Consider the following 72,089-nt stretch of genomic DNA (forward strand, 5'->3'; position numbering starts at 1 on the left):
GGAGCTCAACAAACTCACTATTAAAGATAAATTTCCCATTCCTGTCATTGATGAACTATTGGATGAATTGCATGGATCAATTTACTTCACCAAGTTGGATCTTCATTCAGGATATCATCAAATCAGACTGAAGGCTAAAGACATTCCGAAAACAGCATTTAGAACTCGTGAGGGTCATTATGAATTTTTGGTCATTCCTTTTGGCCTTACCAATGCACCTTCTACATTTCGAGGTTTGATGAATTCCATTTTCAAACCCTTCCTTGGAAAATTTGTGTTATTATTTTTTAATGATATACTAATCTATAGCAAGTCTTGGAAGGATCATGTTCAACACGTTGACAGGGTGCTCAACCTATTGAAGGAGAAAAAATATATGCAAAACGTTCCAAATGTTTCTTTGGAGTACAAGAGGTGGAATATCTGGGTCATATTGTATCTCATGAAGGTGTTAAGGTAGACCCCAACAAAATTAAAGCCATTAAGGAATTGAAAATCCCCACATCCATAAAGCATCTGTGAGGATTTCTCGGGTTGACAGGGTATTACCGCAAGTTTGTTAAGAATTATGGGAGAATAGCAGCACCTCTAAAAATATTATTGAAGAAAGAATCATTTTTGTGGGCTCCAGAAGCAACGAAGGCCTTTGAACATCTTAAAGAGGCAATGTGCCAAGCACTGGTCTTAGCTATGCCAGACTTCACAAAACCTTTATTGTGGAATGTGATGCCTCAGGAAATGGAATTGGTGCTGTTTTAATGCAAGAAGAAAGACCCATTGCTTTTGAAAGTCATCCAATCAAAGAAAAGTATTTACACAAAGCTATTTACAAAAAGGAAATGTTGGCAATACTACATGCACTTAAGAAATGGCGACCATACCTAATGGGAAGACACTTCAAGGTAAAAACAGATCATGATAGTCTTAAATAATTTTTAGAACAAAGATTATCTTCAGAAGAGCAATAAAAATGGGTCACAAAGATGTTGGGTTATGACTTTGAAATCATCTACAAGAAAGGGAAGCAAAATGTTGTGGCAAATGCACTCTCAAGAAAGGATGAGGATGTGGAAGTAGTGCTTTGTGCCATATCTATTATCCAACCAGATTGGATAAATGAGGCAAGGGATGAATGGAAGAATGACGAAGAAGTGGGGGCACTCATTCAAAATTTACAACAAGATCCCAATGCATCTAATACATTTAGCTGGAAAAATGATTCATTATGGTACAAAGATCATTTATACCTATGTAAGAATTCCCAACTCAAACAAAAGATTCTTATGGAATTGCATGCCTCTCCCTTAGGAGGGCACTCAGGATTTTTAAAGACTTACCACAGGGTTAAGAAGGAATTTTTTTGGGACGGCCTTAAATTTGATATTCAAAAGTTCGTGGTGGAATGTTTGGTTTGCCAACAAAATAAAGTTGAAACAATTAAGACCCCGGGTCTACTACAACCTTTATCCATTCCAAGTCAACATTGGGAGGAGGTTTCAATGGATTTTATCACAAGTTTACCCAAATCCGAAGGGAAGAGTGTCATCATGGTGGTAGTTGACAGACTTACAAAGTAAGCACACTTTTGTGCATTATCTCATCCATTTAAAGCCAATATAGTTTCTACTTAATTTATGGAAACGATTCAAAAGCTACATGGAAACCCAAAGATTGTTGTAAGCGACAGAGATCCCATCTTCATTGGAAATTTTTGGACATAATTATTTTCTTGTCTTGGTACTCAGTTAGCTCATAGTTCATCTTATCATCCTCAATCTGATGGGCAAATTGAGATAGTAAACAAATGTTTGGAAGGATATCTTTGTTGCTTTGTATCTGATAAATAGACACATTGGGTCAAATGGTTGCCTCTCGCTGAATGGTGGTATAACACTTCCTTCCATAATTCAACAAAAATGACCCCATTTATGGGACTTTATGGATATCACCCACCATCCATCACATCATATTTAAGAGAAAATTCTAAGGTTCAAGCAGTGGAAGATCACATCGAGAATCAACAACAAGTTCTCCAACTCTTAAAGGATAACCTCACCTTGGTGCAGAATAGAAGGAAACAACAGGAAAATTAACATCGCAACGAAAGAAGTTTTGTTGTAGGTGATTGGGTATTCCTACGGCTACAACCATATAAACAAATGTCCCTCAAGCAAGCTAAGAAGGATAACAAATTATCACCAAAGTATTATGGTCCATAAAAAGTGTTGTAAAAGATAGGTACAATGGAATACAAATTGGAGCTTCTTGCAGCCTCCCAAGTGCACCCAGTTTTCCATGTTTCATGCTTAAATAAGGTTATAGGTGACAAGCTCCCAGTTCAAACAATATTGCTAGAACTTGAAGAGGAAGGAAAGATCATATTGGAACCTGAAGCAGTTAAAGAAACAAGAACTCAACAGCTACGAAATCGATCAATTTCAGAGTATCTCATCAAGTGGAAGAACTTACCCATTGAATATTCCACATGGGAGGATGAGAATTTTTTACAGAAGCATCCAGAACTACTCAAGCATTGAAGACAACACTTTTTTGAAGGAGAGGGTCATGTTAGGTCCCTATAATACTAGTGATTACCCCATTACTTTTGTCATTGTATTCCTTATTATCATTGTTGTGACCCTATTGTCCCCATATTGTTATTATTGTGCACCCCAGAAGCCCACTATTGTTATTTATGTGGCCTTATATTATTATGGTTAGGTCGGCTTGGGTTATATTGTGACTCCTTAGAATCCTATATATAGAAAGAAGGTTTTGTCATTTGTATCATCCAAGAATTGTTCATTTGTCTAATGTAAAGGAGGTTTCCCCCTCGAAGAGGCTGAATTATAAGGCGTTGATCTATCTTTTCTATCTTTTTGTGAGCTGGTTTCATAACAGTTACTAATGCAACAATTTTACAGGTCTCGTTAAGACGTTCTAAATAAAGTAACCATTCCTCCTTAGGTGAAGTACTTGGGATTTCACATTTGATAGGTAGGGTGGCTTCCAGACCATAAATTAATTGGAAATGTGTGTATCTAGTTGCTGTCTTGGAAGCATTTTGGTATGCCCATAATGCCGAAAAAAGCATGAGATGCCAGTTCTTTTTGTGCACCCCAATGGTTTGCTGAAGACCAACTAAGTAGTGATGTAAGACCAACTAAGTAGTGAGTTATGCCATCATGTGATTTTAGAAATGGGAGCCATGGTCGGTGACTATGGTTGTGGTGCACCAAACTGAGCTATGACATGGTTGAATAAAAACAAAGCCACAATTTCACTGTTAGCAGAGTAGGTAGGCATCACCTCGGCCCACTTTGTAAAATAATCAACAAAAACGATGATGTATCCATGCCCCCCAGCCGAGTGAGGGTTACATGTCATAAAATCAATGCCCCATTTGGAAAATGGTCCAACGGTGATAACTGGGTGTAAAGGAGCAGGTGGGGATTGCAGCTTCGGTTGTAAATTTGGAAAGTATGGCATTTTGGACTACAAGAATACAATATTTGAAAATAGATGGCCAAAAATAACCGGCGCAAAGGATCTTTTGAGCGGTAGCATATAATGCAATATGAATGCTACAGGGTCTAGATTGGTAGTCATTCAAATATTTTTCAGCTTCCTCATGCATTAGACACCGTCAAAGGAATGAATCTACACCAACCCGGTATAAGCTATACCCAATAATGCAGTAGGGTTGGGACTGGTATCGAATTCAGCGCTGCTTAGAGCGAGATAAATCTGATCGAAAGGTATGAGTTTGGAGATATATGATGATATCTCCATACCATGGATCGTGGGTGCCAATAAGTAAGAGAGACTCGTCAGGAGTAAGCTCATCAGATTCAACAATCGTGTTTGTAGAGGGAAGGTCACAAATTAATTCGGCAAAAACAAGTGATTTTTTGGACTTAGCTTTGGTGAATTCTAAGTCAAACTCCTACAAGATAATAATCCATTTGGATTATTTTCCCCCAAGCAACTGATGATACATAATGTAGGGCATGGGATTGCAATCAGAGACCACTACAATTTTGTGCAGAAGAATATAGTGGCGAAAATGTTGGACAACATGAACTGCAATCAATGCCAAATTTTCTACATGAGCCTATCGAGTCTCAACATCAAAAAAGGTCACGACTCAAATAATAGATAACATGATCATTTCCATCATCATCATCATGGACCAACACCATACCAATGGTATTGTCAGCGGTGACCAAGTATAGGAGATAATCGCGATGATAATTCAAAGGATGCAAAAAAGGTGCACTAATGAAGGCAACCTTCAAAGTATCAAACAACTTCTAAGAAATGTCATCCCAAATGAATGGGACCCCTTTCTTTAGAAGGCGAGTAAAACCCTTGGTAAGCTCGACATAATTAGGGACAAAACGACGAAGAAAGTTTCCTTTACCTTGCAAACTCTGGAGTTGATGTAAGGATGATGGAGGTGGAAAATTGACAATGACTTCCACCTTTAGAGGATCAATGCAAATGCCCTCTTTAGAGACTACGAAGCCTAAGAGACAACCCGATTCCATGCAAAAGACAGACTTATGAGGATTCAATCGAATATTGTAGTGTCGACAATGAAGGAAAAATGCCCGAAGGTGGGCTAGATGGTCTTGATGTTTAAGAGAATGTGCAGGTAAATCATCTAATATATGGCTGAACGATATGTTTAATATCATTGAAGGCATAGGAAATAGTCTGTTGTAAGGTTTCACTAGTGTTTTTCAAGTTAAAAGGAATATTTTTGTAGCCAAAAGTTCCCTAAGGACAAATAATGGTAGTTGCGTGTTGATCGGTAGGAAGAATATTAATTTGATTATATCCATAGAATCCATCCCTAAAGAAGAAAAGTTCACTCCCGACACATTCATCGATAATCTGGTTAATGAAGGGAGTAGGATAATTGTCCTTAGGATAGGCTTGGTTGATATCTTGATAGTCAACACAAAATCGTATGGTTCCTTGTTTCTTAGTTACTGGAACAATGTTGGAGACCCAATCTGTCAGTGGAATAGGATAAATAAAGCCAACTTTTAGAAGTTTTTCAACTTCTCCCTTGATGGTAGTTGCCTTTCGCAAGTGCACTAGACAAAGACGTTGTCGTACAGGTTTTGCATCCAGATAGGTAGGAATCTCATGTACCACGATATGAGGATTAGTGCCAGGCATCTCTTCGTAAGACCAGGTGAAGACATCACATAATTATTTGAATAGGGTTGTGTAAATCTTAATCTCATCAGGAGAACAAGCAAACCCTATGTGAATATTTTTGACAATATCGGGTTTAACCAAGATGTCAATGGGCATGGTTGCCGAAATGTTGCCTAAATTACCTTTAGACAACACTTCATGAACCAAGATAGGTGTCTGAAACAAAGTGGTCATTTCAGGAGAATGTAAAATAACTAGACAAGTAGGAATTGACCAGGGCTAGGAAGAAAAGAGGAATGATGACAATTATCATTCCAAGGGGTTTCTTCTAGAGACATGACTTCAACAATGATTTCATCAGTCATGAATGTCTCACTCAAAGGATCTTCGGAATCGGAGGAACCAAGCCAAGGGGTTTGTAGATACGAGTCTAGGGAAAACCTCAATTGATAATGAGTTGTGGATGCAACAACAAAATCCAAAAACACATTTTGATAGCTTGCTCAATTGGGCTAAGCGGCATGTCGTTTCCAAAATCATCGATTTGGTAAGGATGAGGAATAATCCATGGGTCCTAAGTAGACAAGATCATGTTAATCGAGGCAACATTGGAGGGAGGAGGAAGGGAAAAATTTCCCATCAAGGAAAGATCCTTGAAAAGGCATGCTCCAACACTTTCATAAGGGATGTTGGTTTTCCCAACATAAGGCACATTACCTTTTACAGAATCAAAGGAAAAGAAAGCTAATTGACCAACAGTGACTATTTTCCCTTGATGGGAAAAATGAAGCACACAAATTAGAGATGATACCACAAAAAACATTGCATGAGTCCATCTCTGACCAAGCAAAAGGTTGTAATTGAGGTTGGCATCAACAACCTCAACTTCTAAGTTGATTGTATTTCCATCCAATTGAATGGGTAAGTGAAGAATGCATATGGATGAAAACCTCGACCATCAAAAGCTTCTAAAGTGTTCGGAGACTGGTTGAGGGGAGGTGAACCAATAACCTTCCAACATGAGATAGGCATTATGCATATGGATGCTCCTTCATCAACAATAGTCCAATGGATAGTCTTGCCCATAACAACAACTTGTATAAGGAAAGCAAGTTGAGGTGGCAAGCAAGGAACATGGTTTTCAAGATCAAAAGTAATCAGACTGGAATCTATGGGATCAATCCCTCCAATAGTGGATAGCAGAGCCTTCCTTTGTGACAGACACATCTGAAGGACTTCCAAATCCAACATCAATGAAGGTGCTTGAGCTAAGTCTTCTACAATGTTGTAGTGTTGGGAAACTTGCACATTCAGATTATAGGATGATTTCCAAAGAACACCTTTAAGGGGTGGTCGGATGATGGAATCAGTGCTAGGTTTCTCGATGTGGAGAGGATTGGAATTGGATGGAGTGGAGGAAGAGGGTACATCAGTGGTATCTTTCTCCACCACAGGTTTCTCGGGAGGTGGATAATATTTTGATCTCGTGGCTACAAAAATATGTTCTGAGCCACTCATAAACACTTGAGAGCTTCCAAAGGCTTGGGCATGGGGTTGGTCTACCAATTTTGTCTATTGAGATGGGAAATGTTCCTTACGCACAACTGGTGTCCCTGTAGTGACTTTCAGAAGATGACTTACTTCATCACAATGAGGGAAATCCTTAGTATAATGATCTTCATCATAGATCAAGCAATGATATTTAGGCTTTCATTTGGGTGTGTCATCAACTGACTGTTTTTGGGAATCCTGTTTAGGGGTATCTTGTTTAGTTTTTACTTTACCCTTCTTCTTGCCTTTCAAGGATTTATCTCTTGTGGTAGACTAGACATCATTTACCTCAGAGGCTTTACCAGGATTCTTAGGAGCATCAACAATTTTCGAAGTTGCAGTGACCGTAGTAGATTTAAGTTTCAAAGAAGTAGCTGGAGTACTACTAAACCACTGATCCACAGATTCAATGATTCCATCGATATGTGGTAAATCTGTGGGTTGGGAAGAGGCAGGGTTAGTCGAAGGTCATTGGGCACTAGGTAAGAATTCATATAATATGATAGATTGTGAATAAACCAAATCCAGATACTGGGAATAGGTGATATCTTGTTCCTTAGTCACACAACCACCCATGTATATGTCTTTAGAAATAGGAGGTATGAATTATTTTGTGAACCATTCAATCAAGAGACGATCTGGGATTTTGAATTTGATAAGATGACGCCTACACCACCATTCATGGATGTGAGTAGAAGTCATCTCTTGCAAAGAAATTAGGAGATGAGTTCCAGTTTCATACTGGACTGACAATTGGAAGTGAGTGAGGAAAGCCATAGCTAAAGTATTGAAGTCTTGAAAAGCACCATGAGGGAGCTCTATGTACCATTTGGCACCAACACCTGTTAAAGTGCATTGGAAAAGACATAATCGAATAGAATCATCGACCCAAGAATTAGAGGAACACCATAAATGGTAAGTCATAACGTGTGCTTGGGGGTTTTCTCCAGATTTACCTTCGAATTTGGGGCAATCACTAGGAATTTTGGTCGGTACAAGAGGCCAATACAATGAGTGAAGTATTGGGTCATTCATGAGTCTTGACACATCCGGTAATTCCAACATTGCCAAAAAAGGTAGTTGTGGGTTGTAAAGAGTATAACGTCTTTGGTATGTTCGAATTGAGTATTCTAGCCTTGTTGAGTTTAGGCTTGTCCCCATTGAGGTGAATTTTTTCCATAAGGTGTTTGACCATAAGGATTTTGACCATATGGAGATTGACCATATGGAGTTTGACCATAAAGAGGTTGACCATACTGAGTCTGGTGACCATATTGGACATATGGAGTTTGTGAAACAAATTGACCATACGGTTGTTGGTAAGGTCCTTGTTGCATCTGTTGCGACTGTTGCAACGGTTTTTGGTAAGATCCTTGCTGGGATTGGTAAGGGATCTGTTGTTGCGATTGTGAGTAAGGTCCTTGCTAGGGTTGAATAAGAATTTGTTGCTATGGTTGTTGATAAGGTCCTTGTTGGGTTTGGTAAGAAACATGCTACTGTGGCTACGGGTAAGACACCTGTGGCTATGGCTGCAGGCAGGACACCTATGATTGTGGTTGTAGGTAAGAAACCTATGGCTGTGGCTACAGGTAGGGTCCATGCTACAGTTGAATAGGAATTTGTGGTCGCAGAGGAGGATTACTAGTCCCATAAGCATATTGCATTTGGGGACCATACTACATTTGGGGACCTGCCTGCTGATACAGTGTTTGGAGCTGTTGTGAGCCTATAGGAGTATAAGGTTGCTAATAGGAAGGTTGAGATAAAGGGACTTGCTGACCTTGTAAAGGTGCCCCTCTACAATTTCCTGATATAGATGGAATTGATGTTCCACCTAGGTTAGAAACAACACCAATGGGTTGAATTGCCCTCGGAGGGGGTGTGTAGCTTACACTAGAAGCAACAGGTGTATAGGGTGGAGGATATTGCCCCCTAGACATTGGGACAGATGAATTTGTATGTTGTCCACTCACATTAGGAACCACAGTTACTGTGGCTACAACAGGAGGAGCAGAAATATTAAGGGGAACATGAGTTTCACTTACCGACATTGTAGGTTGGGTAGGGGTCTGTGTAGTTACCGACATGTTTGGGACAAACGAGTTGGTAGTAGGCACAACACTAGAAGACCAAATGGGATTGTGAAACAATGAACTTGCACCAAAATTATCTGAAAAAGCATCACTGAGAGAGTTATAACCCGACAGAACCAAGGGCATACTACTATAAGGAGGAGGTGTACTTGGCCCCGTTGTCATGTAGGGAGCATAAACATAAGGAAAGCCTTCAAGAGGAAGCAATGACAAAGGATCAACCTTTGTACTGGGAATGTGAGTTCAAGAAGTTTCCATTGGAATACCTTGGGGTGTTGACACTACAGGTGGGTTATTAGCTTCTGTTTCCATGATTGGGAACAACTATCAGTTGGGAAGTTGAGTTGATCTAGGAGAAGGACTCAGAGGTACGTTGGGAGTATCAAACGGAATATACGAATGTGGAGGTGATAAATACACAGTAGAATTTGATTCAAAGAGTGGATTAAGAGGAAAAATTAAGTAATCCAAAATAGAATGAGGACTAGCTAGAGGAGAGTCCTAGAATGGAGGTGGTCGAGAAGAAAGGGGTTGGATGCTTAAGACAATACGAAGTTAAAATCCTCGGTTTTCAAGAGATTCGGGCTCAATTTTATAGATACTTACAACTCTAGGTGAATTGGGTGCATTAGTATTTCCATGAATATCCGGGGTCTCGTTTGGAACTCTTGGTGGTTCTGCCATGATGTATTTTCAAAGAATGAATCAGAAATGTGTGGTGGTGAATGCTTTGGGATTAAAACCAATTTTTACAATTAACCATTAATGTTGAGGACAAAAGGAGGTTTTTGTTTCACAGGTAATTGGTGATTCCGTGGTCGATTAATTTTATTATCAAAAAAGAAATAAATCAAAAAGGGGTAAAACTAGGCATAAAGGATTACCAAGCAACCATGAATTGTTATATACACCTTGGTGGAACCAAGGACTTAACGTACGACAACCAATCTCCCTGAATGCTATGTTTGGTGTATCATGGTATACAAAGCGACATACTCGGTTAACTGTGGTTAGATAGCAACCTATAGGAGGATCCCAAAATATACGCAACGGTACGTGTGAATGATAATCCATAATAGTGCTGTCTAATGTGTCATTAGATGAGAGAATTCCCATATACTTACCATGCATGGAGCGCCTTTGATATACTCGAATGTACTGGAGAATGATATTATACACTTCTATACGTGGAACAAGATTTCACCCCCGAGATACAATGCTGGCAAACAATGACAAATGCTACGTTTTACAACGCCAAGACACGTCTCTAGCCTAGACCTCTAAATGTTTTTCGTTAATGACAAATGCTCCTTAGGTTAATTGAAGTAAATTTTAAGTTGATCTTCAATTAAGTTTTGGTTTTAAGTCTTAGAAAATGATGTCACCTAAACACCTATGATGAAATCTAGCATGAAGAAAATGATTCTTTTCAATTCTATAAAAACTATCTAACATAAGGAAGAGGTTCACACACTGATGCAATAATCAAGAATGCAACAAACAAATCTTCCTATCTTTCACTTTCACTTTCACTATTTCAATAAACCCAACAAAAGCAAGATGAGATTCAATCTGTTAACATGCAACTATATGAATCTTTCACTTTCACTTTTTAATGAACCCAACAAAAGCAAAATGAAATTCAATTCGTTAACATGCAACTATATGAATCTTTCACTTTCACTTTTCAATGCACTCACCAAAGTAAAAAGGAATTCGATTCAAATGCACCTACATGAAAATGTTTTTTCACTTTTCTTTTCGAATGAATAATAATGCACTTCTTTCAGCTTCAGAATCAAGCAATGTGATCTATGCTTAATTATAAACCAAAAATGACTTTCCAATGCAAATTAACCTAATGCAATTTGAAAAGCAAATTTTGAAGTAAAAGCTAAAACAAATGCAAGTGTTTTTTCTTAATGATTTCCAAAAGAGAAAACAACGCTTAATCAACAACAAAATCAGTATCCCAATGACACAAACAAGCAGCAAGCGATGAATCCAATTGACCTAAAACCCTAAGAACTCAATCAGACCTCACTTCTAGTACTTCAAAGCAAATGGGATAAATTTTGAAAATAATCAAGATAATCAGCCAAAATACTGACAAATCCAAGCACACAAGACAGGGAAAGACCCCAGAGGTCAAGACACAATGGACTCGACTGACAAAAACCCTAAATATCAACTTTTAGGGATCAACGTGACTGTTACAGTAAAACCCCTGCTGACAGGGATTTCAACACGACTAATATTGAAGAATTCGCGCTAGCAGCGTGACTGTTTCAGGAAAAAGAGCACTAGATGAGAAAGACTTGGAAAAACAAAAATAATTTAAAAATGCAGTCCAGAATTAACACTCTAAAGGACTGATCACTCAAAGTGTAGACCTATACAAAATTAAATCACTAATGACTAAACGGTTGGCCAAACTGATCAAATAGACGAAATCCATGAAAGAGGTTGAAAGGGCTATAGGCTCCCCGGTGGAGTCATAAGCAATCTCTCTAGTCCTATGAGAGGATCTAGCAACAAACTAGACAAAAAAGTGCAAGCTTTCCTAGTTTATGTTGGAAAATGAAAAGTAAGACAAATAACCTGCCTCACTCTAATACTAAGCGTTCGTTGATGTCGTTCTCGGCCTTCTCTCTTCTAGGTTCAATCCTCTTTACGCTATCACGGATGAGTATCTAGAAGGAAGATCAAACAAGAGATACAAAAGTATACATAACATAGTTCACTCTAAATGAATAATGATTTATACATTTATGGAAAGTAAACACCATATGTATTTATTAACAGAAATGAGGGAAGCATATAACCATAGGTGCCTTGATGGGAAGCCTCCTTTGTGGTAGATTTCCAAGTCCAAGCGAAGACCATTTAAGCACTCCTCCTTGGTTAGATGGGCAACATTTAGGCATAATTTCAACATAGGAATGAAACCAAGCAATGACCAACCATTTGGGGATGGAAGAGACTTGATTTATAGGAAAGGAGAGAGAGTTAAGGATCCATAAAAGAGGAAGGAAGGTCCACATATCAAAGGGAATATCCCTACAGGTAGGATCAAGGACTCAAAATGGGAGAAATCGGCCATATCTTCATTCAACAACATCCAACTTGCTGTTCTCGAGGCTTCTAGTAAGAGAAGCTTCTCCTCAACTTTAGGAAAAAATGCCAGAAGAGGCGCAACACAATTTTTCCTATCAAAATCCATGCTGGTAATGCTAGGTAAAAATGCTACAACAAACCATCAACACGGGCCAACAGTAGTACAAAGCGTGCTGATTCTAAAAACTAGGGTTTCAGGTAATGTCCCCCAAAATTCTCTCAAGGCAACTTTTCTTCTCTTCTTCAAGGATGTTTTTGTATGTGTTTCATGGTGAGTGCACTGACAACTTTCGTCATTTTGATGCTTCAGTATACGGGACGTGAAGTGTGACAAAATATTGCATAACAATACAAAGAAGTAAGATTCATTCATAATGATTGTAAAGATGATGAAGAAATAAATCATCCAATTTATGTTATTAATCAAGATTCTGGATTCTTTACTTTCGCTACAAGTGATCTCTCTAATCCTTAAACCACAATTGAAGATACTTTATACCTCAATTTTCAAATAATAATATTTGGAAAATGTATTTTGATAGGGAATTTTCTAAGGATGGAGCTGGCATAGGAATTGTACTCATTTATCCTGACAAGAAAAATGTAACCCAATCCTTGAAATTAGATTTTGAAGTCACAAACAATGTGGTAGAATATGAAGCCTTAATTTTAGGGTTGGAATTAACTAAAGGTATGAAAGTACAAAACCTGGTAGTATATGGTGGTTCAAAATTAATTGTAAAACAAATCAGGAATCTTTTTCAAACCAAGCATCCTAGACTTAGAGCTTATAGAAATGAAGTATGGGATTGTGTGGAAAACTATTTTCAGGCCTTCAACATCTCATCAATTCCAAGAGAAGATAACAACCATGAAGACTCTTTGGCAGTCTATGCAAGTTATTTTAGAAAACCTAATCCTTTGCGATTACATTACCAGATTGAAGTAAAATACATACCTTCCATCCTAGATAATTTAGGACATTGGAAAGTTTTTAAAGATGATGAGCAGTTAAAAATTTTCTTACAGGCAATTGATGAATTTTCTAGTTTACATGTTGAGGAAGAAAACAATGGTGAAATGAAATCAAATGATGGTTATTTAGATCCGAATTTGAAAAAGAAAATTGCTGATCATGATATCATTCAGTTATCAAATAATTATATTCCAAAGGGATTGCTTCCCCTGGATTTTTTTTTTACCAGAATGATGTATCAAAAATTTCATTGCTAAGTTCACATCAGGAAGATGTACAAGATTGTAATATTGGTGCTATAGGAGAAATTAGAAATGTCAAAATCTCATCTTCTTTGCCTCAGGACACAAAAGAAAAATATATCAGTTTATTTAAGCAATACAAAGATGTGTTTGCATGGTCATATGAAGAATTGAAAACCTATGACACAACTATTATTGAGCACAAAATGCCTCTTAAACCAAAAGCTAAGCCATTTCAAAAAATAAGGAGAATTAACCCAGTGTTACTTCCTATTATTGAGAAATAAGTGAGAAAATTGTTGGATGCTAAAATAACTGTTCCCTTAAGATACTCTAAAGGGATAGCTAATCTGGTACATGTTAGGAAGAAAAATGGGGAAACTAGACTCCGTGCCAATATTAGGAACTTGAACAAATTATCCCTAAAAGATAATTATCCATTACCAAAAATGGATCAATTGCTTCAAAGAGTATCAGGTTCTGATAGGATCTCAATGTTAGATGGTTTTTCTGGATACAACCAGATTCTGGTTAGTTAAGAAGACAGAGAGAAGTCTACATTCACAACTCCTTGGGGCACTTTCATGTATGCCAAGATGCCATTTGGTTTAATCAATGTTGGAGAAACATTTCAAAGGGCCATGGATATGGAATTTGTTGGTAAGGTAAATAAATTCATAGTTATTTACCTTGATGATTTGACAATGTTTTCTGATTCTGATGCTAAACACATTAAACACTTGAGAATTTTTTTTGAAAGATGCAAAAAAATTGGGATTTCTCTTAATCCTAAGAAGTCACTTTTTTCAATGAGGGAAGGAAGATTATTGGGACACATAATTTCAAAAGAAGGAGTTATAATTGATCCTAAGAGAGTTTCAACAATTCAGGTAATCAATTTTCCTAGAAATAAAAAAGAGATTCAGTCATTCTTAGGGAGAATAATTTTTTAAGGAGGTTTATACCTAATTATGCTGAAATTGTGAAAGATATTATTGACATGCTCAAGAAAGAAAATGAAGTTAAATGGACTGTCTAAGCTAGATAATCCTTCTCACAAATCAAAAAGGAAATTTTAGAAGCCCTAGTGTTAGCCATCCCAGATTATACAAAACTGTTTAGTATTTTCTCCTTTGCCTTAGATAACGCTATAGAAATTGTTTTATTGCAGAGAAATGATGATCAAAAGGAACATCAAATTTCATTATTTAGTAAGGTTATGTGAGATGCTAAACTGAGATATGGCATCATAGAGAAACAAGCTTATGCCTTGTTTCAAGATTGGAAAGCATTTAGGATTTATGTTTTACACTCTCCTATAATTGCTTATGTTCCTAACAATGCAGTAAAAACAATGTTGACTCAGCCTGATATAGATGGAAAGAGGGGAAGATGGATTGCTAAGATACTTGAGTTTGATTTAGACATTAGAACTACAAAGTTGGTGAAAGGACAGGGTTTAGCTAATTGCTAGCTGAATCAAACTGCAAAATACTTGGTATTAATACTATCATGTAGATTTCAGGTGAGAAGAATCCACAAGAACCTTATGATATTTCAGGTGAGAAGAATCCACAATAACCTTATTTGATTTTAGGTGATAAAAATCCACAAGAACCTTCTTCCAGTGAAGTTCTTATTCCTCTTCCTTTACACATTGATGATTTTTTTTACTATCAGATTGGTACAAAGACATAATGCATTTTCTATGTTTCACGAAGAATCAATGTAGATCCCTCAGTCTCAAGGCCATGAAGTACTATATAGTAAATGAAAATTTGTATTGGAAGGATCCTTTAAACATAATCCTATTACTATGCTTGAATGAGAGTGAAATAGATGGAGTAATTGAATAGTTTCATGTAGGAATTTGTGGGGGACATTATGCTTGGAAGGAAACTACATATAAGACACTGAGAGTAGGTTTTTATTGGCCAAAATTATTTTCACAGGTTGGAGAAAAGGCGAGGAGTTGTATCCCATGTAAGATATTTGTAGGGAAACAGAGGTTAACAACACTTCCCCTTGTCCCAGTTTCAGTAGAAGCTCCTTTCTTGCAGTGGGGATTGGATTTCATTGGTGAAATAGTTCTAGTCTCCAGCAACCAACACAGATGGATATTGACAAACACTGGTTATTTCACAAATTGGTAGAAGTAATACCATTTGAGAATGCAATTGTTACAGTGGTGATTTGGTTGTCCTAGATAAATAGTTACAGATAATGCTCAAGATTTCAGTAGCATAAAGATGATAGAATTCTGTCAAAAATATCAAATTACTTTACATCATTCTACACCTTATTATCCATAGGGTAATGGGTTGACAGAATCATCAAATAAAAGTTTGATTAAAGTTATTAAGAAAGTGTTAGCAGATCACAAAAGGAGCTGGGACAATAATCTCAAATATGTAGTGTGGGAAAACAAGGTTTCACATAAATTATTTATTGGCAAATCTCCTTTTCAACTTGTTTATGGAATAGAAGTCATCTTCCCTACACATTTAGCATTTCTAGTCATGAAGTTTTTTCAGGAGTCATATGAAGAAGCAAATAATTTTTCAAGAATAATTAATCAGATCATTGAGCTAAATCAGGGCAGAGATGAAGTTCAGCATAAACTTCGACAATATCAAGACAAGATGAAGATTTTGTTTGACAGGAAGGCCAGGGAAAGAGATTTCAGACAAGGATATTTAGTTCTCAGATGGGATGTAAGAAGATAAGAAAGAGGCAAACATGGGAAGTTTGATAACTTATGGTTGGGGCCTTTCATCATTGCAGAAGTTAAAGGAAATAATACATTCATTATACACAATCTAGAAGGAAAAGATTTCTCGTTGCTAGTTAATGGGAAATACCTCGAGCATTATATTCAATATTGAGTGTTTTTTAATCATCATCATTGTAAATTTCTGGTTTTTCTTTAAAATTCCAAAGCAAGTGTGATTTTCACTGCAAAGACTCCATAGCCCGAGGAGAAGACACATGGATCTGTAGGTTCTTTACATCCTATAGGGGGAAGAAGTCCCTAGATGGAGCTGACATTGTAACTTATTTTATCCTTGTATTTTTTCATTCATTTTCAAAAAAAAAAAAAAATACAATAAAGAAAAAGAAAAATAAGAAAAAGAAATAGAAAAGAAAAGAGAAAAAAAAATCCAAGAAAGAAATGAAAAATGTAGAAAATCGTATAGATTCCCAAGCTCATGCAATTTACTAAGCACAGGAAAAGAATCTACTTCTACTTTCAACCAGCAGAAGCCAATAGATTGATGAAAACAATAGGAAAAATAAGAAGATAAATCAATGGCACATAACACAAGATGCATCTAGGGAAAGCCATTGCTCAAAACCCTACTATCTGTATTTCATATATCAAAAATATCAGTGAATATACAAAGCTCGTTATCACTAGAACAATTCCGCATAAGTATGCTCAACTCTCTCAGCTCATAAGAAAACTCTTGGCCAACACTTAACATATTTTTCAGCTCTCCAAGCCCCTAATCTCTTGCATAAATCCTAGGATGAAGAGCTCGTATTTAAAGGGAATTCATGCTTCCAAAACTACACAATCCAAATATAGGTTCTTCTTTGATTGCATGCATGATATTTACAACTTAGTAAATCATACAACTGATAGTACACTGTCCTTGCACTGTAGTCTCAATTAAGTCTTTCTCAGAATCGACATGCATGAGTTTCTGATAAGGGGATCTTTAGTTAACTAAAGTGGCACTTGTTGATGCATTAGTGCACCAACTGACTGTTAACTCTCTATGAGTTCCTCAAATAGTTTGGAACTAATTTAACTAAACATAACTTAGTAAACTGAGTTATCTAATCTACAACTCACACTTAAACTCATCCTGGACCCCTAAAACTTAGGGAGAACATATACATGACTTCAGAAAGACTTCCAACTCGAAATTCATAAGATAATTAAGTTAATTAAACTTAATTGACTATTTACAAGTTGCTATGAGAATATAATTCAATTTTAATTCATAGTTTAATTCAAGGACAAATTAAACTAGAATTTCTTGTTGCCATTTCTCAACACTCCCTCTCAACAAGAAAGGGATTATCAACTACCCCGATCCTGTCTCTGTGAAACTTGAATTTACATCTTGACAACGCCTTCGTAAAAATGTTAGCATCTTGCTCCTTCATGGGAATGCACTCTAAAAACATAATCTGCCTCAAAACACAATCTCTGAGATGATGATATCGGATTTCAATATGCTTGGACCGATCATGAAAATCTGGATTTTTAGAGAGTTTGATACAACTCTGATTATCGCAGTAAATCATAATTGGATCCATCTTCTAACAAAAAAAACAACCAAGATCTTCCTCATCTAGATGACCTCACACGTTGCTTGACTCACAACGATGTACTCCGTCTCTACCGAATTGAGTGCAACTGATCTCTATTTCCTGCTATACTAAGAAACTGCCGCTGACCCAATACTGAAGATCCCTCCTGATGTGCTCTTCCAGTCGTATGGACTCCTTGCCCAATCTCCATCAGAGAAGCCTTGAAGCTTCACTCCCTCTATCTGTTTCTACCATAATCCATACTGAGAAGTGCCCATGAGGTATCTCAACACATGATTTGCCGCCTTCCAATACAACTTGCTCGGCCTAACCATCACTTGACTAAGCTAGATAAATGCATAGCACATATCTAGTCGTGTGTTCACCAGGTACATGAGTGAACCCACAAGGTGCCTGTAAACAATAGCTTCCACTACTTCCCCTGAAGTAGCATCCTCCTTCCCCCAGTTACTTGCTAAAGGAGTCTCCATGGGTTTGCTACTCTCCATGCAGAATCTCTTGAGTATCTCGTTGGCATACTTTCCCCGAGACACAAACAAATCCCCATCTCCATGCCAAGAAAGTAATGCATGAGCCCCGTGTCCTTCATCTCAAACTCTCTTGCAAGGTCCTCCTTGCAAGACTTGATTAGTTGATCATCACTTATCAGTATGAGATCATCAACATAAAGTACAATGATTAACAATTTACCTTCCACCACTATGTGGTACAGGTTTGCATCTGCTTCACTCTTTGTGAAGCCCAACCCGGTGAAGTAGTTATCTATCCTAGTGTACCAAGCACGGGGTGCTTGCTTCAGCCCATACAACGCTCTCTTGAGCTGGCACACATGCAAATCACGGTCAAAGGTCTCAAAACCTTCAGGCTACTCTATGTACACCTCTTCCTCAATCATGCCATTAAGGAAGGCTGTCTTTACATCCATCTGATGTATCTTCCAACCCATCTGTGCTGATAGTGCCAATATAGATATGATTGAAGAGTACCTTGCAACAAGAGAAAAGGTCTCATCATAGTCAATCCCCTCTACCTGTGAAAATCCACAGGCCACAAATCTGGCCTTATGTTTCTCCACGCTACCATCTGCAACTTGCTTTACCTTGTAAATCCAATGAGATCTCATCACTGTATGTCCTTCGGTCTTGGGACCACATCCCAAACACTGTTACGAACTATGGACTCATACTCCTCCACCATGACATCAACCCAAACCGGCTGCTGTACTGCTTCCTTAAAGGAATATGGCTCCGTCACAACACATTTTCCCATAAGAGCCATGTATCTAGTGTACCTCTTAGGTGACCTCCTCTACATGCGTTGAGAAGTGGGTGCTCCCACATTCTCCATTGCATCATCCAACAATCTATCAGCCTCTCGGGTGCGCTTTCTTCCCTCTCTGGAAGACTCTACCTGAGTGGATGTCTCTAATCCCAGATCCTTTACATCTGGATTCTCCACATCAATCTGAGACTCCTCAACCTTAGGATCTAAAATCTCCTCATCTGCATGTAGCTCAAGCTCCATCTCAAGGGAAAATCGCATGGCCTTCTCCTCATTGAATCTGACATTCCTGCGAACCATTGTCATCCTGTTGGTCGGCAAGTACACCTGATAGTTGTGAGGTGTATTAGTGTACCCCACAAATATCGCTAACTCTGTTGTCGATTCAAGATTCTTCTGTGCATCTTTGGTCACATGGAAATATAACAATGACCCAAAAATCCTGAAGTGACCAACATTTGGCCTTTTACCAGAATAAGCCTCCTTTGGTATCTTCATCTCAAGTATCCGATGTGGGCTACGGTTCTGAACATAAACCAATGTGTTGCATGCCTCAACCCACAAGTGTAGTGGTAGGCCTTGATCATGAAACATCGCCCTCACTACCCCTACTATGCTTCTGTTCTTCCTCTCGGCCACCCCATTCTGCTGAGGGTTATGGGGTGCTATCAATGTCCGTTTGATCCCTTCCACTGCACAGAAGTTCTTAAACTCATTTGAGACATACTCACCACCGTTATCACTCTGTAGAGCTTTAACCTTTTCACCCGAATCTTTCTCCACCAATTCATTAAACTCACAAAACTTTGTAAAAGTTTGATCCTTTTTCTGCATGAAAAATTTCCATCATTTTTGAGAAAAGTCATCAACAAATATAACATAATACCCGTGTTTGGCCGTAGATGCTGTTGATAATGTTCCACACACATCTGAGTGGACTCGCTCTAGAATATCCTCTGCTCAACTGTCTCTGTCGTGAAAGGAAGACTTGATGTATTTTCCCAAAGTACACCCCTTGCATGTATCAACTTGCTCAAGTGTACCTTTAGGAAGACCGGTAGAGATCTGCTGCAATATCTTCAAAGCCCCATGATGAAAGTGGACCAATCACCTGTACCATAACTCACCAACATCTCGGCTCTACACCCTTTCTACTTTTGTGCTCAAAGTAGCACACTCCTCTACCTCCAGCTTATAGAGATTCTTCACCCAAATCCCTATATTCTTTACTTGACCCGTGGCTATGTGTCAAAGGACTTCCTTTCCTTTCGAGAATATCACATCATAGCCTCTATCCTCAAGCATGGAAATAGATACCAAGTTGTTCTTCATCCCGGGAACATACATAAAATCCTTCAAGGTGAGTGGAGCCCCATGCTCCCTCTAAAAAGCCATCGTGCCCAAACCAGTAACACTATTCTTCCCATCATCACTGATCTCTGTATGCATTTGGAGATCTTTCTCCTCCAGGTCACTGAATAACTCTTTGTCTCTAGTAATGTGGAATTAAGCTCCACTGTCTAAGTACCATACACTTCCCATCATTGATGACACCATGCATGCAATGAGGGAAAAGTCCAATTCAAATTGAGAGGCCAAAGCCTCACCCGCTGCTCCTCTTGAGGACTTCTTCTTGGACTTCTTGAGTGGAAAATTTGTAGCAAAATGGCCCAACTCATGACAATGAAAGCACTTAACTTCGTCATATCTTTCTTCTTACCTCTATGATAATAATATGATTTAGAATTGGAAGCTTTCCCTTTCCCCTTCTTCACCTTAATTGCAAAGGAATAATTCTCTTCATCATTAGTCTTTGATGAAGAGCCATCCCTGGTGTTTCTCCTGATATCCTCTTACATCAAATCCAACCATAGTTGTTCCCAATTTGGTAGCTTCACCTAACCATTGACAAAGTCTTGATAACTATGCAAACTCTTTGGAAGTCATAGAAGAGTAAGACTCACCATATCATCCTCGACAACCATGATTCCAACACTTCCAAGTTCAACATGACACTGAGTGAACTTGGTCAAGTATTTTGGAATAATCTCGCCTTTGTCCATTTTGATTTTTTTAAGTTTGTCCTTTAGTGCTAATTTCCTTTGGTCACTGATGTTATAATACAAGTGCGTCAATTTTTTACATATAGCATACAAAGTTTCCTTGCCATGGAGACTCGAGACAATGTGGTCTCGAACTCCCTCAAGGATTATCCGCCTTGCATTCGCCAAACACTTCTCCCATTTGGCCAAATTTTGTGAATTCGATGTTGTTGTCTTAGGAATTTCTTAATCAATGAATTCCTTCAAGCCATTATCCTCTAGCACAACCTCCATTCTATCCCTACGGGTTATAAAATTTGAGCTTCCTTCCAAGGCATACTCGAGCCAAAAACCGTAGAACACCATCTGCCAATCTTGAAATGTGTATTGCAAATTCGAATTTCACCTGTAACCCAAAACTCAAAACTTCAAAATATCCTCTAGCATACTATCTTAAGCTCCAATACCATGTATAAAATCCCGTAGACTCACAAGCTCATGCAATTTACTAAATCACAGGAAAATAATATACTTCTACTCTCAACCAATGGAAGCCAATAGATCGATGAAAACAATATGAACAAGAAGAAGATAAATCAATGGCACATAACACAAGATGTATCTGGGGAAAGCCACTGCTCAAAACCCCACTATCTGTATTGCATATATCAGAAATATGAGTGAAGATACAAATCTTGTTCTCACTAGAATAATTCCAAACAAGTATGCTCAACTCTCTCAACTCATAAGCAAGCTCTTGGCCAACACTTAGCATATTTTTTAGCTCTCCAAGCCCCTAATCTCTTGCGTCATTCCTAGGATGAATAGCTTGTATTTAAAGGGAATTCATGCTTCCAAAACTACACAATTCAAACATAGGTTCTTCTCTGATTGCATGCATGATATTTACAACTCAGTAAATCATACAACTGATAGTACACTGTCCTTGCATTCCAATCTCAACTGAGTCTTTCTCAGAATCGACATGCATGAGTTTCCGATAAGGGAATCTTCAATTAACTAGAGTGACACTTGTTGATGCATTAGTGCATCAATTGACTGTTAACTCTCTATTAGTTTCTCAAATAGTTTGGAACTAATTTAACTAAACATAACTCAGTAAACTGAGTTATCTAATTTACAACTCACACTTAAACTCATCCTGAACCCCTAAAACTTAGGGAGAACATATACATGACTTCATAAAGACTTTCAACTCGAAATCCTAAGCTAATTAAGTTAATTAAACTTAATTAACTATTTACAAGTTTCTATGAGAATATAATTCAATTTTAATTCACAATTTAATTCAAGGACAAATTAAACTAGAATTTCTTGTTTCCATTTCTCAAAAAAAATAAAAGGGAGAAAGGAATAAAATAAAATAATAATATCCCTAGCAGTAATGAGCAAATTTAAATGCCACATTTATATTTTTATTATCCTTAGCATTTTTAAATAAATTATTTCATTGTAATAATTTGATGTGATTGATTTCCACCGAGAAATTAAAGTTTGCACAACTTTGAGTGGATGAGATCACGCTCGTCGAGGTCAAAGGCCTCTGACACATTGTGGGACCCCCCACATTGTCGAAAGTTAATGGAAGTGGGGTGGGGGTTCGCAAAGCTGTTTTACCTGACCTTGACTTTGTTATGTGGTGCCTTCCCAATCATTGCGGTACCATCCTCGCATAAAACCACAAACTACTTTTCCTGCCAATTCTCCCGCTCATTCCTCCCACCAATCCTCCCTCCGATTTCGCCCACTACTAACTTTCCTCTACACTTAGTTGTCACCAACCCTTCCAATAAACGTAGCAGGTAACCATTAACCATTAAATTCTCCTGCCAAAGTTTAAACACATTAATTTATCCACACCAATAGCTATTAGTGTAACTGAAAGCCATTATAATCACTTGAATAAAATCTTCTCCCCTATCCAAATTGCGTTCTTACACTATTTCTTCCTACAACTAAAGCTCTAACATGACATTGCAAGTGAATTTCAACGATTTCTAGCTCCTGTTCATCACTATCTTTGGGTAATTATTTAATTTTCTTTAGAAATTAACTTTTTCCCTAATGGTTTCCCACAAAGGAAAATCTAGAAAATCTTATGTTGCCCCTTGTAGTTAAATTAGATGAATTTCCCTTGATTGATATCGATTTTAAAATTTTCGAGAGCAATTGTGAATTCGACTTGTACGGACTTCACAATTGGGCTTTTCAAAAGTATCAAGATGCCAGTGACAAATTTTGTTTCTAGGAATCCCTATTACCCCAATTTTGTTTCCCTCAGACATACCACTTTCCAGAATTTTTCACCTAGTGTGGAGCCCGATATCTTCCTAGTTAGAGAGTTGTTATTGCTTAGAATAATGAAACCCCTTTTTATATAACCCCTGAGTCAATATTCCAGGCCCTCTAATTAAATTCTCAAGATTCCCTTTAGCCTTTTTCCTCTGCTGTTTTAATGAAAATTTATCAGAGACTTTCCTTTTCAAAAAGAGCACATATTTTTGAGTCATTTTTACCAGAAAACTTAGAATTACCAAGAACAAACCCACATTATCCCTCTACAATGTTCCCTGAGATGTATAGGAAGGCAATTTCCTTATTTTCTTGTCTGTTAGGATATCCCAATGATCAATGGGTAGATGAGGTTATTTTGGGGTTTTTGTCAGTCTTTTCTTCTGGTAAAAAACCTCAATAATGTTAAACTATAGTCAGTTTATGTCCGATGCAATTCATGATCAATTTTTAAAGTTTATTGATGAAGGTTCATACAAGTACCAATCAATTTTGATTTACCTATTCTTATATCATTAGGAAGAAATGTTCAAGTCTCCTTTGCAGAAATTGGATGCTGAAGGAAAACCATAGTCAATGATTCATTAGACCTCATTAGTGAGGAAAAATTTGTCAATCAATTTTTGTATATGGAAATATGTTTGTTAGGTAGTGCTGCAGTTCCTAGAGTTTCAACAGAGACCAAGATGAATTTTCATTTGAATGAGCAGTCTAAAGTTGGAGACTAGTATTTGTACTAGAATTTCACATAAATAAGGATTTATGGCTGTGAGATTCCACCTTACAAATTATCGATGTTCCTCCCCATGAGGAATTTTTCACTTGAATATATCAGGCAGATGATGAACATGGATAATGTTCATTTAAAAAAGGCTCAATTCAAACTAAAAGCACTTGTTGGCCCATTTATAGTCAACACTAGAGTTGCAAAAAAAGAAGTCAATGAGTTATTGAAGCATATGAAGTTTAGATTAAGTTTCAGCTGGTCATATGATCCATTAGGACTAATATCATCAATGAGAGTTGGTCAGAAGTCTACACCATATGTGCACATTGCAAAACTTGAGATTGAACAATATGCCAACAAAGAAGAATGGGAAGAGAATACACTATAGGAAGTTGAGGAGCTAGTTTCCAATCAAACAACAGTGGAGACTCTAAGGATGATAGAAAAATAATTGAAGAGACTAAGAGACAGTCTATCTCTAGTAGGATCATAGTTACAGAAGGCAACATTCAAGGTGTTCAAGAGGAGGAAAACCATAAATGTTGAAGAAGAATCCTCAGAAGCTCAAACTTCTAAGGAACCTACTATAGTTATACTTTTAGGATAATCTGCATTTCCATTGTAGCATATTGAAGAAACAATCGTATGTTCTCCTTCTTCTAAAAGGAAACAAAGTATTTTTACAAGGTTATTAGAGATGAATAACAAAAATGAAGTACTAAAAATTTCTACATATGCAAATTCCTAGAAACAATCTTCCACAACTTAGACTAGGTTACTTTTTGCCTTAAACCAGGGAAAATTTTAAGAACCTCACTAAATTTATATGTATAATAAATGGGTGAATCCCCATGATACATAGGAAAAATGAAAGGAAATTTTCTGAATAATATAACATGTATATATCATTTTTTGGTGAATCTCTCACCAGATTATATTATCTTGTAAAATTATGGTGAATCATTCGTTGAATTATAAAAACTTGTAAGATCGTGGCGAATCTTTGACTAAATAATAAAACTTTGTAAAGTATTGGTGAATCTTTTACTAAGTTATAAAACATTGTGAAGCCTTGGCAAATTTTTTTATAAAGTATAAAACCATATATGATAATAGGAAAACATATTCATTAAACTGTAATATACTAACTTGCATGTTTGGAAAAAAGAAACATAATTTGTTCCTCCTATAAACAATGTTGCAAGCTTCAGTGGGCATGTTTGTTAAGGTTCTTACTGTACACTGTTGCATATCCCTCTATCAATTTTGATGATATTCCACCACAAATTTCTTCTTTGTGTTTATCTTGACCACCACTTCTATTAAGGTAGGAGAGATTAATATTTTCTCTACCACCTTTATCAAGCTATGAGAGATTAATGTTTGCACAAATCATGGCATAAAAACACCTATTGAGTCTAAATATTTTGTTTACTAACAAGACATAGGGACTTTCTATTGCTGAGAAATTTAGATTACAGAACTCCAACATTGCATATGGCATGTGCATATGTAAAGACAATCTTCTGATAAAATATGAATGCTTTTATAGAAAATGGTAGGACATCTCAAAAGTAAAACAACTACAAAGAAAGGCATAGACTCATAGAGCTCCATTCTCAACGATGTAGTGCAACTGTGCAGTTCTACATGTATGAAATGCATCTAGTACACAACTTGTGGCTAAAAATTAGCGTAATCCGAAGAACCAGAATCCACAGATGGCATCAAATAAGTTGCTATTAATTCTGGCACCAAAGTAACTATAAGAGGAATTTTTTGGAGATTCTTCACAAAGCCAAGAGCTTGGCTTTATCCAATTGCTATTATTTGTTGGTTGATTTCTACCATCCTGTCAAGATTCTTTTTTAATTCTAGATTCTCAACACCCAAGAAAGTAGGAAAAATCCTTGTTGTAGTTCTATTTGTCCGCATCAGTCAAAAAAATACATTTCTAAAATCCATCCCACACAAAACATCACTACAACTCAAATTTGGACACACAAAATGGCTTCTAAATACTGTGATCTATATGAAACTTCTAACCCACCTCAATGATAACATGCATATCAAACTATTTTGTCTTCAACCTAATGCCTTCACAAAATGTTGTCCTCTGTAAATCATTTAGGTACATCATCACATATACCCACAAAAGGAAAGCAAGTGTACCCAAAAGAAATCATTCACACATAATAAGAAACAGAAAAGCATCCAATAAATATTGAATGAAAATATCAGAAATCATATTTCCTATATCTTTAGTATATTTTAGATGTAATTCAAGATTAACTCACCGAGAGACAAAAAACCCTTGACCAAAGCTTCGCCTTCCAGTCGTTCAGAAATTGTGGCCGTGCTTTCAATAAAGCTGAGAAAAATTCATCCTTGCTATTCTCATCGTGACACTAGTTCTCAAAGTACTTGAATATAAGATACACTTGATACTCATGGTTTTCTCTTAAGTGCCAATAGATGGTAATTACACCGTAAGGTGTTCCCCTCTGGAAACAACTCCCTTCCATGCCATATGTGCGGTTGTACACCATTGATTTTGGTGTTAGAAGATTGAAATAACCTCAACTTGAAGACCGATATTACAGTTACAATTTAGAATGGATAATCAAATCTAAAGCATTGAAATAATCGAATAACAAAACTAGTGCAAAAACATGGAGCCCCTCCTTAGAATTTATCCTGTGTTGTGAAATTCCTCTGCGACTCATGCCCTATAGCACACCATCCAATAAGTGGGTGTAGCTAGGGAAGTTAGCACGAGGCTCTTCCTTGCCGACATTGTTATACTTCAAATTATTCAGAATTAATGCAAGCTTCTTGGTAGCAAATTTAGAAAAGGATGAAATAAATCATAAGCTTCTTCTCCATTGCACGTAGAGAAAGTGGTGATCAATCTTTTGTTGATGTTCTGCTGTCGTTGCAAGGAGAGGATAAGATTGACGAGGAGGATATGATCGGAGCTGTCCTCCTTCCCTTCATATTGTTGTGAGATTGTTGTTTGATAGATTCTATCAGATTCCTTTCTGTAGTCAAACATCATCTGCAGTGAGTTTGATGCAGACATAAAAAAAGAAGTTATAGGACAAATTCCTTTGAATTAATTCATGCACAGTGAGTTTGATGCAGAAAAAATAGGGTAGACACAACACAGACTGATGCACTTCATAAACTCATAAGGAACCAACTAACATAGTCGTGGGATGTAACCCTTTCTCAGATTTAGGTTGGTTTTAGTTTTCAGAATCTATCACATCCCTTTAACTCATATATCTATGCTATAACACTCAAAGCATAGGGATTCCTCCTGCCCTTTAGATTGTTGTGATATTTTTTCAATTTTCTTGTACATACAGATTTAGGGTTTATTATATGTGCCCTTCATAACTTTCTCGTTCTTGATTTATGCCAAATGAAGTTAGCGGTGGACTCATACTTTTGGTAGCTTACACTATGTGATTCATATCTTTTCATCTTGATGTCGTTACTCCTTATTCTTGTCGATTTCCATCTTGTTGGGTCATCTTCAAGTGTTTGGCAGATTTTTCCAAATTCCTTTCTGTAGTCAAATATCATATGCAGTGAGTTTGATGCAAACAGAAACAAAGTAGTTGCCGGACAAATTATGTTGAACTAATTCATGCAAAATGGGTTTGATGAAGGCACAACACAATCTTCAACACTTCATAAACTCATAAGTAACCAACTAATGTAGTCATGGGACATAACTCATTCTCAAATGTAGATTAGTTTTAGTTTTTAGAATGCGTCACAACCATTTAAATCATAAATCTATGCTACGGAACTCAAAGCATAGGGATTCCTCCTTCCCTTCAAATTGTTGTGAGATTTTTTCAATTTTCTTTTACATACAGATTTAGGGTTTATTATGTGCGCCCTTCCTAACTTTCTTGTTCTTGATTTATGCCAAATGAAGTCGATGGTGGACTCATAATTTTGGTAGCTTACACTGTGATTCATATCTTTACATATTTGATGTCGTTACTCCTTATTCTTGTCGATTTCCATCTTGTGGGGTTATTTTCAGTTGTTTGGTAGATTTTGTCAGATTCCTTTCTATAGTCAAATATCATCTGCAACGAGTTTGGCACAGACGAAAACAAAGTAGTTGTGGGACATGTTCCTTTGAATTAATTTTCACAACAACACAGGGCAGGCACAACACAGACCTCAACACTTCATAAACTCATAAGCAAACATTATTATCTTTAAATTCAGATTTAGAATTACACTAACTGGGCATATATAGGTGTGATTTTAAACAACATAAATACATAGGAGACAACAAGCAGATCCTAACCATCTACAGTCAGGATCGTTATTGGAAACATGAGGCATATTACAGAAAGCTATGGGAACACAGGCCACATTATTTTCATTTTTGCAATGCCCTCCGTCATGCTTTCGTTCTTTCCAAAGTATTCATAATTCTTTGCTATGAATAGTATGTCTTTTAAATGTTAGTGTCCATCATTGTTAATTGCATAACAATCCTTGAGACACAATTTTTCTTGACATTTTTATCTAAATTTATTGTACAGTCGCTCTAATATGATGCAAAACAAAGGTTTTATGGCTATTTTTAACTAGCCAATGAAGAATCAATTCCTTTTAACTAATATGTAACTTTGTAGAGACTAGATTTACGTGAACATTTTGAAAATGAAAATTAAATAAAAGCAATTTCACTATATTAATTAGTTTTCTTTTATGAAATGTTTTGGGATCAATATTTATCTTTATGTTGTTGATTGCAGGGTATGAAAAAAGTTAATGGTTAACTTCACTTCTATGGGATTAACAGACTTCCCCGTGTTTCCAGGGTTCATTATTTGTTAGTTCTCCAGTGTTATGAAATTGAATAATAACATTATGTAACGATCCATGAAATGCTCTTTTTGTTGACATTTTAATCCAAATTTATTGTACAGCCACTCTAACATGATGCAGAACAAATCTAATTGTATAGAATGGACATCAGTGTCTACCATTTTTTTAAAATGAAAATCTCAAACCCTAATTTCCCACTGCGTAATTATCAATATTATAGGGCATTGTTGTTTTAAGGTTCAACACCTAGGCTGGATAGAATATTGAGTATGCCCATTTTAAGGTCCAAAACTCAGCTCCCCACTCCCCTTCCCCAGGTTCCCATTACTTAATGACCAAGATTATAGGGTAAGGTAACTTTAAGGACCAACATGCCGGTTGGATAGAATATAGGGTATGGTAATTTTTAAGTTCCAACACCCATGTTGGTTTAGATGGTTGTTAGTCAAGACTCTTTTGAACACATTTCTTCGTCACTTTCATTAGGGAAATTTTGAAGTCTAAAATGGGCCTCCTAAGAAAAATGTACAACCAAAATAAACTTTATAAGAACCAATAGGATTCAAGATGATGATGTCAACCATGGGGGATGATTCACCATTTTTGGAGTAAAAAATTAAAAATATTAAAATATTAAAAAACTACATTTTCAACTCATATTTTCAACTTATCTCCCTAAGGTTTTACTCAAGTTTTGAGTGGAAGTAATCATTGGATGCAAAATTTAATTCCTGATCTAAAGAGTACCCATCTTGCATACTTTTGATAGACCCTGCTGTGCAAAAAATGAGAAATACATGAAAAAACGTGATTGCAATCACATTTTTTTAATGTATATCTCATTTTTCATGTAGCAAGGTCCATCTAAAGTATAAAACATGGGTACTCCTAGGATGAGGAATCAAATTATACATCCAATGAGTATTTCCGCTCGAAATTTGAGTAAACCCATAAGGAGATAAGTTGAAAATACAAGTTGAAAAAATAGTTTTCATTTTTCTCTCTAAAATTTGATGATGTAATCTAATCTTATTTTATTATTTCCACTATTATTTTATAATTTCCTTAGGAGGCCCATTTTATACCTCAAAATTCCCCTAATGACAGTCTCATTCTCTTTAATGAAAAAAAGTGGGAGTTGTACTATCATCACAATAACATCATCTTGAAATTTTCTGAACACTGCAACCTCTATAAGCTTTTTACATGTAGCCTTAATGCAAAAAAGTGGAAGTTGTACTATTATCACATTAACATCACCTTGATATTTTCTATATTCTGCAACCTCTACAAGATTTTTACATGCAGTTTCAGGGCATATTCTTCCATTTGAATCAATCATACAATAATTTAGGGCATATTCTTCCATTTGAATTAATCATACAATAATTCACTTTATATCTCTGCATTTCATTGAAAAGGCACTACAATTTTATAGGTGGGTTGGGAAACTATAATTCACTTTATATCTCTGCATTTCATTTTAAAAAACACCACAAATTAGAAGCAGTTTTGAAAAATTTTGAATAATAATTTTGATTTTTATAGATCTGAGTTTATGATTTAAGAGAAAACACAAGTTCTTGCCATTTGAATCACTCAAACTGTAATTCACTTTATATCTATGCATTTCATTTTAAAAATTCCACAAATTCAGAGGTGGTTTCGAAAACTGTAATTCACTTTATATCTCCTCATTTCATTTTGAAAAACACCACAAATTTAGAGGTGGTTTCGAAAAGTGCATCAAATGGATTGAGGTAGATTCGGGATTGTGGAGGCGCAAAGGGATTAAAAATAGAACACAATTGTACTCCGCAGTCGCTGGTTTTTTCAGAACAGAGCAAAGAACGTGACACATTTTTATTTCTTGTGATCATTATACAGTGACATCATATAATATTTGAGGTCCGGCATAGCCATCAAAGTCTCAAAATAGGCATTGTAATAAACTAACAAAGTCAATCTTAATTACAATGTAAGGATTTGTAGTCATTTAACGTGTTCTTAATGTGTTTTATGTAAATACTCCACGTATCATCAAAGACTAAAAAAACATAATAATATCAAATCAGTGTTGAAAAACTGTTATGACAAGCTTCATTGGAAGGTGGTACCCTTCTGGCTCTGCCAAGGTTCTATCAATGAGGGAATCAATGCACACAACACAGATATTTGGTGAGATGTTAATGTCATCGGGCATTATTTCGAGTTGAACCATAGTGGTAGTTGAAATGAGCTGTGTGATTTGAACCCTCCCTGTTTTGGATCTTATGATGATGCTAAAAGAAAATGAAACTTTCAAATTGACACCATATTCATTGGTTTTCAATATTCAATTTCTTCATGATGCTTATTTTTCTCACAGGTTTTGTCTCAATGATCATGATAATGGCAGGAATTTCAAATCTGGAACACCCCTCAAATTTATGCAATTCTGCCATTTTAGTATGAATTTTCATCATTTTAATATTTTAGTTCATATTTTCATTATTTTAATAAAAAACGTTGACCATTATGAAAAAAAATTGGCTATATTTTGGGAAATCACCCCAGGTAATTTCCCAGTTAAACTCTATCCTTGATTCATAATGCACACTTTTCCCATCCTCATCTAGAAATCTTTGAAAGAAATGACAGTGAATAATCAGGTTGGAAGCATGTTCATGGAGACATTTCCCTGTCACCTCAAAATCTGGTCTTCTTGTCAGTACCAGTGAGTACTATGCACAACCTGCTACGCTTGTGCTTCTTGTCATCATGCAGGCAAGGATTTGCATGTTATATGTTCCTTGTGCAGCAATTATCACAACATTAATTGTCTGCTATGTTCTTCCATCATTTATCTTTTGTTACGTGAGCAGAGACCTGTACTCACCCAATGATGGTAATGAATTCAATGATGGTAATGAATTCATTTTTCCTTTTGTGTGTCTTGGAATTGGCTTCATATTGGACAAAGTGGTTGCATTTTTATTAATACTTGGCTGGCTGCTATTCCTTTTGGCACTATGGTTGTGGTAATTATAACATGAGCTTTTATTTCATTCCCTTTAGCTTTTTGAAACAGGTGTCATAAGAAATTGGGCTACGAGTCCTTTGAAACAGGTGTACGAAGAAATTGGACTATGGTGCTTTTATTTCATTCCCTTCAACTTTTTGAAAGAGGTGTCAGAAGAAATTGGACTACTGCTTCTTAGAAACAGGTGTAAGAAGAAATTGGAATATGGGTTCAAATAATTTGAGGAATATTTTAGAACTCTGTTAGACATAAGTAAAGTCAATTACTTCTTCATATTAGATTTCGGTATTAATTGGTAATCTACAATTCAAATAAGGTTAATCAGAGAACACTGGCTTAGGCAAGCATCATCTTTATCTTGTTAGACAGGAGTGAAGTCAACTACTTGCCTCAACATTTTCAATATTATTTTGCAATCTACAATGCAAATAAGATTACCTTGAGAATATTGGCTTGGATTGTTTGAAAGGTCATCTTTATCTTGATTGCAGATTTCAGAATAGCACAATTCCTGAGAAAAAGTAATATGTTACTCCAATAGTGTCAGTGACATAGTCTACTTCCAATTTCATTGAAATGTATTTTTTCTACTTCTATTTGAAACTACAAGGTTCAATGTATATATGTATTTATGTTGTTGGTTTTTGTGATTCTCCTCATTGTCACTAGTTGCATCACTATAGTTCATACTTCTTGCTAAATGTTAGAGAACTATCATTGGCAATGGACATCATTCTTAACTTCCCCATTAATGCACATATTATTACTATATGAAAATGAAGATGTCTTCACTTTTCCAAACACCCTTCTATATGAAAATGAAGATGTCTTCACTTTTCCATACAACCCTCTATTTTGGCTACAGACTTATCCAGTTAATGGAGGTGCATGATTTCTATGATTTCAAGAGACAAATGTGCATTGACTATATGGAGAAAGAGAGAGGTCACTTTTCTCAATTTGTTATTGAAAGCTTCACAGTTTGTTGCAAGAAGAAACAAGTTCTATGGTAACGATTTGATATGATTTCTAAAGTTTGGTTGATCAAATTCCTTTCTAACTTTTCGTGAGTTGGAATCTTCTACCCCTGTATAACCAACAAGCCACCAATAACATGGAGCAGGTTGCACCATTTACCCATTTAGTTGCCAATTTCTCGAAGTGGGCAACCTCTACAAGTTTTTTACATGCAACTTTAATGAAAAAATGTGAAAGTTCTACCATCATCATAGTAACATCACCTTGAGATTTTCTGGATAGTGCAACCTCTACAAAAAATGGGTATCACAAACAAGTGAGCACTAGATGGTGCTCACTTGTTTGCGCTTCTGTAAAGTCCTCATCATTGTAAAGAGGATTAATATAAACTGATGTTCGTCGTTCAGGTGAAGAATGTGGAGAATCACTGTCAGAAGAACTGCTGCTGCTTGGAGATGCGAATGAACTGCTAGAAGACCCAGATGATGTTGTTGATGTAGATGGACTTGATGACTCATCTTCAGAGGAAGGAAAATCAAGTTCATACCAATTTGGTGAAGTTGGTTGACTTTGCATTTTTCCATTTCTTTTACTTCCTTTGGTTTCTAATTTGTGAAGAAGATTTTCAATTTCTTCAGCACTCTTACTCTCTGTTTCATCAAAAATGACATCCCTGCTCACAATGAATTTTCCATTGGTCAAAAGACGATACCCTTTCTTCTCATCAGAATAGCCAATCATTGTGCATTTTAAACTTCTTGAGTCAAGCTTAGTTCGTTTTTCTTTCGGAACTAAGGCATAACATACTGACCCAAAAACTCTAAGATGTTTAACTCGAGGTTTGAAACCAAACCAAGCTTCATAAGGTGTGATTCCGTCTAAAGAAGCAGTTGGAGATCTGTTTCTTAAGTAGACAACTGTATGAATTGCTTCCGCCCAATATGTTGGACTTAACCTCTTGAATGTTAACATGGATCTCGCCATTCCTAACAAAGTGCGATTCATTCTTTCGACTACTCCATTTTGTTGTGGAGTGTAAACATTAGTGAGATGTCGTCTTATGCCATTTTCATTGCAATAAGTTTTGAATTCATTTGAAGTGAATTCTCCCCCATTATCTGTCCGAAGAGTACCTATCTTTTCTCTGACTTCATTTTCAACAAGTTGGCGAAAATTTTTAAACTTATCAAATGCTTCTGACTTGTTCTTCAAGAAGTAAACCCAAGTCATTCTGCTGAAATCATCAATGAATAGTAAGAAATATTTGCAACCACCAAATGAAGTTTGTAGTGGACCACAAACATCACTGTGAACTAGTTGTAGCCGCCTGTTTGCACGCCATGAACTTGTTGGAAAACTTTCTCGATTTTGTTTGCCATAAATGCAAGCTTCACATTTTGCATTTTCCCTTTTAAATGTGGGAAGTCCTTTAACCATTCCTTGTTTCTGCAATTGAGAAAGACTCTCAAAATTCAAATGTCCATATCTTACATGCCATAATCTGATAGGAGAAATACCTGTAGTCACTGCCCCTGCAAAATCAAAATGCCTTGGAATAACTGTCCCTTTCATCCGTAACAGTTTTCCATCTTCATAACCTGTCATAACTGTTTTCAAGTTCTGTTTCACTGAATTAATCTTCACTAAACCATCTTCCATAATCACCTGATGTCCTGCTTGTCGAATCGTGACTAAAGAGAGCAATTTTTTTTTGAAACTGGGTACATACCATACATTGGAAATCATTTTTTCTCCAATGTCAGGGAGAAAAACTTTTACTACTCCTTTTCCATAAGGAGTATGTTTTGTATCATCAGCAAGAAAAATTGAATTAAGTTGGCATTCTTGAAAATTCCAGAAAAAATCACGTTGACAAGTCATGTGCTGAGTTGCCCCGGAATCCAAGATCCATGCATCTTCATAGTCACTTCTAAGATGAGATGAAATTTGTGATGATGGTGAGGAAGTAAAAACATATTCTAAGTTATCTTCATCTTGATCATTTGCAAATTGTGCTGAATGCTGCTGAAACTTGGGAATTTTATTAAGTGAAGTTCGACAATCTTCAGCATAATGACCAACTTTGTTACATCTTCGACACACAATTTGACTTAAGTCTCTTCCTCTTCCTGAAGATTGTCCTCTGCCTCTGCTTTGACCTCTATTTTGAGTTTGTCCTCTACCTTGACTAGTATATCCTTGTCCTTGAAAATTTCCTCTTCCTTGGTTGTTTCCTCTACCTTGAAAATTATTTCTTCCTCCTCTGTTAAAATTGTTGCCTCTGCTTTGGCTTCGACCTTGATTATGTGCCTTGATTCTGATTCCATCTGCCTCTTCCTCGAGAACTATCTGCTGATGACTTACTTGTGCTGGCTTCTGTGAGAAAAACATCTTCACCAACTTTCTTCTTCTTCCCAAAAGTTTTATCATGTTGACTTAACATTTCACAAAGTTCATCAAACTTTAGTTTTTCTAATTTCCCAGTTACTTGTAAAGTCTCTAAAAAATGCGTATAGGAAGAAGGAAGCCCAGCAATTACAATTGTGACCATAAAGCTATCATCAATTGCGGGAAAACCAGCATTAATAATTTCCTGCTTAATATTCTTAAGTCTGGAGAGATATTCAAGAATATCACCATCTTCAGTTAATTTTTGTTGCAACAATTTTAACTGTAGATCAACCTTCTTTGATTCAGGCTGAGTATCAAAGAGGTCTTTAAAAGTTTTCAAGGCAGTCCATGCATCTGTGGCATTTTCTATATGAACATACATTTCATCATTCACAGACGATTTAATAAGAGCTAAGGCTTTAGCATTCTTGATTTCCCATTTTGCCAGTGCATCTGCATCTGTGGGTTTATTCAGCTTAACACCTCCATCACATATTCCTTGCCATAATTCATTGTAAATGAGTGTGCTTTCAATAAGACGATGCCACGTTTTATAAGATTTTGTGCCTTCAAGTTTGTCGGAATCAGAAAATAAGTTAATCAACTTAGACATTTTTAGCGTTGAAGAGACGCACCAAGAAGCAGAACAGAAAGTACAAGATAGTCAGCACAACACACCACGCAAAAAACACGATCTATCGGGGCTTGGCCTTGACCCTCGAATAGTCGTCAAAACAGGAGACAATAGATTGAGCTTTGCACTTGGCTCTAGTCAATTTCTCAAATTTTTACAGGGCAACTTTCAAAATTTGACTTTTTACAATGGTGCTTTTGCACAACCTGGTAAAAAAAATTTACCCCCCCTCAAAGTAAAATTACTTTGAGTTACATTTATCTTCTTCAAAAAATTACAAAAATAAAAAACTCCTTATTGCTACAAAAAATTACAATCACCTTAACAAATGTTACAAGACCCTTATTACTCCAATAACAATAAATTCCCAAAATTACAAATCATTAGATCTCTCCAAAATACAATATGCATTAATATTAAAAAAAAAATATTTATGATCCAAGCTGACAGGCTTCTTGTTGGCAAGTTGGCTCACGCTGGCTTCACTAATTGGCAAGCTGGCAACGCTGCTCCATCATCTTATCCTTCAATATTCACTCTTTGTTGAGCACCTTGATGGCCACACCTTGTCCCGTCTCCACATTTTTAGTCGAACTTTGGCACTTTCACTACTGGTAGTTATTTTGATGTTTCAAAAAAAACACTCCATCCCTTGCATCGGGAGGATAAAAAAAAATCTCCAGTTTTCCAACCATGCGCTAGAATAATTGGAGACAAAGCACATAGTGTTGAATACGGGCTAGAGCCTTACAGAAATTTATGCATATCAGCACAATTGAAAGTCAGATCTAATAAAATTGTTGAAAAGCAAAAGAAAGGTACATACACACGGCTATAGATGGATCGATGTGATGCTAGTTACCATTGTTCATGTCAATACATTTTCTTCCACCTTGACAACTCATCCGTCAGCATGTGGCTCCCCCATATAAATAGTCAAGAATGAAGGAAGAGTTTCAAATGCATGCAGCCTCGCTTATTTAACAGAAAGAAGAGACTGCAAAGCAGAAACTCGCAAATTTCCAGCAATTCAAACGAAAGCTGGAATCAAGATTCCGACGATCCACAGTGTAAAGACGTTCCAAACCTTTCCCTTTTTTTATGTACGGCCTCTGAAGCAGGGATCAACATTCAATAATTTAAGCTCCTCGAACGGCCGCAAAACCAAATTTCCCCTCCTAGAAGCTTCTTTTGTTCGATATCATGTTCTGGCATTGGAGAATTTATGTACCCGTGGACACATGCATTGATATCGGATGAAACTTATAATGCTCTAATCGATAGCTGTACTAAAGCAGATGTGAATTCGAATTTGTGCACAGAATTGGAAAAAAAAAATGTATACGGAGATGGGAAATATCGATCCGTACAGCATCTATGCTCCTTTATGCTCAAAAAATTTATCGAAGGAAGAAGTAAAGTGTGAAGGCTGAGCAGAAGCAAATTTTTTTATAATAAAAAAATGAATTTTAGATTTTAAAAAATCTAAAATCAATGATAAAATTTATTTTCCTTTTAAACAAAACTGTACAATTTCCATACCAATGATTTGCTGGCCAACTGAATGGAATTTTCCAGGACTTTGTTGAGTTGGAATCTCCTCAAATCCACTGCAGCATTATTGGAGCTCTGATACCACAATAATGGCAGAAGTGTCCTCAGACACGTAATTTTATTAATCAGAAAAAAAACAATTACATAATTGATTTTGCAAGAGTTTACACCCGAACAACCAAACACTCTTGCAATGAGCTATTTATAAGCTCCATGTCCTAACTACCTCTAATTATGGATCACTTATTAAATAACAAGTGTCCATTTACAATAAATGCTATTCAAACCAACTAGCTAACTAATCTCCTATAATAGAGCCTAAGATACGACACATTTGGAGAGTCATATCTAGTTACAACAATATGCTAATTCTAAAAGTCTCCATTAAATAATTAAACATTCTAGAATAATAATTATTAATTTAATATCTTAAATTAATAATTATTTTATTCTAATTTTATAACCTATGATAAAATTGTATTTTTGGATCATCTAACAATTGCATACCACAAAACACACACAAAGCCAACTAACCACAAAGCCAAAGAGATCCATCAGGCACAAAATCATCAATCAACACAAAGATGCTTCCTTGAATATCAACACATGGATGGAGAAAGCTCAAAAGAATTTATCATTCATTAGACCATTGCAAAGAGGTACAGTAACAGATAGAACAATAAATATAGAGATCCCTAGAAATATGGGATCTACAAATTGATAGATAACTATAGAATATCAATTACAAGAATGCTATGTAACAAGTTATTTTAAGATAAAAATTTAGTGCCTTTACAACGAATTGAATAAAAAATGTAATCTTCTGAATGACTAGAACTGACAAAAATACTGCTACCTGTTAGAATTTCAACAAAGCACACACATCTTTTGATAGTTCTGCAAATATGTTAGATACATAAAAATGTCTACTCCACATTCCATATAGATCAGTCAAATGAATTGGTATATGCAACTCCCATGACCTGCAACATAAAAATAACATAAATGTGCCAGATTATGGTAAAGCCATATTTGCAAAATAACTATGATATGTGTCAAATCAAAAAAATTCCAGCCTAAAAAATGAAATCAATTCAGATCGAAAAAACAATTATATTAGACCTTAGTAATGAGGCATATTTATGCAGAGAACATGTAGATGATGATTTAAAAGTGAAGCATATTCTTGATGGTAACAAACACATGCCCAAAATATGAAGGGATTGAAGAAAATGGAAAAAACATCTAGTTTTAGAAGCGACACATGTTAAACTTAAAAAAAACTGCCAAGGCTAAAAAGAGAAGGAGATTGCAACTTCATTAAAATAACAAACGCCCCTTGAGTGCTTAAATTGCTACCAATAACTGTTTAAGGCATAGGATGCATGATCAATAACCATGTTAGGTTGATAACAAGGATCTACTCTTCCCTATCCTACCGTATTATGAAGTTTCCTTTGCAACATGTGGTGCAATTGCTAGTATATATCCAGTAACCAATCTTCTCAGATAATTAAGTAGAATAGAATATGAAATTAGGCTTGAAGAAACTATAATTGCGTGCTTTAGTTAAGAAACCGAGGTCCAGTGCAAGATTGAAATTTGATAAAACCTTGTTTAGAAACCTGTAACCCAATGTGTCAAAGGTTGAGTTGAGAAAGTCAATAGACAGATTACAACATAAAATGCAATTACAATGCCATTCAAGGGACTAACAAAATATTTGATTAAATGTGCCAACATATGTAGTTAGACCAATTGTTTACAAAAGTCAAACAACTACAAAGTAAATCTAGTAAACAACACTGCCCATAGGTTAGTTGTTTACAAAAGTCAAACAACTACAAACTAGGGACTATATTTACTATAAGCATTCAAGGGACTAACAAAAATATTTTAAGGTTATAGTAAATCTTATAGTCCCTTAAATACTTATAGTAAATTTTATAGTAATTCTTATAGGGACCATTCAAGTTTTTGTTAGTCCCTTGAATGCTTATAGTAAATATAGTAAACAATTGTTAGTCCCTTGAATGTTAGTTAGGTTAGTTGTTTACAAAAGTAAAACAACTACAAAGTAAATCTAGTAAACAACAATGTCAACATACATAGGGAGTTATGAAAGGGGAGCCATTTTTGCAACAAACAACTATGGCTTTGATATGATAAACCATGCCTACAAAGTAAGATAACATACTTTTCATGGCGAGCTTCATCTATGGACACAAGGGAAAATATCTCAGCCACAATTGGGTTGATTTTTTATAAACGAACATTCAAGTTAAGTCAGTTTCCTGTGTATCCATTCACTAAGTCATCTCATAACATGACACAAATGGATATTTGTCGAATCCAAATTTTTAACTCAATTGTTTCTTATAATTACATATCCATATCGCACAAAGACATAAAAATATCATGCCAAGTATGTAACAAAAGCCATCAAACCATGCTGACTTGAGAGGAAAAGTGATTGTATTAAACCCTACATTATATCCTATTTTTAAAGATGTATACATATATGAATTTAATAAAGTTTACTAAACTAACAATCACTCAACGTATCATTGGAAAGAGGATAGACTCTGCCCCTGGATGAAAGCTGTACATGAGAGAAGTCACTATCAAATTACTGAAAGAAATGACTTGTGCTTTTTGCTGCAGCTTGATAGAACCAATTTGGTAAGTTTGCAAGTTGTGGGTAGGTGTTTGTAATCCTTTAAAGGAAGAATTACAGGGTTCCCATAAAAATTAACTAGTGGAGGGGATTCAGATGTGTAGCATGATGCTACTGTGATGGGGTACATTTCAAGGTGTAAATGGTGGAGAACTGTTGACTGCTTTAGAGAGGCTCAAAATATGTGTTAAGAAACTAAGGCTCCCCCTTCATTCAAAGTGTCTGGAGAGAGAGCCCTAGAAGGATATCTTGCTAACTCAGAAAAAAAATATTTGCAAGTTTGTTTGCTACATCATGAAGCCTTTTTCTTCTTACTAGAGAAAGAATAAATGGGTTTGTTAAACAATTATTTCACTTAATACCTCATTTTAAGATTTCTTTTGGCATTAAAATTTGTATTTGTTGCAAATATGATAAAATTTATTGAGGAAGGCCCTTGGCTTTAGGGAAGTACAAGATATTTTTTCAACTCTAGTTCCCTAATACTTTTCTAACATATTTTATCCCTCTTCCATCCCAGTATGATTAAGGCTTCCAAACCTATTGTGTACATTTGGCTAGAAAATGTTTTAGAAGCTATAGAGAAGTCCATCGGGAATATAGATTGAGTTGGATCTTAATAAAGGTTGGGCGGGGGTTAATTTTCTCTAGTTTCAAGGTAACCATTGGAACACGACTCACCAAGTCTCGTGGTTACTTGCAAGTTACTCAGATCAACAAAAAAATAAGGGGAGGACATGATTAATCTCATCAAAAGTTCAAAATCTTCATTACTGGGTGAATTTGTGTAAGGTTTGGCCTATCCTTGGAAGACTCGTTGAGAATTTCAATGTTCGACCAAGTTCAACCTTATGCACTTGGTAGGCAACCTATAGATTGAAAAATTCATTAAAAAAAATTACAACATTTCTTCAAGGGTTTCAGACTTACTTTTTCTTTCAGGCAGAAGAATTTACAAAGAGGATTCTCCATCAAAATGCATCACAATTCAATTTTGTTTTGTGTATTTTCAATCCATGTGAAGGGGCTAATTGCTTGGACTACAAATTTTGGGAATTTTGAAAGGATTGTGTAGTGAAATTTTTGAAGATATGCAATAAAGGTGTGGCCAGACTTGTGTTAGAGGCCAACAACCTTAATCATACAAGATTTTCATAGAGATTGGAAGCAGTTTTTGGCTTATGCAAATTTTTGAAATTTTTTTTGAAGCTTTATTCATTTTTTTCTTTTTCATAAACCCTTAAAGAGAAAAAGAATGTTCTTTTCCTTTGTCTGGGATTAGTTGTAAAATTTTAATGCCTCCTTCCATCTCTCAAGTGGGTTTAAGCAAAATGGCTCCCTCTTGTCCCATGTCATTTTGTAAATCCTTTTTCCTATCCCAAGTTTTTTTTAAGGGGGGATATTAGGATATTAGACCTTAGGAGTTTCTTAAGACCAACTTGGTTGAATGTACTATAGTCATGTGTGTTCAAGTTTTCCAATGGTCACCATTCTATCTCATGTATAGATTCTCCAATGGTGGTCATGTTCTAGGTATTTATGACAACTGATCTATGTATTATCACCTAATTGGTCCATGATGTCTATTTAAATATCATGAATGGTCACTTGTCTTGCATGATGAAGAGTAGAGTATTGTACTGGATATAACCCTTCAATTCTTGCATAGTATTACATTCTATTGCTTCATGGATGTCTCATTTTGAGGGTTTTACCATGTAAATCTCAGTGTCTTATTTATGGTCAACATGAGTTATTCCTAAGTGGCATCCATCCTTGTGAGTAACCCACTTATGATTTCTTGATATGGTATCAAAGTGCTTGTGAGGTTCGCTCCTCCATTTTCAAAGATCGAGCTAGTTATGTTGGGTATTTGAAGAGCTTCAGATCCCTTATTTTGGTTTTGAGGTAAAACGTGTAGAGCTCTGATTATTAGGTCTTGAAGAATTGGGGTGGTTTTTCTATTTCAACAAAACCTGTGTATTTTTTGGATATCTGACCACTCCATGCATTACAATCAAATTTCAATGCTTGGTATTTTGCTTATGTTGGGGCCCTCAAGACTCACTTGCATTTTAGGTTCTTGGGAGTCATGCCACTTTATATGGGCACAACCATAGATCTTTAGATAATTGCAAGTGGACCCAAGGTTTTCCTAAGGGTTGGGTCCACCTTAGTTACACAATCTAGTATACATAAATGTAAGGCTTTAGCATAGTTTTGGAATATAATCTAGATAAATAGATGAAAAATAGAGTATAATGTTGTGTGTCCATATTTCATTTCATGAGAAATGATGCAACTATTATGTTGTTTCGTGGGTTTTTCCCTCTTTGAGGGTTTTACCACATAAATATTGGTGTCTCAGTTTTTACCAGTATGAGTTATTCCTCTATGGTGTTCATCCTGTGAGTAGCCCACCTAGGATTTCTCATTATGGTATTAGAGTGCTTGTGTGGTAAACTCCTTTTTTAATTCAAATATTAAGGTAGCTATATTGAGTATTTGAAGAGTTTCACATCCTTTGTTCTGGTTTTAAGGTCAGAATTGTGGAATTCTCCTTATTAGATCTTGAATTTCTAGATTTATTGTTTTGTTTCAACAAAATACGTCCTTTTCAGGAAGATCCAGCTACTCCATGTCTTACGTAGTCAATGCTTGGTATTTTGCTTCTTGTACTACAACAAATCTTCAAAGTCACTAGGAACACCATCATTTTCACTCACCAACTCCTTTATCACCTCAAATACACTCAAAAATACCCCAACTAATCCTTTTTGAAACTCTCCACCTTCCTAATCTATTGGGTAGACTTCCTAGGAATAAACATTACATTGTACTGTTGGTCCATTTAGAAACTTAGGTGTCTTATTGTATGGAAGAATCAAGATGTAAGGCACCATGAACTACAACTCTCTTCTTTGTTCTCCAAATGAAAGTTCATTCCTCCTAATATGGTGAATAAGGCTACAAGTGGACCAGTTACTGTCAGTTTTAAAAGAAAAAATAATTTGGAAAGGTACCCAAATAACAAGCTAATAAATCTCCAAATCCCAATACCCATCCATCCTATTAGGTTCATCTATGCTATGTTAAGTAGTTCTCCCTTTCATCCACATTCTAATGTGTTGAAGAGGCCATTAAATTCACCAAATGAAAGAAATTGTTGCCAAAGAATCATGTCCTCTTCGATTTTGAACATCCTTATAAAAATAATTTTTAACTCCACCTCCTAATCGTTAATAGGAAGCAACTCTTTGGAACTTTTTTGACAGCAAACGGTTTGGCTATTTGCCTACTATTTCCTTGTTTATCAATGACTATCAGGTTAGGTCCATAACAACTACCTTCAAGTATATTATGGTGTCTAAAGCTAGCTCTTGACTTTTTTATAAGGAAGTTTGAAACTTAAATTGTATATGGAAGATATATTATGTTTAGGGCTACATATTAGCCCTTTTTTTGTATAAAAAATGTGGAGGAGGATATTTGAATATTAATATGTCATTTGAAAAAATGGTCTTTTGAGTTCATAAAGTAATTGAGGGATTTGTTAAATGTCTTCTTCCTCTCTTTGTGATTGGAAATAAGTGTTGGTATTATAAGGTCTTGTACTTTTTTTTATTTTTTTATTATGTTCACTAGAAATCAAATTTGAATACTTTGCTTGCAGTTTTGGAGTGGATATAATAGGACTAAATCCTTTTTTTTCAAGGAAAATCTCACAAGTAAACTGAAGGGATGCTTCCCCACATTCATGGATGGCACTCCCAGTAAAACCATCCACATAGGCTAGTGCACCTAACCCAATGGGATTCAAACCAGGTGTCTGCTGGCATGGAACTAGCTCGTGACCAAAAACATTGGCAAAAACTAGTTGAGCTAACCCCTTAAGTTCTGTTAGACTTTATAAGATTAAATGTAATAAATTTATATTTTTGTTCCAAGCAACACAAAACTACCAGATTTTTGTTGCATTCAGTAAAAATTTGATAAAATTAATTTTGTAAGGCCCAATAATAGACTCGATGGAAGTGTAAGCAATATGAATTCCAAGGCACTAACAAGTCCCACTCTTAGAATTAACCGAATTTGATATGGATCAATTTTTTGTCTACAATGGATAAAACAATTGTATTTTTGGCTTCCTCCATTATCTTGGGGGAGAACAAATAATTTCTACTGAACATAACAATAATGAATCTTCCACTCAAATAATTCTTAAAAATTCAAGATATCCACACCAAATGAAAACCACCGATCAACTCCACCACTCGATTTCTCCACTGATTAATGTACTTTCTCACTCCTATTGACATGTTTTGGTTACTTGTGATTATTAATATAACTTATTTCCAAATTTTACAATGTGACTACCAAGGATGTAAACCATTAATCACTGTGATGTTACAAGTAATTGGGTACCTAAGGTTGCTATAGCTATTCATAAGTTTGGGAAGAACTGAGAGCTGAGACTCCCATAAGAATTGTAGGGCCAATCCACAACAAGATTCTCTATGATTATAAACTTCCATTATTAGTAGGATTCATGAAATCTATAACAAAATACATTAGATCATAACAAGATTCAACATAAAAAATATTCAAGCCAAAGGCAAGATGGAATATGCCACTCCTTGAAGACTGTTTAAAATATTTGTTATTAGACATATCTATGAAGTGCTTCAGCTCTCTTTTGCATATATTCATCTATTTTATCTAACGGGCATGTAATATTTGCTTATTTAAAGAAAAATAGATCCCCATTGAAGTGGCAGTGTGCTCAGTTTCCAAGATTTTTCAAGAATTCAAATATGAACCCAAAAAGTCAAATTCACACCAGGCATCCATGGATTCCTGGACTTTGATATTCCCTGGGGTTTCTTTGATGGCACGACCCAAGGGCACCCCCGATGCTGGATATGTGTGGTTCTCTTTGAATGCCTCTCACTATTTTCATATTCAATATGTTCCAGGTCGTAGATCCAAATCCAAAGATAAGTTTTCTACCTTATAGACATTGCACTTTTCAAAATCTCATCAAGTCACTAAATTGCAGGTCTTGGAGGCCAAACTTCAAGTTGTTCATTTTCAGTCTCTGCTAAAGCAACTCCTCAACTCTCTTCTTGAATTTTGAATGGATATCCTTTTCCCATATATTTAGAGAAGTAAATTCTAAGGTTGATGAACTTTCCAAAGAAGCCTCGACTTCTCTCAATGGCTCATTCATTTCTCATGCACACTTTGATCGCCAAATTCTTGAGGGCGTGTCTTTCCATTTCTAGTTTCTCTTTTAAGCTTCACTTAATGTCTCTCATGAATTTGCATCAAGCTATATACTTTTTTGTTTTTGAAAGAGTGTAGATGAATATTATTTTTATTTGGTAAATGTACTTCAAAGTCAAAAGATTATATATCATTTTCTGTTCTCAGAGCAAGCTTCCTATCTTGCTCAACTCTAGACTGATTTTGAGCTATTTTGTCTAGTTCCATATTAGGATATATATGCATATTCTATAGTTGGAATATAAAGGTTTTTTGTGCTTCTCAGAAAAAACAAGATTCAACTGAATGTACACAGTACTTTCTGATTCCTATTTTATTTTGAGAACCTAATAAATCTAATGAACCACCTAAATAATGTAAAATATAAAGGTTTTTTGTGCTTTTCAGAAGAAAAAAAAACAAGATTCAACTGAATGTACACAATACTTTCTGATTCCTATTTTATTTTGAGAACTTGATTAATTCAATGAACCACCAAAATAATGTGGAATATAAAGGTTTTTCTTTTATGTTTTTTTAGAAAAAAAGAAGAAGATTCAACTGAATATACACAAGACTTTCTGATTCCTATTTTATTGAGCACTTGATAAATTCAATGAACCACCTAAATAATTCAATGGTGTAAAAAGCATCATACAAAGAATTTAATGTTGTGTAACATATAACTAGACACTTATTTCTTACCATGTACTTCTAGCTTCTTAGTAATTAAGATATTTATGTAATGACTGAATAATATAAGTAAAGAGCGTAGGCCATTCAACTAAGTATCGAGTCACAATCAAATTACACTCTTCACGGGGATTAATTCTGCTTGTAGTGATTCTTTTGATTGTCTTCCAATTTTATAATTCAAAGGGTTTGGACAATCCAGTCATATAATAAACAATTGAATAGAGATCAATAGTGCATACCATAGTGGGGGGAAAACCCACACAAGGATGATCTCTTCACTTCATTGCGGCTACATCGAATAATGGGGCGAACCCCGCTCCTTTCTAATTATACCCATCTCATATCACCTTTGTGCCATTTTCCGATACATTTACCACCATTGACTATAAAATATTACAATTTTCAATTTAAAAATTTGAAAAATTATGGAAGAGTGACAATTTTGTCCATAAAAGACAACTAGCGATTTGTTACCTTCATCAAATAAGCTCGTACTTCAAATTTCCATGGCATCGAGTGAAAACTTCATAGTTTAAGATGGGATGGAAATGGAGAAGTGACAAAGACTTTATAGAATTAGGAATAGGGTTTTACCACTCATGGGATTAGGGTTTATATGTGATTGTTTTGCTTGGAGATTTTAAATACTAGGATTTAACGCTAATGACAGGGGCCAAACGTAGCTCAATAATGAGGAGGAATGTAGAGGAAGAAACACTCGCAGGTCAACAATGAGGAGTACTATAGAATTTATACAGGTGACTCAAACTGCAAACCCCTAAATCCAGGGCAAATCCAACCCTACTCTCGATTTCCAGGAATGGTAGAAGGCAAAATAGCCCCTAACCAGTGACATTCCTAGAAATAAGGGGCGATTGGAAGTAAATCCGACTTGCAAATGAGGCAAATCCAACATTGGAATGTTTATATTTTATGGCTAAAATATAATAATTATTTATTTTTAAAATAATTTTTGGGCTAACTATAGAAAATGGGTGTAATATAAAAAATTTGCCCCTAAAATTTTCTATGCCTTAGACAGTGAAAGAGGACAGTTCCAATTAGAATTTCTAGAGCCAAAAGTCCCTCTTCTCAAGAGTGTTGAGGATTACAAAACCTCCGTGTTGTCATTTGACACCAAACAGATACATCTTATTGATCAAATCAATCTTCACAAGCAAGCATGATAAATGATATACACATCTTTGACAAGTTTGGCCATGGTAGCTTCTAAGTTAGAAGCATCTCTGAATAATATTCATTCTCAATTGAAGCTTGAAAATATGTATTCTCTAGCAAAGGATACAAAAAATAAGGGGTTGGAGGATCTAATTTTAAAATTAGGATTGAATCCTAAAGATGTAAAGGAAGTTGAGGAAATAATTAAAAGCATAAATGAAAATATACAGGCACTAAGGAAGAAGTAAAATTAGCAACTACTGAACATCCTCAAGCACAAGAAGTCAGTCAGCTGGAGAAGGAAAAAGAAAACACGCTCCGATGATTGTAGATAAAAATATACAAATTCATAAAATGGAGGTGGAGATGGAAAAATTAATTAAGGAAAGAGAACTCCAACTCAACATTGGAGTAGGGACATCTAAAGAAACATCATGTATAGTAGCAGTGTCCACAACAGAAAAAATGTCTACCAGTCAGAATCTAGCAGAACAATTATCTAAAGCTACAGGAGACTTATCATTAAAACATGATATGGAGATTGAAAAACTTAGAGTCTAGTTGGAGAACATTGAAGATAATAAGATAAAAGATGATAATGCATATCTGGCCGAAGTGTAGAAAAACTTCAGATTAATTAAGAAAATGGAGAAATATGAAAATGAATAAGTAATTGCACAAACATTATAAGAATCCAAAGAAAAGATATTGATTGATATAAATTCAATCATAACTGAACTTTGGACATCCATTGAAATCATTTTTGAATAAGAGGGGTCAGTGCAGAAGTCAAAGGCATCTAATACGAAGATTAAAGAAGATTTAGATTGCAAGCCAGGGGAAGCTACTAGAATAATCAAAGTGTTGAATTATAAAACAAAAGAAGAACAAGAGGAGTTTGGAATTGAAGACAAGACTGATATATTCCTAAAAGTAAGAAGGGGTTTGAAAAAAAGAAACTTAATGTTACAATTAGAAAACAAATGTCAAAACTTGGAAGTACAGGTTAAAAAATTTCATAAAAAGTTCAACATTTTGTGCCAGAAAGGACTTCCAGCTCTATGATATTCTAGTGGCCAATTGATTCCAATAGAAAATTACCAGCACAGATTGCATGTGATAGCAACAGATAGAACAAAGTTTGTAAAAATAAAAGGTATGATCAGTGGTAAAGCATTCCTTGAAGGCCTTGAATTTGATATTTTTATTCAACATGAAATTCAACACTTATTTATTACTAGGCCAACCTTTGAGAAATACACAAAAGTCGATGAGGCATAGAGAAAAGTAACAAAGTTTTCTATCCCATATGATAAAAGTTGGGATAAATTACTTGAACTCGTCGATTAAAACATAATGCATAGATTCAATAACCAATTACAGAGAAAGAAGGAGCAAAAAAAACAAAGAAAAGAAAAAAAAAGAAAAGAAAAAAAAAGAAAAGAAAAGAAAAGAGAAGAAAAAAGAAAAAAAAGAAAAAAAGAAAAAAAAGAAAAAAAGAAAAAAAGAAAAAAAAAGTTTCCAGTAGCAGTCATCAAACAATAGCCTCAAATTGTGTGCTGATTATTCAAATCAATTTAGAATAACTATTTTTGTAATATCCAAATAAGTTTTGGATAATATTTCATTTTGTAATAAATTTTATTTTAGATCTAGATATTTTTGAATTACACTCTATAAGTGTTTTGTATTTCGAAGAAGGAAAGGTTGAACCCTTGTGATGATCCAGTTACACCATTGTAATAATTTGAAATATTTTTGAGTATAATCAAATGATTATGGCTTCATTCTTAATAACTTTTGTGTCCATGTGAGTTTTTCTAGTTATTCATTTATGTTTTTCGTAATCCAATTTATGTATGTTCAAGGTAACATAAGCATCAACTATATTTGATTGGTTAAATATTCAATATGGATGTTTGATTATCATATATTTTCTTTATTTCTGCTTTCAAACTCGATTTAAAGATTTATTCCTGTTATGAATGAAAATCAACCCTTTGAGATTCCCAAAAATATTTAGATTTTATAAGTGTCAAAGGTTTAGTACATTGGTCATCCAATTCAATTAAACACCTACTTAGATGTTTTGGCACAGTTCCCTAGCTTAGAACTGTCTACAAAGATACAACATAGTAAAAACACCAAATAAAATATGAAGCCAATTGATAAAACACAAAACATATAAAATGTTCATTAACCCACAAAAACTCAATCCCATGAGTTTTGGTGTTTAGTTTGTCTGTAACCACCACACATCCACACACACACACCCACACACCCACACACGCGCACACACGCACACACACACACACGCGCACACACACACACACACACACACACACACACACACACCAAAATAAGATAGAGTTTTCTCCAAGGTTTTATGCAACCTTAAAATTCTATCATCCTTCAAAATAGTTCATGGAGTGATCTCCTCTTTCAAGGAAACTTCTTGTTTCTTGTTCATGATGGACTTAGTCCTTGCTATGCTGCACCATACAATTGTCTATGATTTTATTTCCTACTGCAATTGAATCTTCTTATGTGTTGTCACACACACCCAACTATTAGTTATATCAACATAAACAAATCAATTATTACCTTGCCATGCTAATACCAAGCATTTTGATCTGCAACCATTCATATATATAGAATTCATGTAAGTCACAAGTTACAAGAATCAAGAATACATATCACCATGTTTATAACCATGTTATCACAATATTGGACATCGACCTTTTACCAAGACTAACATCATCATATTTTGAAATCAACCATTTACCAAGGCTAGTAGCCATGACATAGTCTGCAATTAGCTCATAGTCATCAGTAATAGTGCTACAAATAGCGCCCACTTTCACTCCTATGCATATCCATTGTATCAACACACATTGCATTAGTGACATTGTCTTAAAACATGATCATTCCTTCAAGCAATATCGTAAGCACATACTCTTATTATGCTCTTAGTCAAGCATTCCAACAATAATTTAAGTGTGCATAAAGTTCAAGAATCATAATCAATTTTTATTCAGAACACTTATTAGTAGCAAACCACTTACCACATTGTCAAAACATGTATATCAACATGCATGGTATCACCTGTTCCATTCTCTCATCATCACTACATGCAACACTTTCATTGGCTTCTCAATTGTGCTATCAACCTACTCTTGGTTACATTTTTATCATTAACCATTATTAGTCATCTGAATCATGTTATGGAAATATACTACTTAGAGTCTTTATGTCTACACAATCATTAATGTATGTGCCTAACATACCTTAATGCATATAGCATATCATTATTAATATCTATTTGATGGACATGCATCTTTAATCCTATCATGCTTATGCTATTATTCATCAACCTATTAAAACTTCTAAAAACATCTAAGACAAGTGTAAAATAGCAAGAAATAAGTTAAGATATCCCCCTCATAATTTTTACTACATCATTCAGTCATGGACTTTTGAAATCTTGTTGGGATGCTTTAGGGAATCTAGTCAACATTCTACATGTTTATCTTGTTTCATCAACTCAAATCAATATTTAAGTAACATTAGTCTATTGATATACACAAAAAATAATTTCACATAAACACGTATACATGTAGTACACAATCATCAACAAACAACAAACCCCTACACCCAATAAATAATCATTATTTTAAAATAACACAAAGTTCCAAATTTTAATCCTCCAAGGTCCAATATAGCACCTTTTCCTTTCATTTCACCTATAGTAGAGCTCATCCAGTCCAAGTATTGATCCTGGAAGATCTGATACCACTTTGTAACATACCCAATTCCCTCAATGAGTTATGGAGGTTAAGAGGTACCCAATTTTTTATTTTATTTTTACTAGATTTACAATAAGATTTGATAGCACTTTATTACATAACCCTATTAAATTTATCCTAACCACACTTGCAAAAGCTTGATTTTCATCTTCATATATTTTTTCAAACACTTTACATGCAAACCTTTCTTCAAATACTTTGCATACAACCAATTGAGTAGTATTTTCTTGTATACATTTTGTAAATTTTTTTGTATCAAATAATAAACATTGCTCTAATTCCACTTGTAACATACCACTCAATCATGTAACTTTTGAATTTTTTTCAAGGTATTTTATCAAATAGTTTGTATAAAAATTGTAATAAAACACCTTTAACACATTTCTTCAAATCCTTTACATGCAAATAGGCATATATTAGATACATCAATACTATCATACACAAATACTACCCCCATCCACAAAACAACATTTTCATTTGGGCATTTTATCAAATAATTTATATGCACTGAATCATTAATCCATTTAAGCATTTCTTCAAACACTGTGCATGCAAACTAATATAGCAAATTATTTGCATGCAAATAGGCATATCTCAGCGACAACAATACTATCATAAAAAAATACTATCCCCATCCACAAAACAACATTTTCATTGGGGGATTTCATCAAACCATTTGTATGCAGTGAATCATTAAACCATTCAGGCATTTTTTCAAAAACTTTGCATGAAAACTAGTATAGAAAATTATTAAGGAAATATATCCTAAATTACATTAGTCCAAGTTTTAAAAACTGAACCAAATTATTAGAGAGAATTCCCCTCACTATGGTTTAGATTTGAACCTCTTGAACCTCCCAGATGAAAATTTATAACATAAACGCTAATATGACTAGTTTGAAGCATGATTTTAGGAGAATTTAGGAAGCTCAAATTCCTCTGATCATATATCCTAAAATATTGTGACAAAATATTTGAAAGTTGGACCGAATGATAGATGGTATTTCCCCTCACTATGGTCAAAGTTTCAACTTCTCGAACCTCCTTGAATTTTTTTTTATAGCAGAAATTCCAACATGACCTATTTGAAACATCATTTTAGGAGCAATTAGGAAGCTAGACTTCCTATGAACATATCTCCTAAAATATTGTGACCCAAAATCTAAAAAATGGAATAGAGGATCAACATGATTTCTCCTCACTATGGTCCAAGTTTCAACTCTTTAAACCTCCTAGAAGAAAAGTTATAGTAGAAATTCCATCATGAATTGTTTAAAGATGCATTTAGGAAGCCCAACTTCCTTTGATCATATTTCGTAAAATTTCACAACCCAATATATGAAGATTAGACCAGAATATTAACAATATTTTCCCTCACCATAATCCAAGTTTTAACTCCTAGAACCTCCTATAATAAAAGTTATAGGAGAAAAGTGAGCAATTGTAATCAAAGATCCCTGCATGTCCACATGCAACATATTAACTTGCATATAAAATCAAGGAATCTTTCTTATAACCTCAAAGTACAATTTCAATATAATACACAAAAAAATTAAGGAATTTTTCCTATTTATTCCATGCAATAATTTCCTACAACCATGCAAAATTATTACAGAGCTATACATTAATTTCAATAAAGAACTAATCATCACATTCATAACTCACAATTAATAACACTTATTAATATCTAACAATGGTTGAAGTTGAAGGTGGGACTTTTATTTTCCACCAAACCATAGACTAAATGCATCCAGTATTTCTTTCAGTAGTCACCCCAGATCCAGATCCATGATCCAAGGGGATTTTTCAATTAAAATTAGTTTGAAATCATGCTCACAAGTTTCGATCCTTGCCCTAAAATCCAATTATGTCCTCAAACTTCTTTCATTCAACCAAAATACAACCTCCTCTTGCTATTCGAATGCCTTTCTATTATTTTTCTTGTGTGTATATTCATGTTCCTCATGAAACATTCTTCAAGATATTTCTTGCTAGCTACACATTTTATTAAGTAGTGGTGCAAACTAACACCACACATGTTCTTCTTCATTTCCCCCCTCAAATAATGGATTTGTGGTATCACTCTTTAGGTCAATAAAATAAATTTCTAATAAATTATAATCAGAGTTCAATTACATTACAAAAATTAGGGGGAGTATACTAGGCGTGTTACACTTATTCATTCACTAGGCCTACATGCCGCTTCTTCCTTCATCAAGTCTACTTCTATCAAAACTTGTTGCTTTTGGCTTCTTCCCAAGAATAAACTTGCACAATATGCCACATATAAAATTTTGCAGACTTATGGTTTTGAAATTTATACCAGAGGTACTTAGATACCTCTTCTCTATACCCTTCAGATTTCATAGTCTAAAACATCTCAGAAAGAAATAACACAATTTCCAAGTTTACCTATTTAAAGCATGTTTTAGGACTATTAAGTAACATTAACTTCCTCTGATAATTTCTATGAAATTATAGTGAAATAAGGTCTGAATTTATATCACTGGTACCTTGAGATATCTTCTCTTTCTTCTCCATATTTCACAGTCTAAAACATATTAGAAAGAAAGTTATAGAAAAAATACCAAGTTGACCTATTTAAAGCATGTTTCACAAGCATTTGGGAACAATAACTTTCTTAGATCATATCTCTAAATTATAGTGAAAAAAAGTTTGTATTTCTATCAATAGTAGGTTGAGATCTCTTCTTTGTCTCCTCTAGATTTCACAGTCTAAAACATCTCAAAAAGAAAGTTATAACAAAAATACAAAGCTAACCTTTTTGAAGCATATTTGAGGAGCATTCAATAAGCCTAAATTCCCCAGATAATATATTTGAACTATATTGAAACGAGGTCTGAAATTTAACCATAGGTACATGAAGATCTTATATTTGTATCTTCTAAATTTCGTTATTTGAAACATCTTGTAAGAAAAATTACAATGAAAATTCCAAGCTAATATGTTTGAAGTAGATTTAATGACTATTTAGGAAGCCTAACTTCTTTTCAAAATATCTCTGAATTTATAGTGAACCAATATATAAAATTTTAACCACATGTACATAATGACCTTCTATTTATTTCCTACAAGTTTCATGGTATGAAACATCCAAGAAAAGTTATAGTGAAAATGCTAAGATGTCTCATTGACATTTTTGCTTCCACCTTTAATATCCAAGAATCACCCCAAAAATACTCGTCAACTCCTCTTGCACACCTTAGATATATTCTTGCTTGGATACACTTCATAACTCATTTATCCTTTATTTATAGTGTTTCTATGTTCACTTATGGGTCCAAGTTGTAATACTAGTTAATTTAGCCTCCTGTTACTTTGGTTGGGTCATCTCGATGAAGTATTTCATACATCCTCATCTCTATGGAGTTATGTTGGGTTGTGTTATATTCTTTCCACGACTAGCCTATGTAGTTAACCTAGGGGTTAGAGGGCAGGTGGACCCTCCCTTTCGTTGTGCCGATTGTGCAACGGGGGGGTCACAGGGGGTTTGAGGGGGGCGGGTAGCCCCCCTTTACGGGGTTTGGGGTAGCGCCCCGGGGAAATTTTTTTTGGACCCTATATTAGGTTGGGTGGACCTACCTATGGTTTTGTGCATGTTTTTCGCACATGGTTTTGGATGCGATGGTTTTTGGTCCATGGTTTTGGACGCGATGGTTTTCGGTCCATGGTTTTGGACGTGATGGTTTTCGGTCCATGGTTTTGGACGCGATGGTTTTCGGTCCATGGTATTGGATGCTTTGGCATGTAGAAATATGTATTGTAACATTGAAAGGAACATAATGAAAAATCAAGCTGGTAGTCCCGGTTTTGGGATCCAGGGGAAATATCTGTGTATATGTGTTTTATGTGTTATGCTCTCGCATTATTTATTTTTTGTGTTTTAGAATTCGCATGGAGGTAATTTCTGTATGGGGTTACAACCTACATTTGGTATTAGAGCTGTTTTGGCTTCAAGGGGACGCCTTTGTTGCTAAGGGGTTTCACTCGGGCCTGTGGGAGACCCTGTTTAGACGATAGGTAAAAGTCTTCAATTTTCCGACCCCCTATTACAAAGAAAGAATCCTCTTTTATATTCAATATTATGAGCTTCCTTATACTTTGGTAATTTTTCCTAAAATTATTGGAAAATCCTACTAAAATCAATATAATATCTTCATATAAATAGGATGAAGCACATTATTTCTTTGAGATCCATTCTAATCGTCACATTATTTTACCATTTATTGTGATCTGGTTGCAGTATGCCAATTTCATGACAACCCATAATATTTTGTAATTTCATGGTACAATCATATTATATCATGGAACTTATCATCTTCAATATCCCCCCACTAGTTGCAATGATATTATGACACTTACACAAATTTCAAAACAAATTAACAAATAATTAGAAATTTTGATCGAAAAATACCAAATACAAACCCTTATTGCTCGATCAATTACCAAGTAAAAACTTTATAATTAAATAAAATACAAAGGAAACATTGTTATTTCAATAGAGGAAACTATCCCTTGTTATTCTACACCTCTTTAGCTTTCTAACAAGCCATTTCATGATAAATTCAGCCAGCTGAAACTCAAGACATGGCATATGGAAAAAAAATTACTTAGCATCCATTGATCTCCCAATTGAATATCCTCAACCATTGATAAACAAGATTATAGTTTTATCCAACATGCATCATAAGGGAGTACTCTAATGAATTTATATTAATTTTACCTCCCAATTGATTTGTATGAGAAGTTGTGGAAGCTATGGAACCTTGCACAACCTATGTTTGTAATATAATCTTTTAATTACTACGTAACCCTTTGGTTGTGCTCTTTAGACCTTGTATAGTGGTTTGAATCATACCTTGTTAGTCTAGATGTTCCAATCATAGCATGCCATGTGTTATATAGTAGTGTATATGAATAGTTCAATTAGGTATTCAAATTTTGAAAAAAATGAATTCAGAAATCCAAAAACCAAAAGTTGTAATGAAAATACTAAATCCAAAAAAAAAAAAAAAGAGTTGATTTAAAAGAAATCTCAAATATCGAATGGCATGTAGAATAGACATGTATATTAGGACATCTAAGATAATAACACCTTAGTTGATGAGGTGTATGTTAGGATATATAAGAGAATAACAATTTAGTTGATGAGGTGGATGTGATGTATAATAATCATGCTGAAGTTGTGAGGTGATGTCATTGTAATTTGGATATCCAAATCACAAATAAAAGACACATCTAAATACCTGAAATTTGAAAATATAAAATAATAGAAAAATCAACATAAAAGAAATCATGGATGTCCATTGCAACATAGAATAACCACATAGAATTCCATGTGAGATAAAATAAGGTCTTGATGACATGAAAATGTTGAGATGACAAGATAAGGGTATGTTGAGGTGACATGATGAGTTGGCCAAGTAAGAAAGTCTATATATCTGAACATTTCAAGAAAATTTGGATATAGATATCCAAAATATGGGAATATGGGGAAAATGTGAATGTAATGAAAGGAAAAATGATCAGATGTTAGATGCCACATAGGATGGCCAGATCACTGCCACATGACCAACATGTAGGGTACACTTTGATGAGATGTAAGATGTAGAGTAGTTAAAATGGTGATACTGAGTTGGTGTATGGTCAAATTAGACTAGATGGATGAGTTAGTAGGTATTAATGTATGGATCCTCAGACATCACAAGTGTTGCGGATACACAAATCCAAAATATGGAAAATAGAAAACAATTAGTGTAAAGGAAAGTATGGATCTTGGATGCCACACAAATTGACATGTAGGTGGTAAGGTCATGTGCTACGGAGGAAGATTAATATGACCTAATATCTAAAATTTGGAAGAAATGATAAAAGATGATTAAAGAAAATCTTGGATACTGACATCCTAATCCATAATTCCATAGATTTTAAAAGAGGTACAAATAAAAGAAAATTGGATCTAAATATCTAGATATTTCTAGAAAGAAAAATTAAAGAAATTATAAATATAGATGTTGGATGATGTAAAGGCTATGTGAAAATCCAGGTCCCAAAGAAATGATAAATGTAATAAAGAAAATCCTATATTCTGGATAACACATAGGACTATACACATTAAAATCCACATCATATGAAAGGAAATACAACTAGTCTATAAGGATTGAGGTGGAAAGGAAACAAATAACAAATGGATTTCAAGTCGTAGGTGGTCCCAAATGCCCCAAATTCTTAGACAACATAGATACTCTACCATGCCACATTAAATTACCATGTAGGATGTAATGTCAGACTACTATGTAGGATGCCATGTTAAGTATGAGGGATCCAAACTCTAACATGGAGGATGACATTATCTTGATCCAAGCCATGATATTGACATCCATAAAATTAATTAAATTAATTTAATAATTTGATCTTTAAGGAAAAATTAAAATATAATAAAGAGGAAAATCAAAATTTTAACAAATTTAATCAAATTGAAATTGAAACAAGAAAGTTGTAAAAATTCAAAAATCAAGAAAAATAAAAGATGGTAATGAAAATTATATAATAAACTAAATAAAGACAAAACAAATAATGGTATTTTAGTAAAATAAACAAAATTAAGAAAAAATTGTATGGGTCCCATTATTTTATGAAGACATCATATAAGAATGGGAGTTCTTGTAAAGACTACAACAATTGGTGACATATTGGAAGGACCAATTACCTTTGAGATTATTGCTATAAGGTTAAGTTTACTTATCTAAAATTAAACATTATCTATAAATTCAAAGAATCTCCGATAATTATGGGTACTTATTTATACTTAATATTATGTAAAGGATAACTTTTAATTTCTAGTACTCATATCTTATTATACTATTTTCATTGAGTAGAAGTAGCATAATTTATCCTTAAAAAAAGATAATTAGTTTTTGATTATCATGAATTAAGCCAACATGATTTAGATTTTATGACAATCAAATATTCACAAACATGCATTCATAATCTCCTTTTTACCTGCCATTGCTTCATTGGCTGTCAACACCATAGTGCTAATGAATATGCCTTAGTATCATACAAGAACAAACCAATTACAAGAAAGTGTCCATAGCCCCTATGGACTTACTTTCACTCCCCCACACTATTTTTTAATTGCTTTCAAATTCTTATTTTAATATGCCTTAGTATCATACAAGAACAACCCAGTTAGAAGCAAGTGTCCATAGCCCCTATCGGCTTACTTTCACTTCCCACACTATTTTTTAATTTCTTTCAACTTATTATTTTATTTATTTTTCAACCTTTTGATTTATATATAAATATTGCATATGCAGTTTTTCCCTTTTTCTTTATCAATTATAGGAAGTGGGGTGATACAAGAGTTATTTTAGGAAGTGGGGTGATACAAGAGTTATTTTGATCATATAATAACTTAAAAGTATAAAACCCTACTTCTGAAATTTGTCTTTATTTTTAATCATGATCATTAATAATCATTTCTTATGTGCAATGAGTAATTCTCATAGAAAATAATAACTAAGAATGAGTTCATAGCTCAAGTATGTTCCCTCACAACTATAAGTATATGATTACGAAGTTAATAATTTTATAGATAAATAAAATACTTTTTGATCTATGACTAATATAATGTCTTCAAATGTATAACCAAAGTTAAACCAACAAAAACTTAAAAAACTTCAAATTAACTACAAAATAAAATGAAAGCATTATACTACCAAACAAATGAAAACAAAACCACACAAACCAAATTTGGCAATAAGTGAATCAATACTTAAGAACAAGGAATCCATAAAAAGAGATACAAGCATTCAAAATAATTTAAATATGTACATGCTCGAAATAACCATTAGGAGGAGATTATGAAAAATATTTCTTTAGGGTTTTACAATTCATGGGGAAACTCTCAATCCCCTCCCCTCCAATAATTTCAATCTATAATTTGAAGGCCAATTTTTTTGGAAATTTGAAATGGTCCCAACTAGAGGTGTTGAAATTTTATGTGTTTCAATTTTACTTCATGGGATTTATCCCATTTCAAAAACAAATATCTAATCTAGAAATATTTGTTCCTAACATAATGCTTTTTGAACGATCATTTAATCAATAGTTTATGTTCATGAAGTATGTTTTGGGATTTTTCTCCTTTTCCTTCTAATTTTAGTGGAGTTTCAATTCCTTTTTTCTTAATGAGGTAAACATGGTCCCTAAGAGATTGGGATAATTGTAGAGATTATAAGAAAACATTAGGAGGTAAAATTTCTTCTTTTCCATTGAGAAGGAAAAATGGAGAATTTCCTAATGAAACCTTGGTTGTTACCCTATCTTCCCACAATGCATTTGGAAATCTTTCATATCAATTTTGTCTAATGTTCATATACAATTTTCTTAAGGATTCAATTTATTTTTTCATTCGTTGGTTATGCTAAACCATTATCTTGAGGATAATAACTAGCATAATACTTGATCTTTATACTCTTTTGCAAATAAAATTCAGTCAATTTCAAAAATGAAAAATAAGAAGCATTTTAAAAAACAATAGAGGTTGTAATTTTAGACTTTTTAATGTTGTATTTTTTTACGAATAATATCACTTGGTTTCATTTATTATCTTCAAAGGTAAATCCTTTATCCATTAGTAAAGTAGTATATTGCATGTATTTATGAAGTAGGGATGAATTTGGAGTGATCTCTCCAATTATTTCTAAACCTCATTATTCAAAGGATCCTTCAGCTATGACTAGCTGCAAAGAAAAAGTAGGTTTCTTTCCTTTTCCTATAGGTGCTTGACAAATTTTGCACTTCCTAGCATATGCATGCACATATTTGAATAGAGGTGGCCAATAATAGCTAGCACATAATACTTTATGTGAAGTGGAATCAACACAAAAATGACATGCTACTAGTCCATCATGCAAATTTTCAAAAAATATTTCTACATCATTCTTTTACAAGCATCTAAGTAATACACCATCACAATTATTTTATGAATAATGCTTTATTGATTAATTGATATTGAGAAACTTTTAACCTAAGTGCCCATTTCTTGCAAATTGAGTAAGGAATAATGCTGGAAGAGGCATAAAATTCTACTAAACAATTATGTACATTCTTGTTGAAAATTTCAAATGTCAAGAGTAATGGAGGTGTAGAACTATATTGATCTCCAATGAAACCTACATTGATAGTAATTTGTTTACTACTTTGAGATGAAGAATTCAAAACAATTTCCCCCTTATATTTATTTCATGTGGGAGTTGATTCTTTTTTAGTATGAATTTCTTCTAACACATTCAATAATTTATCCTTTTCTTGAGTTAACTTTGATAATTTAAATAAAGAGATGTTTCCTCTAGTCTTATTCAAATCTTTTGTTAATTCATAATCCAAAAAATGAGATAAACTAATAGAGTTACTTGAACCACATACTATCTTAATTGTACAAGAAGATTTATTTGCAAGAGATGTTGTACTTGGCGATCTTGAAATTGATGGAGGTCATTTATTTCTAGTTCGAGCAACATAGATCTCTTATTTTGATTCCTCCTCCTCCTCATTTATTACTCTATTGGATATATACCATGTGACATTAATTGATGATTCATGTGTTTCTTCATCTTCTTTTTCTTATTCATTTGTTTGAACCTCTTCCTCCTCATCATTTGTCATAAATATTTCAAATTTACTAACAAAATAAGAACATGTTTTCTTTGAATGACTTGTATTATGAGCTCTACAAAAATTAAGGCTTGAGTAAAATCTCCACTAGGTATTTCTTTAGCAGAAGGATTCTTATTAACTATAGGAGGAATATTTATCTTGAAGGGAGGTCTCCAAGGTCTCTTATATGATGGTAATTCTACATAAATTCCCTTTAAATCAATGATGTCATCATAGATTTTTATTTTTTTATTTTTAATTATCCTCTTAAGGATGTCCACATATACATTATATTTGTCTTTTTTCTCCCCAACCAGTTTGGTTGCAACTTGTTTCCTAACAACTGGAATTTTTTTATTTTCATCTATTGGTGACTTACCTAAAATACTCATCATACATTTTTCTACATTTAAGGTTTCTTCAAATGTATTTTTTACAATTCTCTTAAAAAACTGCTATGGAAGATGTAAGAGATATTGTATAAAACTCAAGAGCTACATTTGTTACAAGTCTAAATCTTGTGGAATTTTATTCATTAGTAATAAGAACCTCTCATTGAAGTCTTTAATATTTTCCTTTAGGCCCATTTAATCCTATAAAGTTCCAACAATAATGTTGTTGATGTTTTATCTTCACCAAATTTTTTCATGAATGCATCTTCAAATTCATTGCAATTGGTGATAGATCCCTATAATAATGAAAGTACCAAGTGGATGATTTTTCTTAAAAGGTGTCTAGAAATAAATGAGAAACACCATCTTATTTTTGTACTACCATAATGTTAAAAACAAGCATAAACTTATTGTATGATATTCTTTAGTTTCATGATTGTATGGATCAAATTTTGAAAGAAACTTCTCTTAATGATTAGTGTTTTACCAGGAAATGTCCTTGAACAAGGATTTGTTGCTCCATAGATTTTGTGTAGGTTTTAACCCTGTACATAAATTATTTGCAAAGAAATTATTAAAAAAATAAAATATACAATGGCGAGAACCAAAAGATATACACAATTTTTTTCTCATGGAACCTAAAACGAGGAAAACTAGATCGATTTTTCATTATATTCCTTTCAATGTTACAACACATTATATACATGCGAATAATTCATAAAACCTAACCCATTAATCCTAGATTAGAACTTAGCTATATTTCCCGTGACCAAATCTACAAAATACCATTGGAAAAAACATCATGCTGAAAGCCATGTGAAAAACACCATGCACAATACCATGGGTGGGTCTGCCTAAAAAATATTTTTGCAGGACACTACCTTAGAAGCCATGTAGGGGGCCACCCTCCCAACAAACCCCTAAAAAGGGGGGCTTTCCACCCCCTGCGACCCCCCTGCTATGCTCGACACAACATAACAATGTGTACAACTAATCATGGAAATAATATAACACATACCAAACATTCTGCCCCAAAATACATCAGATGGTTAGTGGAGAAGTGTGAATTTCCTATATTCAAAACAAACACATTCATAAACATTCATCTAAAGAGCGAAATATAATTCATACCTAGATCGTTGCAGGTTGGTGAAGTTTGTTGAACCTAAAGCTATTGCTGGATTCTTTGTTTCTACATGAATATCCTACTCCTAGCCACTTGTTGATGATGTTGGATGTCGGCAATAGGGAGGGAGTCTCCTTGGTATGAAGTCACAATTAGACCTCACACCATTTGGAGTAGGAGCCCCATCTAGGCAAAATACCTGCCAACCATAATTGTGATCATAAAGATGTGCCTTGGCTGCAATAAACAACATAAGAGGGCATGCACATAACTTTGAGGACAACAAGTGAGTAAAATTTGTGAAATATCAATTGTAATGCATAAGAGGTCCTTTCATGTAAGGAGGAAAGGGAGTGAGCCTCTAGAATAAAAATAGTAGTACTATCCTAAAAGAGACACACACACACATAAGAAATAATTGTTAGTCAACCTGCAAAATAGTTCACACTATAACAACGATCATGAAAGAAGATACAACACACATTCAATAAGATATATACTTAAGCTAATGAAATAGTTCATTTACCTTAGCATGCATGAAATAACATATACCAAAGAATAATCTCACAATATCCACGATACATGCATGAAAGTGTGTTGGCTCTTAGAGCTTTTGATAATTAAATGAAATTTCTAAGTAACCAATACAATTATACGACACTAGCCCCACTAGTGGAACATGAAGTTACCACTTGCTTCTCCAAAGAATGATATTCACTCCTATGCTAAGCTAGAGAAGCCAAGGCTCCCAATCCTCAGTTCCAAGCCTTTGTCTTGAATTATGAGGGTTTATTTACAACAATTGAGGTGACCTTTCACCTTCTCTTGTGACCTTTGAGATCCCTCATGACCCTTGAGGTTGTTTTTTCCTTATTCTACCTAACAAGTCTTCATATTCCCTATGTGACTCTTGGACTTCCACTTACATTTACATTTCTTATTATTTTTTTGAAATACAAAATTACATAAGACAAAAATGTGGCTGGAGCCTAATAAGGAAAGACTAATACATGATGCTTGATCTTGAGGAAACTATAGCTCGACAACCTCTACACATAGTTTGGCTGTGACACATTGGTACTAGGCCCTTTATTGCATTTCTATGTTTTCAAACTTTCTATCCAACTCAACATCCTGCCTTGTCTTCATGACCAACTCTTATGGTGCATTTCTATAGTTAATGCCCCATTCTTGGATCACATCAATGGCTGCATGAACTGTCTTCAAAATTTTTACATTCTCTCTCGATTACTTTTGTATTGCATGCAAGGGAACTACTGCCTTATGAATGGTGATCATTTCCTCATATAGATGTTGCATAATGTCTTCCATTGACTCAATCTCCTCAAACATTACTACTTTTAGATCCTTCATGTTATAAATAGTGGAAGACAACCTATGATTTTAAACAAGGATATGGTCGATCTGTTGCCTTACGAAAGCCAACTCCTTTACTAATTGCTCATTTTCTTTCATCAGGATGTCAATGTTCACTTCTGTGGCTTCTGCAAAGGCTACATTTGCTACTGTGATAGTTCTCAGATTATTTCTAATATTTGTCACAATTACTCTGTGTGTGTGGATAAAAACATGATGAACAGGGCTGCTTGGAAATTACCTTCACTGCTCGTGCACTATTCTATTCTTCAATTGATCGAAGGTAAGATTGGAAATATCCATGACCAGTTCATCTTGTGGAGGATATATTCCCATCTCACTAAATGGGATGTGGCCACCAATAAGAGGAGGTGGAGGTTGACAGCTGGTATTTTCTACAATAGACACAATGTATGCCTCTTGATCGTCCTCCTCCTATTTAACCTCTATGTCTTGTGCCTACATCTCCTCCTCTATCTCTCTTGTAAGTTCTTCATCCTGCTTCTTCTTGATTTCTTCGTCTTCCAATTGCTTTTGTCGTTTTTCTTCTTCTTCCAAATGTTTCCACCATTCTTCTTCTTTCAATAGCTTCTACCACATTTCCTCCTATTATTTATTTATAGTTTCCTCTTCTTCTTTCCTTAACTCTTCCTATCTTTTCTGCATGTCTTATCTTTCCTCTTTTCTCGTTCTTCCTTTTTCTTTCGTTCCTCTTCCTATTTCCGCTCCTCCTCTTATTTCTGTTCTTCTTCCTGTTGCTTCTTCCTTGATTCCTCAAACTTATTTCTCCTCTTTTATGCTTCAATGGCTCCTTTAGTAATAATATGACCTGCTATAAACTTTCAGATCCTCTCTGCCTCATAATTGTGCACAACTTTCCTCTTAGGATCAGAAATGCTGACTAGAGTGGGAACTTCTTGCTGGTTCCTTCCTAGAAAACATCCTTCTCGTGAGCCATATTGGAAGGGCCTTCCTCATCACATGGCACATGTCCTCAGGGAGCATTATACAAATTCTTTATATTTCCTTCTTCTTCTTGACGATAAAACTTACGGCTAGGAAAAATGCAACTTGGCATAATGTTGTTTACAAACACCCTTGGGATCATATTTTTGGAAACCCATCTCGCCGAACTTAAGGCAGAAAAGTTCCTCAACTTCTGTTTCTTCTACCTTCAACTTATTGAGCTCATAAGATCCCACTTGTGTTGAGAATAACAACAAGAAATGTTCAAAATAGAATCCAAAAATTCCAGTTTAATTTGTCTTGAATTAAATTGAGAATTAAAATTGTAATTCTTTTCTCATAGCAACTTATAATAGTTAACTAAGTTAAGTTAACTTAGTTAACTTAGGAATTTCGAGTTGGAAGTCTATCTGAAGTCATGTAAGTGTGATCCCTAAGTTTTAGGGGTCCAAGATGAGTTAAGTATGAGTTATATTTAGTTAACTCAGTTTACTGAGTTAAGTCTAGTTAAATTAGTTCCAAACTGTTTGAGGAACTAATAGCGAGTTAACAGTCAGTTGGTGAACTAATGCATTAACTAGTGCTACTCTAGTTAACTGAATATGCCCTCATCAGAAACTCATGCATGTCGATTATGAGAAAGACCCAGTTGAGACTAGAGTGTAGGGACAATGTACTATTAGTTGTATGATTTACTAAGTTGTAAATATCATGCATACAATTAGAGAAGGACCTAATTTTGGATTGCGCAGTTATGGATGAGGAATTTCCTTTTAAATAAGGGTTAATTCTCCTAGGAATTGTGCAAAGAATTAGAAGCTTGGAGGCTTGAAAATTTGGCTAAGTATTGGCCAAAGGAAGTCATCAGGTGGAGGATAGGAAATACTTGTGCAAGTTAAGCTCAAGGTTGAGCAGAGCATATTGTATTCATCCAAATTCTTTGACCAAGGGCACAAGGAATCAAGGGCTTGGAGAGCAGCAGAAGAGGCTAGAGATTGGCTTGAGCTTGCTTGTGAGTAGGGATATTGATCATACTGAGTGATGGGATTGTTCTTGTGAGAACAAGAATTATATTATCATCTTAGATTTCTGATATATGCAATACAGATAGTGGGGTTTTGAGTTGTGGCTTTCCTCAGATACTTATTGTGTTATGTGCCATTTATTGATCTTCCTCTTTCTATTATTGTTTTCATTGATCTATTGGCTTCCGCTAGTTGATAGTAGAAGTAGTTTCTTATCTCTTGCTTTAGTACATTACATGAGCTTGTGAATCTACAGGATTTTCTACATGGTATCAGAGCTAGATTTGTAGAAATTTTCTACATGGTATTGAAGCAAGATTTTTTTTGGGCTGTGAATTCGCAGAGCATATCTGAAAATTTTTGTACAATTTTTTTTCAGAAAAATAGTAGATTTGGATTCCTAGGGAAAAAGTACCCAAATTCAAAAAAAAAATTGTCAGAATCGGAGTTCGGATGAGGAAGATATTGCTGATTTAAAATCAACTCTTTTTCAAGAAAATTTCATGACAGTGGGAAAGATGAAACAAATTGGTGTGCAAGCCAAAAACCTGTATGCACTTGAGGTACAAGATGCATGCAAAGCCTTGAGGAGCAAGGAAAATATTGGATACTTGGTGGTTGAGAGGGAGAGTAAATTACCACTCAATATGCAGCCCCAGAAGAAGCAGTCTTAGAAGCAATTTCAGGAAGTTGTGGAGCAACCAAAGCTAGAGAAGTTGAGAGGAGACTGAGTGGAGGCATCCACTCATGCAAAGACCTCCAGTAGGGGGAAATTTCAAGCCAAGTGGGTAGAGGGAGCACATGCAGCCATACCTCTAGGTGTGAGGTGGGGCGTTGTGAAGTGATAGTCCCAAGAGGGCTAAAATTGGGTAGGGTCCATTGAGAGGTTTTATATCATGGATCGTACCTTGCTATGGGAGTCCAAAGTACGTAGTAGTCGGAGGAATCATTGGGATTGATGCAATCAGAGATCATAGTGATAGAGACTAGAGCAGTTAGATACTGAAGAGCGTAGATAAGGGTTGACAACAATGTAGAAATGCAGATTCAACATAAGCACAAATTTTTCAGTAGATAGAGGCAATAACAGTAGGAGAATTTGATGATAGATGCATCATACTAATTCAGGTTGGATGTTTTTTTTGTTTCTGGAGTTGCTAGAGAAACAACACTAGAGAGAAGTGTTGCATCTAGAAGTTTCCAAAGGTTTAGGATCAGGATTGAGTTGAATTCTTTCCTTGTTGGGAGGGAGTGTTGAAAATAGCAACAAGAAATGTTAAAAATAGAATCCAGAGATTCCAATTTAATTTGTCCTTGAATTAAAGTGAGAATTAAAATTGTAATTATTTTCTCATAGCAACATGTAATAGTTAACTTAGGAATTTTGAGTTGGAAGTCTATCTGAAGTCATGTAAGTGTGATCCCTAAGTTTTAGGGGTCAAGGCTGAGTTAACTATGAGTTGTATTTAGTTAAATCAGTTTACTGAGTTAAGTCCAGTTAAATTAGTTCCAAACTGTTTGAGGAAATAATAGTGAGTTAACAGTTAGTTGATGCACTAATGCATTAATTTGTGCTACTCCAGTTAACTGAAGATTCCCTCATCAGAAACTCATGCATGTCGATTATGAGAAAGATCCAGTTAAGATTAGAGTGTAGGGACAATGTACTATCAGTTGTATGATTTACTGAGTTGTAAATATCATGCATGAAATCAGAGAAGGACCTAATTTTGGATTGCACAGTTATGGATGAGGAATTTCCCTTTAAATACGGGATAATTCTCTCAGGAATTGTGCAAAGAATTAGAAGCTTGGAGGTTTAGAAATTTGGCTAAGTATTTGCCAAAGGAAGTCATTATGCGAAGGATAGGAAATACTTGTGCATGTTAAGCTAAAGGTTGAGTAGAGCATATTGTATTCATCCAAATTCTTTGACCAAGGGCATTAGAAATCAGAGGCTTGGAGAGCAACAAAAGAGGCTAGAGATTGGCTTGAGCTTGCTTATGAGCAGGGATATTGACCATACAGAGTGTGTGAGAATAAGCATTGTATTATCATCTTTGATTTATGATATATGCAATACAGATAGTGGGGTTTTGAGTTGTGGCTTTCCCATGATACTTATTGTGTTATGTGCCATTGATTTATCTTTCTCTCACTATTATTGTTTTCATCGATCTATTGGCTTCTGCTAGTTGATAGTAGAAGTAGTTTCTTGTCTCTTGATTTAGTACATTGCATGAGCTTGTGAATCTACAAGATTTTCTACAACTTGCATAGGAAAGGGAGGACAAGGTGCCTTCTTCTTCTTCTGTAACAACTAAGATAAACCTATGCTAAGTTGGTATTCAACTTCCTACATGACCACTTTGTTGGTCACATACCTTGGCAAGAGATTTGGAGGCATCTGAGAATTGAACCCTTTAAGGTATGTGCCTTGAGCGAAGGAAACCATTCTTCTATCTCCACAACTGTGTTCCTAGCCTCATGAGACATGCAAGTGGCTTCTACTTCAAATATCATCTGATATGATGTAATGAAGAAGTGCTCAAAAATATTTTCATAAACTCCTATATAGCTGCATTATGAAAATAACCTGAAATGAACATTAATAGAGAGTTCTCTTGTAGTCCAATTCTAGCCTAGATTTGGGAACTCATGGTGGGCATAAATACCATATAGTAAGTAGGTAAACATATAGAACTATGGTTTGTTTCCTTGTGGTGGTCCTTTCACCTTGATTACATTAACTTTCAGCTATTGGGCCAACAAATTTTCCCGATTGAATACTTTTCCTTATGTGAAAAGTGGATAAATCATGAATATCAAACCCTCATCATAGAATTTAGTGTTCTTCCACCCATATATCATGCAACACATAGCCATCAAGTACTAATAAACCTTCCTAAGAGACTTAGTCCTATAGATACCACCTAGCTTCTGGTGAAACTTAGTTGGTTTCTTCCACCGTGACTAAATTACTTCTCTGGTATCAAAATAACTCAAAGTTGCATAAAACTAGGAATTCAAATGTTACTAAGGCTTGGGTAACTTGTAGTATGAGTGTAAGTCATGTGGCTGGTAAGAAGCAAGATTCTACCCACTAACAATGTTAAACACCATGTTCTTGATGTATAGACCCTATAACATCCATCTAATTACATCCTCATAAGGTAACACAGGATACCTATACGCAACTTTGTGGAACCTTGATTTCTTGATATTCTCATATACTTTCCCTATCTTTTAGATCCTTTGGGAACTCCTTCACATTAAAGACATCTTTGTTGGTTATCCATCTAAGTAGAATATTTATCAATAAAGGATTGAGTGCCTATCAAGATGGAAACTCCTATCAAAGTAATATCCATGACATCCTTTGTACTGATTTCTATGACCTCCTTTGATAGTTCCATTTTAGTAGTTGGAGGCATGATTCTTGTGGATGATGAAAGACTGATATGATCTATGTATACAGTACCTGGTGAAATATATGTACTGAGGGAAATAGCAAGTCAATTCCAGAAAAGTCCATTTAATCTATCAATCAATCATAAGCAGAAGATAACCACTGAGAGGGGGAATTGCACAATGCTTGAGCACAAAAGAGGAAAAGTGAATCATTGGTCCCTAGGAATGAGCATTACGTAGTGGCCAAGAGAGGAAATTTCCCATGTTCAGTGAGAAAGAGAGAGATACTATGACTTATGACTATGCAATGTGCAGTTGCTGATGGTGAGAGGAAGTTTCCCTACTACATAGTTTGCAGTTATAGTTAACAAGGAGGGACCTCACTATTGGCTAGGAATGTGAATTTCCTAGCTGGGGCCCAGGATTGTATATTATATAGTCACAGTGGGAAAGAGGAGTTCATATGTTGACTGGAATTGTGCAATGCGAAGTTGGAGAGGGAAGGAGGCCCTAAGAATTGCACAATTTCTTCTTACAGAAGGTAAGGCACAAGATCTAAAAACTAAAGGGAGCAAGGTGAAGCAAGGATTTGGATCAGTTGAAGATTCACCCAAGTATGCATTTACATTGAATGAGAAGAATAATGAGAGTCATAACACAAACATGCATTAATATACTCAACAATAATGATTACCGGCATCCAAAAGACATGGAATGTGAAACAACACTAGAAAAGAAGCATGGAAAGGTAAAATGACACATGTAGAAGTTAATAATAGCAAGAAACCAATTTTTATATGAAAAACAACCAAAAGTGACAATTACAAAGGCAAAAGCGACAAAAGCGAAAGAAAAAGCAAAAAAATGTGATAGTTATGAAACTTACCCAAAAAATCTCCTTGTGCTCACAAGAATGGTTAGAGATCCATAGATGAGTGTGAGAATGAGCTCTAGGATGGTTTGTTATATAAATGATCACTCACGAAGTCAGGGTTAGGGTTATAAGTGTGCATGCCTAAAATCAAGGAGATAAACTTAGTCAATTGATACATGTAAGGAAAACAACTTGAGAAGGCGTGCCACACTGCCATCTAGAAGTGCTAATGGACTATCATTTGGAAGTGCACACTTCCTATTTTCAATGGATGCAAAATTTTTGGTCTTCAGGAACTGCACTATTTGGTGGCACAAGAGACTATGTAGTTGGCTATCTCAGTGAAGTACACAATTTACTGACATAAGGGAGTGTGTAGTTTGCTTCCACAACTGACCGCATAACTACCTATCAAAAGGGTTTGTGCAGTTCACTCTGACAAGGAGTTGTGCAGTTTAATGCGACAAGGAACTATGCAATCCTTCATATCAAGGCATGCCTAAGCTTGTCTTCACAAAATGTGCATTATCTATATTAGATAGTTACTGTCAACAAGGACTAACTGCCATCAAGAAGTGCCCAATAGTTGTTTAAGGGAATGCATAATTAATATATCACAAGCTAGGCATGAAGGAGTGAGAGGTTGCGACACTTAGAACTCTAAGAATAAAACTTGACAATTATGAAAATAAGACCAAGGGTGGTGTTGGTATCCTAAAACGACAATTCTCATGACCGAAGGGAGGCTCGAAAATCAAAGCATGGGAAAATTTTTGGAGGGGGGTTGTAGCAGCTACAACACCACTCTGATTGAAAACTCCTTCAACACTTTGTTTCTCCTCCCCAACCTTTAATCCTAGGAACCTCTTATATAATGAATAATATGACATCAACATAAGCGTAACTAAGCTCTCTCTATTTGTCTCTAGATCTAACTCTTCTCCTCTTGATAGGGTCAGATTATATAGGTTTTTTGCATCCTATGGGAGAATGTATTTTGACACCTAGGGGATTTAGAAGTTAGGATACCTCTACAATAATGAATTCCTAGCAAACTCATACACAAGAAGGTCAAGCTAATATCCTCAGGAATGATAGACTCTAGAAGGTTTGACCATAGTTTCTCAGTTAAAAAGGAAACTTTGCAACTAACATAGTTACCGATCAAATGAGAACTATTACCTCAAAACGGGTACTCGAGCCAAAAAATCCCAAAAAAACATGAAAGACAACCCAAAAATAAAAAGTGTTGATTTTGCATCACCATTTTCTTTTTCAGAGTAAATTTTCAATATTTTTTAAAAATAATAGTAAAAAACAATAAAAGCCATTTTGTTTGGTGCAAAAAACACCTTGAAATCGAAAAGTGTTGATGTCGGAATAACGTCCCTTTTTTTTTTTGTCAGGGTACATTTTCAACATTTTTTAATAATGACGTTAAAAATAAAACATCGTGACTCTGAAAAACTTTAAATTTCCAATGATTTTCAAGCATGACATTAATGGTAAAATATCACGTCTGTGAAAAGCCTTAAAATTCCAACGATTTTTACGCATGACATTAAATTTAAAATATCACTTCTTTGAAAAACCTTAAAATTCCAACAATTTTCAAGCATGGTGCTAAGAAAAAATATTTATAATGTTTTCAACTATAACATTAAGGATAAAATATCACAACTTAGAAAAATATTAAAATCTTGACAATTTTTTAACCATGAAATTAAAACCAAAGACTATGACTACAAAACAATTTTAAATTTCGAAAATATTTCAAGCATGACATTATGGAAAAATTTTATGACTAATTTTTTTTTAAAAATGAACACCTGAATAAAAGAGTTATTATACCAAGAGTATTTTTTTAAATGCTAAATGTATAACGATTTTGAAATCTTAGCCTAAGATAACTTGATACATTGCAAAAAATAAAAATAAAAATCAACTATCAAATTGACACGTAGTGTAGGTGAGCTCAACCCATTGTAATGAAACCTTAAAGACCAACCATGAAATTAACACATTGTGGTGAAGACTCGATTCAATATAATGAAAAATTTAAAATCAACCATCAAATTGCACATAATGGGATCGGGTTGCTAGAAAAGCATCGACACAGACCCTATATATATATATATATATATATATATATATATATATATATATATATATATATATATATATATATATATATATATATATATATATATATATATATATATATAAGAAAGATACATAAGAAACAAAAATTCAAATATTGAGAAAAAAAATTAAAAAATAATAACAAGTAATAAAACATAAAAAAACA

General features: G+C 34.7%; 1 pseudogene; it reads right to left on the minus strand.

The window, feature by feature from the left end:
* Nucleotides 1–25,523: 25,523 nt before the first annotated feature.
* Nucleotides 25,524–39,568, minus strand: LOC149249260 (magnesium-protoporphyrin IX monomethyl ester [oxidative] cyclase, chloroplastic-like; annotated as a pseudogene).
* Nucleotides 39,569–72,089: the final 32,521 nt, after the last annotated feature.

Source organism: Pinus tabuliformis, chromosome 7 (assembly GCF_031772625.1).
Source record: "Pinus tabuliformis cultivar Carrire ecotype Pingquan chromosome 7, CPIR1, whole genome shotgun sequence".
Classification (NCBI taxonomy): Eukaryota; Viridiplantae; Streptophyta; class Pinopsida; order Pinales; family Pinaceae; genus Pinus; species Pinus tabuliformis.